Source organism: Rhineura floridana, chromosome 7 (assembly GCF_030035675.1).
Source record: "Rhineura floridana isolate rRhiFlo1 chromosome 7, rRhiFlo1.hap2, whole genome shotgun sequence".
Taxonomy (NCBI): Eukaryota; Metazoa; Chordata; class Lepidosauria; order Squamata; family Rhineuridae; genus Rhineura; species Rhineura floridana.
In genome coordinates, this window is record NC_084486.1 from 88,098,407 (window position 1) to 88,170,062 (window position 71,656).

General features: G+C 45.8%; 1 protein-coding gene across 3 annotated transcripts; it reads left to right on the plus strand.

The window, feature by feature from the left end:
- The first annotated feature begins 12,024 nt into the window (after window positions 1-12,024).
- Window positions 12,025-59,838, plus strand: R3HCC1L (R3H domain and coiled-coil containing 1 like). 3 transcript variants are annotated; one of them, XM_061636306.1, is made up of 8 exons: window positions 12,025-12,051; window positions 12,356-12,458; window positions 38,595-40,417; window positions 49,458-49,633; window positions 50,074-50,144; window positions 50,322-50,417; window positions 55,192-55,332; window positions 59,229-59,838. In XM_061636306.1, exons 1-8 carry the CDS (start codon window positions 12,040-12,042, stop codon window positions 59,282-59,284), a joined length of 2,478 nt encoding a protein of 825 aa, XP_061492290.1. In that variant the 5' UTR covers window positions 12,025-12,039; the 3' UTR covers window positions 59,285-59,838. The 3 variants fall into 3 exon arrangements, with proteins under 3 accessions (XP_061492290.1, XP_061492292.1, XP_061492291.1); XM_061636308.1 differs by lacking the exon at window positions 50,322-50,417; XM_061636307.1 differs by lacking the exons at window positions 12,025-12,051; window positions 12,356-12,458 and adding an exon at window positions 12,490-12,717.
- Window positions 59,839-71,656: the final 11,818 nt, after the last annotated feature.

The following is a 71,656-nucleotide window of genomic DNA, read 5'->3' on the forward strand; positions in this document are numbered from 1 at the left end:
GGAAAAAAGGAAGGGAAAAAAGAATAGAAAACAAGACAGCATAGAACCCATTGCATGCTTCAAGGCATCTGAGTTAAGGTCCCTTATGAAGGAAGAATCATGTGAAAAATACACTGCAGACTGCATATCCTATTGATCTTATTATAATGTATGCAAGTGTACTTAAAGGACTGCAGCCATGGACAGTTGCCTCATTGACTACTCCTTTCTTTTTTACACAGTTTCCTCATTTGCAGTGCAGCATTCAACTGTGGCACGTTCTACAGGCAATTGTGCAATAGCTGCTAACGCCTCTTGATCAGTTTTAAAACCTTCTTAGGAGAGAGCAAATAACCTCACCTTTTTCATGATCCTACAGTGTTCTCAATCTGCCTTATAAGCTTTAGCACTACAATAGCCACACATCCCAAGTTCTGGGTGAGTTCTGCCATTCATTCTGGTGGACAGGGAGAAGAAGGGTTAATGTCACTTTGGGAATGTATCTATGGAATCTTCTTGAGGACATGGCTACTTAGAGAAGGTCTGGAGCTCAGTAATAGGTCATCTGCTTTGCATGCAGAAGATCCCAGCATCAGTCCCTGGCATCTCCAGGTCGTACTGGGAATGTCTCTTGCCTGAAATCCTGAAGAGCTGCTGCCAGTCAGTGTAGGCAATACTGAGCTAGGTGGATCAATGGTAAGGCAGCTTCCTAATGTTCCTATGGTGACTGCATTTCAAAATTTACCACTACACCACTGTTAGGATTTTTTCCAGTTATGAGTGTTTTTTTTAAAATTAGAGAGACAGAGAAGTGGTTACAGGAGAAGTGGTCAACACCTCCCACTCATTTTGGGATAATGATGGGGGGGGGAATTCAGCAGCAGCCACTCTCCCATCTTGTTTGCTTTGGCCCTAAGGTTCAGCCTATTTGCCCGACCACTGGAGTCTTTATGCCTGAGAGCACTGCCTGCCTTGCATGGATTCTGTAATAATTGCCTAGCAGGCACTCCAGTTCACTAGGTGTTCCTCCAGCCCCAGTGTCCACCCCCCCTTCCCCACAGCACCCTTGCCTACACACACTGCCCTAGAAAGTCGCAGCAATGCCAGTTCAGCCCTGCCGGAAGCTAATAAAGCAGAGGAGTAACGGAGTGAATCCATATGGCTTTAATATGCAACATTAAAAGGTAATGGGGCAATCAATCCCAGCAGCAGCAGGGTTCCCTCCACAGCAAGTGCAACAAAGGCACCAACCGTATTTGTTTGGCACTGCCAAGGGAGCTGGAGGTGTCAGGTGCTGCACGCCTCATGCTGTGCCAGGATTTCATCTGTTATGACAAGTAGCTGGATATTCATTTGGCAGCGGCTCCTGTTTTAAATGTTGAATAATTGAAGCACCGTACAAAGAGAATAAAGATCTAGAGGTTTATCATTCTTCTCGACACAGCTGTTTTTGTATGTAGCATCACCTGTTGTTAACTCCCACTATTTGCACGGTGCTATCCTAAACAATGTTCAGGAATGTGTGTGCCTGGTGGGTGTTTTGGATGCAAAATGTCCCTAAGCCCCAATAGCAGGAAGCTCGGGACTCTGTACTGCTGGGTACTGCCAAAGCTAGGAACCTGGTCTCTCCAAACCCAGCCTGACAATTATCTTATATAAACCCATCACAGTTACAGAGCACAAGGGACTCATGACTGCTGCTGCTCTCTGGAACCTGGAGTTAGGCATGCCTGCAGCTAACAAGGGGATTGTGTGGGATCCATTAGCTCTGTGTCAGCTTCATCCCAGGTTAAGAATATAAGGAGAACCCTGCTGGATCAGGCCAAAGGCCTATCAAATTCAGCATTCTGTCCTCACAGCGGTCAACTAGATGTCAATGAGAAGTCCACAAGCAGGACATGTGCACAACAGCACTTGGGAAACCAGTTTACCGCCTCTGTTGAATGTTCTGTGTCTGAATCCAGATATCATTCTGCTTATGCCCAGCTAACATGGGGTAATGTGGTGTGGGGTAGGGATAAAGACATTTGTACCCATGAGACTGAGGAACATATTCTAAGGAGTGTCTAAAGGAACTGGTGCTGAGAGCACCAGCCCAAAATAATGCAACATTTCTTTGATCAGAAATGATAGTAACCAAGAACAGGACTGAATATAGTGCTGGAATTTGAAACTAGTGTGTGTGGTTGAAAGTCGCATATGTGTTTGTGTATATGCATGTATGTCTGTGCCCTGACGTACATGAGCAAAATGCAAGGTTGAATTATTAACAGCCAAAGAAGCATTCATATCCCAGGAGTGAAGGGCAGGAATTATCGCTGTTATTACATCCTCTCTGTGCTAGAGAAATGAATGCTTATCTCATCCATCAGTAAAACTTCCCTGCTTAGTAAATTAAACACAGCACAGCACACAGACCAATATCACCTATGCTAGCTCCTGCCAGGATGCAAGACAGGGCACCTGGTGCCTACTGCTGAGCGCCTGGCTACAGCATTCCCCCCCTCCCCCAGTATGAGTTCTGTATATTCTCTAATGATGCCAGGTTGGCAACTGAAAGGAGCCTCTGAATGTATCATAATGAAACTGCCTGTGTTCTGTTGCCTAATAATTTGCTCCAGAGCATCCTGTCCTTCCCAGAGTGAATTAATTCTGCTGGCTTGGAAGCACCCACCCTCACAACTTGACCCCCACTGCCAAGTGTACTTTTATGACACACACAACATGGCATCTCCAACGAAGGGATTTTGCTCAGAAGCAATACCTCTGCTTGCGCCTTACCTCAGATCTAGGGGTAAATCATTTGGTAAGAGTCCTGGGGGGTGAGGTGAGGTGAAGAGACAAGGTGTGGCTGCAGGAAAGTGTTGAGCAGCAGTGGATACTGTGTGCTCAAGGCTGAGATAACTGCTCTTTCATTACCTGAGAGACAGATTAATCAAAGAATAATTAACTTTACTGCCTGCAGGGGGAAAAAAATCTAATACACAAACATCTCCCTAGACTTAAGCAATCCAGTACAGGACGGAATCCTGGATATTGGGCCGCTCTGCTGCATTTTTCCTCCGGTCCCTTCGGTCCCTTCAGTTATGGGCATAGCAGGGTCCCCAAGGAACACAACAGCTGGCACCGCTGCCGTAATGAGTACTGCTACCTTTCACAGAGGAAAAAAGTCATTGTTCAACTGTATATTTTAATTTACTTAAACATATGCACATTTTTTAAAAAAGCCCCAGGCATATTGATAAGGTTGAATAAAGGCAAAAACGGTTCCCCAGCCCCACCCCACTCCAGAACTGGCCAGTTAAAATCCAGCAAGGTGACAAACCTAGCTTTATTTTGCTCTGATACATCCAGGCCTCCCTTACTGATGTATTTTTGTTCTGTAGGTGGGGAGCAATGGGTGTGGCAGTGTGCTCCTTGATCACAGAGGGAGATGTTTTAGCTGCTGCTGCTGCTTTCAGGCATGTATAACTATGTGCATGTCTTTTCACAAATTACAATGCACATCATTTGTATGACCATATGGAAAAATGTCAGGTGTGAAATATACATTGAAGAAATGTCACCACAGTTCCTTCCTACAGTGCCTGTTTTGGGGGGATGGTTGTTTTTAAAAGCAACACAAGAATCTTGGTGCCCCCACCCCCAGCCAGCAGATGTGGAGCTTGTTTATGCTAGCTTCAAGGACATCATCATGCAGCAGCGGGCATATGTTTTTGCTCTCAACAATCACAATATCTCCTCTTTCTCTCATTCACCCCCATCTTGCTAGCTCTGATCTGGTCTTGTCAACACCTTCCTATTAAGGCTGAATATTGAGGAGGTCTAAACCAGTGGTGTACTCTGGGCCAGGGAGGACTTTGGGGCAGAAGGCTAGGTCCCCACTCACCAGAATGAGCAGAAGCATCCCCCAAATACAGCAGGGTTGGCTTAGTACATTGTGAAGGAAGTGAAACAATGCATATTCTCATCTAAACAAGCCCCTCCCTGTAAGGCCATTAAATCCAGTCTAAAATTACCTAACTACACTTCTAGACCAAACAGACAAACTATGCTGAAGACAAGTACACAATGAACCTTGTAGTCCTGTGAATGTTGTAGGGATTTCCTAAAAATAAAATAAAATAAAAACCAAACTTTTTCAATAAACCTATAAGGTGTAAGCTCAAACAGCAGAAGTAGTTTACAAATGGGGTTTCAATTTTGGTTTCTCATTTTTACAACCTTAAGTTCAGTTTGCCCATTTTTCTACATCAGTTTGTGGATTTTTCGTTTTAAAAAATCTTTAAAAGATTTTTCTCTAAAAGATCCTCTTCCTCCTCATCATCCCTGTCTGCGTCTGTACTGGAACTATAGAGGAATATATTCCCTGGGGAAAGGCTGTAGCTCAGTGGCAGAGCATCTGTCGTGCATGCAGAAGGTCCTAGGTTTAGTCCCTGGCATCTCCAGGTAGGGCTGGGAGAGACTCCTGCCTGAAACCCTGGACATCTGCTGAAAGTCAGTGTAGACAGTACTGAGCTAGATGGACCAACGGTCTGATTCAGTATTAGGCAACCTCCAACGTGCCTATTTTTAACTGTTTTTATAAATGGAATTGGTTTTAAATATTTGTATTATTTTTATATAGGAAATTATTTTAAATTGTTTTATATATGGAACTGTTTTTAATTGCTTTTACGTTTTTCTTGCTTTATGGTTGTAACTGTTTTATTGTTTTATAATTGTATATTTTATTGTTGTAACCTGTGAGGCGTCCTTCCCTGGCTCTCCCTGTCAGGTTCCTACCTGCGCGTGGCTACTGCCTGTCACTAGGCACCACCAGGGACTCCACCAGTCCGGACCGCTCTCTCTTATGGTTTCTCTCCCCGCTCTAGCACAGATCTCAACAGATCCCCCTGCTAGGCAACCACCAGTAACGTCCCAATACTAGTATTCCCAGAGACTCTGAATACTGGTATTGTTATTCTCTTCACCGCTGCCACCATTTGTTACAGTTCCCCTTCAGCCTTGGTCATTACCTTACCCTGCCTTCTGGTCTATGAAACCCCAGCCAAGGATCAGGCCTTTGGTAAACCAAATTAAGTATTTATTACAGATAACAAAGCTAACAAGATTAACAAGATTTCTTCTTAAGGCACATAAGCATATGGTTTTACTCAATACTAATCCGAACTCCACCTCCCTCCTGGCAAACAACTCTCTAAACCCCACCAAGCAACCCACTCAGTTCTCTTCTCCCCCCCAGATTCCACTCTCACTCTTCCTTTTATACGTTCAGCCATTTTAAACACTCAGCCAATCATCTCGCATTCTACTGCCCATTCACTCCCCCTTTCACTCCATTTACCATGTATCTTCTAAACAACAACACTTACCATATATACATTAATATAGGAACATCACATAACCCACCCAGGGACCTTATGGTAAAGGGCAGATAAGAAATCTAATAAATAAATAAAATGTGCACAAAAGTCCCCATGCATTTTTGTGTGGATTCCTCCTAATATATGCATTTTTGCATGCAATTTGGCCTAATATGCATTTTGGCAAGCAATTTTGTATAGTATTTAGTTTGTATATGTAGTTGTATATGTAGTTTTGTACATTATTTTCACTAATATGTGCATTTTTGTGCACATTTTTAGTTAGAGACCTGCATCACAAAATTTGGGAAAGGATAGCTGTGTTTTGGTTCCCTTATTGCAGGAGTGGAGAATTTTTGGCTTTGTTGCTTGAGTGATGACTCCCATCAGTCCCAGCAAGTATGGCCAATGGCCAGGAATGATGGTAGTTGTAGTTCAGCAACATCTGGAGGGCTAAAGTCTCCCTACACTTGGCTTATTGGTTCAGTAAGTGCAAATTAAGTAGATTTGCCTGGAAATATGAATGAATTACTCCTCAATCTTTATTTAAAAATGATTTACGTTTGTGGTGTGGATGTGCCCTGAACTGGATCTACATTGACTTTCTTTGAACCTTCTGGGCATAAGAAGAACAACATAGTTTAGGGACAGGATCAAAGTCAAGAACAGCCAGAAAGAAAAGAAACTGTTGGAGCAGGGGATTGCTTCATCGTATTTTATGCACCTTAACCTTTTCTCTTTCATATCAGTCCCTGCCGTTCTCCAACGTTGACTCAACTCTCCATTCATCTCTGGCTCTAGCCAATCTGAGCTGCAAGCTGTCTCCAAAGAGACAAAACCCTCCCAAGTTGATTATTTAAAATCTATATCCCATTCCTAAATCATACCACACTTGTGTCCAATTATGGTAAATTAACATTTGTGTATTGATGAAAGAGGAGATAATTGGATAGGATAAGAGAGAAACAAGATTAAGTTGCGCTGCAAAATGAAATAAAAATTCAGCCCTTGCCTAGCATACAAATGCAGGAGTTCTCTTCTGGCATGCCAGCTATGTGAATGGCGGGTGCTGGGATTTCTCATGATGTATATGCCTGCCTTGAATCTGTTCCATCAGTGAGAACACCAAGCTACTCTCTAGACTTTTATGTCCTCCTTGGATTTGCATCTATGACCCTAATCACACAGGGTTGTATCCTTTCTCTCCTCCCCCCCCCCGTTTACCAACCTCTGCCTGGCAATTTCTCCCTGGGGAGCAGCAGTGATGCTATCCCAAACCCAGAATGCTTCAAGGGGCATGATGCGAATGAGGCTACAAACATCAGTTCTCTAAAGATCTGACCAGCACATCTCTCCTCACTACTATGCAACACATCAAGTCCCACATACAGATAACTGGAATAGTGGTTTACTGAGGAAGGGGCAAGATGATATAGGTTAAGGGGAAAAGGAACAAATATACATTGCAAAAGAAATTAAAAGATTTCTAGGTTCCTGCTAGACTAGAGGTGCAATATTATATCTCATAGCGTACAAACTTCTGGCAAGCTGGAATCTCTCTTTCTTCCTGCCTCCGCCTATACACTGTGTTGTTCTGTGATGACAGTCGTCCACAAACCTTTAGTTTTGTTTACTTGTTATTGTATTTATATCCAACCTTTCCTCCAAGGAGCTCGAGGTGGCATATGTGGTTCTCCTCCTCTCCACATTATCTTCACAACAACCCTATGAGGTAGGTTAGGTTGAGAGTTGGTGACCCAACCAGCATCATGGCTGAGTTGGGATTTGCTTTAACAGCTGTGTGGCAGGCAGAAACTCAATAGATTAAGTCTTTTCTAGTATGCTGATATAATTATGGGAAAAGTTCACCTGTTCACATTCTGTCAAACATTTTATTACATGTATGACTACTGATTCATTTTTGGGCCCTCCACCTGCAAAAGAAGACACAAATTTGACTATGGAAGAAAGACAAAGCACATGCAAGTTTTATGCAGATCTGTATCCTCTTTCACAAGTGGTCCAAAGGGCCCAATCCACATACAGTGCAGTGTGCCGAGAAAATCCTTTTGGCACCCCTGCCTCTGGGTGAGAACATGCCCCATCATGGTAGGCCTTGGCCTGTAGCTGAGGCAAAATCCCTCAGAGCCAGGCCATAGCATGCCAGGAAGTGGGAGTTAATGAATCATGATTTAATGACACTTCCATAGCCTCCTCCTTGTGATATATCTGATGAAGATGTCTGACAGTCAGTCTCCTTTCCTGAAAAGAAAAGAAAAAAACACTGCCTGACAGAGATTCAGCCATAGGGATGTAGGCCAGGGCTGGCCCTTGACAACAGGGTAGACATCCAGAGGTGACAATACAAGACCTTATTAGGATGCCATTAGATCAATGGTCCATCCAAACCAGTCCTGCTCATACTGACCTACACAGTTCACCAGACAGGGTCTCAGGCAGAGATACTTTATGCAGCCTCTTCTGTCTGACAGTCTTTAAGTGGAGACATGACAGTGACACATGGAACCTGGGATCTTATATATATAAACAATTTACAGTAGGGCTTCGCTTTACAGCGATTCGCTAATTTGACGGTCTCAATTAGACACAATTAGACTAAAGCCCCTCTCATACCGTGGTTGTTTCGCTTTTACGGTGGTTTTTGGGCGTCGTTCACCATTCTATTCAATGAGTTCCACTTTACGGCAGTTTTCACTTTTCGGTGGGGGTCTGGAACATAACCCGCCATATGAGTGGGGCCCTACTGTACTCTACAACAGAGTTAGAGGTTATTGCAGCATCAGAACCAGAAACCCGGGAAGTCTGCATGACAAAGAAAGTGCATGGCTGTAGGAACTGCAGTGGAGCAGAAGCAACATCAACTCTTTGTTCACTGGCTTGAGGTATCACTTGATTGGTTGCTCTAGGTCTAGGACATAAAAAGCTGCAGTCTGCATTTCATCATGTGTGTACAATTAACTGGTACTTCCCTGGCTTTGTTAAACCTTGGGAGTCAGGATAAAGATGAGGTTCAAGACAAGGAATGGAAAAAGCAAAATTCCTGCCCAAAATGGGGGAGGGAGGTCTAACACTGACACACTAGTCACCAGATCAAAGTGTTTCCTGGAGGGGGAATGGGTTGACCTGCCAATCGGTTGTGAAATCTCTTTGAAGCTGAATTTAAAAACAAACACTCAAGCTGCTTCAACCAGGTTTTACAGTAAAAGAGGGTGGGGTTTGACTAGCATCGTGTGTCCCGATTTTCAGAAGAGAGAGGTGGAGAGGCACTGGAACCGGCAGAATACTGAGCGTGTTTCTACCCTGAGATTCTAGAAGAGATCAGGGTTTGAGAAGGGAAAATATATGAATGAGGTACTGTGTAGCACATCGCTTGTCCAGAGATAGATTTGCATGGCGACAGCGACATCACAAATGAGGTCAGAAAAAATAATGCAACAAAAAGGCGGAAAGTGCAGGAACAAAACAGTTGGCTTGTGTTGTGAGGATTCAGAGTGGGCAGGATATTAGGGGAAAAGCCTAGCGTAGCATGTCCCAAGATCTCCAGGAAACACAGTAGCTTACTCCTGAGAATTCCAAAGACTCTAGGAACAAAATAAATAAATAAAATAATACAATTTAGATCCAAGAGCATGTCAACTGGCAGATGTCAGCATGCTTCTACCGAGGCCCAGAGCAGCCAATCCTATCACTGGTGAGCCAATATGGTTTTGGCAACCTTAGCAGGGTAATTAGTGTAAATCCCAGAGTTTTTGAGCTAATTTGGTAAGGTCCTGGGAAGTTAAAGGCATAGCTCTTCTACACTGAGTCTTAAACAGAGCTAACTCCTGACAATCCCATAAATCTTGGCTGAGGGTACCTTCCAGCTGCTCCCCCTGTTGGTTCCAGTTTTGCTCAGAACCTGTGCATTTTCAGTGTCGTCAGAGCCTTGTTATCAGCATCAGCCTTCCAGCTTTGGCAGTCCTCAAGAGATCCTGCTGGCTGGTGCAATGTGGCATTGCCATTCTTCAGTTACACATGAACACTGTCACCAGAATCAGATAAATAGCATCAAACAGAAGCACTCAGACAGAAAAGAAGTTCAGGATAGAAAGGTAGAATCCTTTTAGCTCGAATACCTGGGGACTTAGCAACCCACATGGGTCAGTCTTTTATACCCTAGGTCTCTATCACATCATAAGACATTAGAAAGCTATGTATTCCTAGCTCCCACAGAAGACAGGACCACCAGTCTTTGGCAAATCAAAATGTTGTACAAGCCAGCAGAGGATGCACCACAGAAAGGTGCTTACAAGACTAATAACTCAAGAGGACTCAAACAAATGAGCCAGGCCCAGCCAGCCAGCAGAGGAAAGCGTATCCAAGATCATTGGGGGGAAATTACTTCCAGACTCATGTACCATAAACAGTTAGACCCCAAATAATACAAATACAGTAAACTCTGTTGCACAGAACTGGAATCCAGCCTAGACCTAATAATGTCTGATCTGGGGAAGAACCAGGTGCCAAGAACACAGACTCCAGAGGATTCCTACCAGATTTCTCTCATTCCCATTCCACTATTTTAGCCTTTCTGGTTATTGATTGCAGTAATGCATGAATCTTGGGGGGTGGGGGGAGGCAAGATGTGCCTTACAAACTGACCAAGCTTTGTTTGATTTCAATCGGATTTACTTCCAATTAAGCACATCACCTTATCGTGATGGCCCCAGGCCCATAGGTGTGATAGAAACCCAGACAAAACTGGGTCATTTAAATGATCTTCAATATTAATTGCTGACATAAAGACCAGGAGATCTTCTGTTTTGTGACAATATTGGGGGACAGTGACATGTCTAGACACACCTTCTTGGCACAGTCAAAACATGCCCATTGTTTATGGTTTTCATTAAGGCTTTGTACCCAGGGCCAGCCCTACCATGAGGCAGAGTGAGGCACCTGCCTCAGGCAGCAAATTCTGATGTAGGGAGCAGGGAGAACTATGTGTGCTATGTGGCCTGCCCTACACCGCCATCCCCTGCAAGGTAGCCCACTGCCCTCCAGTGCAGCAGAGGATGGTGTCCTGTTGCCAATGTCAAATAAAGATTTAACTGCCAGTCTAATTGGCTTTGACAGCCAGTGTGGTGTAGTGGTTAAGGTGTTGGACTATGACCTGGGAGACCAGGGTTCGAATCCCCACACAGCCATGAAGCTCACTGGGTGACCTTGGGCCAGTTACTGCCTCTCAGCCTCAGAGGGAGGCAATGGTAAACCCCCTTGAATACTGCTTACCATGAAAACCCTATTCATAGGGCCTTAAGTTGGAACTGACTTGCAGTCCATTTCCATTTTCTAGTTGGCTTTTGCACATGGAAGGGGTGCCATCTTTTGCTTTGATTCAAGCAGCACCTCTTGGTCAGCTCTGTTTGTACACATTTACTTTACTTACATTTACTTGGCAGAGGCATAAAATGTTAAGGGGTGAAAAAACTGAGTTGTCAATCTAAATTAGTCTTGTACCTTGAACCTTGGTTGGATGAAAATGTACGTAATTGGAGACATGGCTTTTTAGTACTTAACTCTGGAACATGAAATGCTAGTACTACAGCTGCATTTGCCCTCCTCACAGATCTGTGAAGTAGCCAGGGCTGTTGTCCTTATCCAGCACCACTTGCCAATGGGGGTGGGTGGGCATATAGTGGAGACACCATTGAAAAATATTAGGAAGGCATAGGAGGCTCGAAGTTCATTTCAAGTTTTTTTTGTTCCACATCTTATATTTCTGAAAGGCAAACCACAGTATATTTCACAATAATACTAGGTGGAAGCTGGTGGGTCTGATGTCAGTGGGGCAGTGAATCCGCTCTGGGTTTTAATCTGAGCTTTCAGCACCTTGGACAGCTCCTTGACACTTCAGATTAAAACCTGGAGCGGATTCACTGTCCCACTGACATTGGAGCCACCAGCCTCCACTGATAATGCTCCCATCCTCCATACATGTTTTCTGAAGTTAAGTCCTATTGATTTTGATGGAGTTGAAAGTTCTCTTCCCTCACTCCAGTATTGTCACCAGCAATAGATGAAAGTGAGCCCATGGGAAACTACTCTTTATATGTATTGAAACAACAAACAGTCTTGTAGCACATTAAAGACTAACACATTCTGAGAGCTTTCTGCTATAGGGCGGTCTAGAAATGTAATTAAATAAATAAAAATAAATAAATAAACATTCATTGTATGTCATAATAAAAATGTTAGTTTTTAATGTACCACAAGACTGTAGTTTATGCTGCAATAATTACCTCTCTTTGTAATTTATATACATTGATTTATGATGACTCTGAGCATATGCAAAATGCCTTTCTTTCATGTACTCACACACGTTCCACAACTGGAGGGGGGGCTTTCCCTCTCGCCTATCTTCTGGCATTGCCTATGTGGGACCGTTCCCGAGATCAAAAGATCTTGGCTGTCCACAAGTGCTGAGGACACAGCAGTTTACTTCTAATTTATATCTGGATCAGCACGTTCCACTTCTTCGGGGACTACAGTACATGTGAGCATATGCAGAATGCCTTTCCTTCGCCGCTGACGGAAACACGCTTGAGATTCACAGGAAGAAAAAATGATTTATAGACTCCGGGCAGTCACAAGGCGCGTCGTGCCAGCAGTGCCAGCAGCGTTACATCCTAGCACCATGTTCATTGAGGTACACACGGAGGAAACTGGGTGAATGCCAATGAACCGTTGCGCAGGCGGTATGAAAATTATCCGTCATAAAAAAAAGGAAGGACATGAGGGAACGCGGCACGGTTTAAGGACTGTCAGTGATTACACATTTTAGCATGTGTTTTATACTGTTTAAATTTTTAAATTGTGTTTTAAATTGTTTTTATAAGATATGTTTTAAATTGTATTTGTTTTAATGTTTTTAGTTACTGTAAACCGCCCAGAGAGCTTCGGTTATGGGGCGGTATACAAGTATAATAAAATAAATAAATAAATATGTCCAGACTACATTTCCCAGAATCCCTCGCCGTGAAGGGGCGTGGCCAGGCGGGGCGGAAGCGGCAAAGGCGGAAGAAGCTGAGGCAGCACGACTCTTCGCTGCTCCCGGTAACTGGCTTTCCCCCCTCCCCGCTTTTCTATATCGGGTCTTTAAAACAGCTTTGTAAAAGTTCTTATTTTTCCCCCTTCTACCTTTCCCCCCATTTTAGGTCTGGATATTCTTAATGCCCTTTATTGACACTTCTTGGTCTCTCCCCCCCCCGCCCCCCGCTTTTAGATGTTCCTCTATCTTGTAGTGTGATGATGGTTATGATAGCTTCCTTTCCACCAGCTCGGCTACCTCTCGGGCTGATGCTTCGAGCAACAGGTGGGAAGTGATTGATGTCTGCGAAGAAAGCTGCTGAGGCTTAAATGTCATACAGTAGATATAATTCGACTCTGTATTTTAATATATAACATAACTTTTATATAAAACAATAGGATAAACGTAATATATATATAAAACCCTGCCCTGTAATTCAGATTGGAGCAGGATAGTGCTATAGTTGCCGCTGAAGGAAATTCAGTGTTGCATTAGGACTTTTCCAGACGAGTGTCATATTTGTACAGTAAATGTGAAGTTGTTAAAAGGAACCCTGGCCTCTTCCTTCAAGATAACATTGTGGGGTTATTGCATTTTCCTATCACTCATGCCACAATATTTTGTGGGTAAATCTCTCTCCCCTTTGCACTTTCTCCAAAAGATTGTTAGACCTGTGTGAAATACAGGTTTGCAAGTATGATGAGCTTCGGTTGGATAATACCTGTGACATCACTGGCACTGAGGAGCACAACTCTTCTGGCTTACCCTAATGCTTGTGCCATTTTAGAGAAGTCTTTTAAAAGTTGTTTTCTCCTTTCATGTTTTTTATTACAAAGATGGCAGGCTTCCAGAGGCTTGTATAGTTTTCAGAAATACCTACTTAAATGCTGAGTGCTTCCCCTCTTTGGTGCTGGAGTGCACCAATGAGGTTTATGTTGTTTTGGTGCCCCCCTCCCAAATAATCAGCAGGTTATTTCCCCTCCCTGTAAGGAGGCTAAGACTGAAGTCCTCTATGTACTTATCTGGGAATAAGTTTTATTCAATTCATGGGGAATTCTAGCCTGATCCCTATGTATGTTTCTTGAGGGATAAGTCTCCATTTCATGAGGGCTGCCTAGAGTGATGCTTCATGCTTGTAAGCCTACATATAGCATGAAAGAAAAACAGGGGTGATGACATCAGCATAGGCCCTTGAGGTGTGCCCTTTTATTTGTACTACATAACCCTAGGATGAGTCCTGCAGAACTGATTTCAGGACTAAATTCTGGCTCAAATGCTATCAGTATGTGATCTTGCTGAATGTGTGCTATTTAGTGTTAGGTGTAGTTTATATGAGATAACTCTCTGGGCAGTTTTCATTGTGTGTATGCATAATGCTCTACAGTACGTTATGAGTCCTTTTAGTTGTAGAGAGAACCTTGTATAATATTGCATCTAGAGAGAATCTGGATCACCTTTTCCATAGTCTGAAGATGGGGCTTTTATTTATATTTATCTGATTTGTTAGCCTCCTCCACTCTGAATGTTTGTGTCAGGTGCCATTGTATAGGTGCACAGTGCTCAAATAAAACTTAACTGAAAGATCATTGATATAACCACAATGTCTTGTCTAACTTGTGCCCCCAAAGCCAAGTGTTGTAAAGGATGCTGAAATCCTAGGCAAGTCTTCAGGTAATAATGTTTGGAGACATAACATATATTCTCTTTATTGTTTAAAGTCAAGAAGCCATAACAAAATGGAATATTAAAATGTTCAGTATATTATTGATATTAAAATATACACTTAAAATGAATGCTTCAATAGTGACAATACATTCTGAGTTAAGAATGGATGAGGTGATATTTCTCACACTCAGCCTCAACAATCTACTAGTGGGCTCCAATAATATCATGTCTTAAGAGAAAAGACATTTCATAGCTATGGTGAATGATCAGAGGTGCTTCTACATACCTTTACTGTCCGTTTTAGTGAACAAATAGTAACTGTTTACTATGGTTTTTGTCTCCCTGAGGAAGTACGCCTGGCGCCGACTCTGCTTTCCTTCCGGCGCCAGGTCAAAACCTTCCTATTCTCTGAAGCATTTTAAGTTACATTGATCTAATTTTAAAAATGTTTATTGTATTGTTGATTGTATTTTAATATTATTTTGTTATTCATTGTATTTTTATACTATTTTATGTTCACCGCCCAGAGAGCTATCGCTAGTCGGGCGGTATATAAATTTAATAAATAAATAAATAATAATAATAATTTTGCAACAAGGCATAAAAGAGGTAGGTCCTTAGGTACATTGGCTCAATTTCTTAAAGGCTTTGTAGGTCACAACTAGCCTAGTGCTTGCCTGGAAGATAATATGAAACTAGTGCAAATATATGCATCTGGGTAAATTTACTTTATGCAAGAGTGATAAAATAATTTTGGTCATATTTTGATATTTACTTGACTCTGTCTGTAGTTACTAATGCACTTTTGTGTGGGATACACCTTTTGTGAAGGTGTATCCATGGCTGCCCGTGCAACGTATTAGATTAGTGTAATGCAATAGTGGGGAACCTGTGGCCCTCAAGATGTTGTTAGGCTGCAGCTCCCATTTTTCCTAACCAATGCCCATTCTGTGTATGATTGATGGGAGCTGAAGTCCAACAGTATCTGGAGGGCCACAGGTTTCCCATCCCTGGTATAATGGGATGGCTTTGAAACTCCTTGTGCTATGGTATACAGATTTCTCCCCACCACACATTCAGACTCCCTTTTTTTAAAATGGGGGGAGTTGAGACAACTTGCATATATATGCATAATAGCGGTATTTTGAACATCTTCGTTCCTTTCTTCTGACTTCCTTTTAAAATGCAAGTGATAGTCACAGGCCTAAGCGTGGAAGAGGGAGCAGGTATCCCTTCAGTTGATATTGGTTGGAATACTTTTTCTCAATGTATAACAAGGCATCCCCATCTGGCTGTTAGAGGAAACAAGTGTAACATGCTTGGAATAACATTCCAAACTTTTATTAGGGATTCGGTGATCCTGCATTCCTGTTTGTTAATTTCTGTCCAAGGTCCAAGGAACTGCTTTCCCTGGGGCAGCTTCAGGCTGTTTCTGTCCCTTACCTGGTTCTCTTGCTCTGAGTTTCAGCAGTGCTTTGTATTCTCATTGTCTGGTACCTGATGCTATATTTCGGGGAAGGTCATCATTGCCCCTTATCCTCTAGGTGAGCCCTTTTCCTGTGCATATCGGGCAGGAAAAATATATGTGAGCAGTAGCTATAGTCCTTTGGGTACGATGGATGAACCATGGTAAGTGCTGGGACGTTACTGAATTGCAAAGAGATTCTGTTTGTCAGAGCCCCTGCTGGAGGGAAGTTATATAGTGTCCCTCAGCAGAGCTGCACTGTACCTCCCTCCGCTCTTAGTGCACTTGTAGTCCCAGGTGCTTGATGCCTCATAAAACATCTATCCTTTCGCTCCCAGCTGCCAGGCTGTGTTTTTCACTGTCTCCTACGAGTGCACACCATAAGTGCCATTCTTCATCATGGTGTTTTCAGCTCCCTTGCCTTGTTCACATGTGGCTGATGGTGACCAGCTGCATGATGGGCCATTTTCTGGCAAGAACACTGTTTGTACTGCGATGTGAGGGTGAGAAGCACTTAGGGGGCATAAAAATGGTTTTGCTGGCAACACCTTTTCTTGGTGTATGTTTGTGTGACCAGACTTTTTAACTTCATAGAATTCTTCCTTAGGGAGCACCAGTAGCAACTACTGAGACTGAGCAGTGTATAAACTGCATTATTTAGGGAGGATACCAGTAATCTGGCTGCATGCTACTGTTTTAAGATTTAGATCTTCTTGTAGTCCCAGGCTATAATAAAAACAACAGTGTACTCCAAAAAGCTAGGAATCTGTCATTGAGCACCATATTGGGAATCTATCTTTTTGTACACTACTTAATTCCCAATGTGGCATCCATGGGCACCACAGTGCCATTGGACTATCATTGCTGGCAACTGCCAAGGTGCCTTGTCCATCCCAATTTCTTTCTTCTTTTTTAATTGAGGTGCGGTTTTTTTTGCTATTTGAGGGGGTCTCTGTTTTTTCTCTGTATTTTCTTTTGGGGTGTTTGTAGGTGTTTTGCTTGTTTTAGGGAGAGGGTTCTGAGTATCACTAGTTTTTCTTTTATGAAATGGGCATGTTGTGGTGCCCACTAAAGTTTCTTAGATGTCCTTGGGCCTCAAAAGTTTTGACAGGCCTGGTTGAATCCATTCTCTGAATAGCATTTAACGTATTTTGTGACCTTTTGGCCCAGCAGCTTCCTTCTTCTTTCTGAAACCATTGGCTATGTACACCCTGTTTCTTTTACGTGTCTCAGATTGAATCAGTGGTGTTCCTTCACTCCTGTTAAAATGCACAGTCCCTACTTGCGGAAGGGGCGGGGACTTCACACAATTAGAGAGCGAGATGAAAGTAGAGAGGTTCTGGGGAGCACAAAGTGACTGAAGGGAACCCACAAAGAGAGCAGCAAGTTAGAAGACTATCTCCCTCACAAGTTTTCAAGGTTTTCTCTGCAACTTCGGAGACTCAACAGAGACTTTGCAAAAATAGAATTCTGTGATTTCCAACTTCTGACCAGAGAACTTGGTTTCTGATGAGTAAAACTGTTGAAGCTACAGCCCACGGTTGGGGAATGACTGCTGTGTGGATTTCAAGTGAATGGGTTTGGGAAGGGCCAAATGAGGATCTTTTGGCTTAGTGCGCATGAATTATTCTCAGAAGAGTGAGTGGTAGGGAGGGGTCAAGAAGGGAGGGCAGTACAGCCAACCTCTCATTGTGCAGCTTTTTGGCTGTCTTGCAAATGCTGCCATGTGAAGTTGTTTGCCCTGCTTGATGCCCATTATCATCGTTTTTAGGCTTATAGTCTTGGCAACTATATACGGACTGTCCCCAACAGAGGGGCTTCTTCCTGTTGCAGAGGGGCATAATGATTGTTGAATGTGCTTCCTGAGAACTGGACTGAAGGAAAGGAGGAGAGAGGAGCATGCCTAAGTGATTCACTGAGGGGCAACTGTGCATGGGAGATCAGAGGCCTACCCTCCACAGAGAATGTCACTTCCTTTGGCCTCTACCTATTTTAATCCTCCAGGTGTACCCACCAATTCCATCCAGTTTGCCAGGTTGCTCTGGGCAAAGCTGATCTTCTTGATTATGGGTGCGTCCAGTCCGTCATCCCCCCATCCTCTGGGGTGTGATGTCTCTGCAGCCTGAAATAGCAGCAGCTCTTTCATCATTGTCAGCTCATCTCCAGTTTGCTCTCACCCTGTGTTTCTTTCCAGGTTTCTGTCCCTGCTCAGTGTCTGCATTTCCTGTCTCTGCAAGCTGCACCTTGCCCAACTGAATCGTGTTTTATTTCTAGCCTCGCTCCCTTCCTTTGAATTATTTCCTTGTTCTCTCTCAGCTCTTTGCTGCAAATTCCCCCTTTGTGTCATCTGCAAATGTAATTGTCAGGCGGTTGGGAAATAAAATTTGAGGAATTTTATGAAGTTCAGTTGCATTGAATCTTAATGCTGTTTCTCCACCTGGTATCTTTTGATGGCAATTCTGATAGAGTCAGTCTTGTGCTCTTTTAATCCCGGTTGCCCTGATCACCCATGATCCCACCACTGTCACTCTTTCTTGGTCTGGCCCTTTTCTTATATCTTGTATTGATGCTAGGCTCAGCAGCAGACATTTTAGAAACTGCATGTCTCTTTCCTGCTAGAAATCCAACCACGCTTAGGGAGAAGGAGGGCAAAAAAAGGGAAGGAGGAGCAAGAGCCAGCTATGCAAACTATGTCTTGGTTAGACCCCCTTGACAGAATTCCATCCTTTAACATTAGCTTAACAGGATTTAGTTGGCTAATTTGCTAAACCTGATCTGGCCTGGAATGTATGCCATCATGAGGTGCTAGTTTCAGATGGATGGATGTAGCAGATTTTTTTCACAAGGTCATTCTTATTGTGTGTGTTCAAGACAGATTTAAATAATCTTATTCCCTGTTGGACTCCTTATTAATTTCATCTCTCTCCCTCTTTTTTAATTGATGTGCTCTCTGGCTGGGCCTGTGCCCTTGATATATCTGTGCAATCCTGCCTAATTCCCTTAATGTCTGACCAAAATAATTAATTCACCTTTCTCCTTTGTTGCACTGCCTTTTTCCATGAAATTTAAAGGAGTGCCATTCACTCCAGACCCCATTCTTGTGTCGAACTGGTGATAGCGCTTAATTCAGAAGACATGCAACAGGAAGAAAAATTAACTGCTTGATCTGCTGTGTCTTACTATTTCTAAATATATTTGTCTTTGCATGTTTGGAATTGCCTTGTGAAGTGCAGTTTATTCCCTGTTCTTTTTATTCCACTGGGGAATCGAGTATGGAGGGCAACAGATTTGTTAAAAAGAAAAGGACGTAGAATTATATAGATGGGAAATTGTATAACTCTAAAAGGTGATGGAGAATCTGGGCAAGGGTGGGATATGGATCTCCTGCCATCCAGCTGGCTGGAGTCAAAGCTACTTACTGGCTTTATGACAAGTGTTGCAAGTGTTCCTCAAGTGCAAGGGAGCATGACTCAGCCCTGAGGCAATGTTTTTCTTCTTCTGGTTTGCAGGCTGCTTTCTGATGGGAGTCAGTTCAGTCTTTTGCTGCTGAATGAGGAGCTTTACACTCTCTAGCACCAACAGCAAGCATAAATGATAAGATATTTTTAGGCTTTCCTTGGACCACTATATGAGGGATCCTGCAAGCATTGTAGCCCTCTCCACCAGAGGTGAGATTGAGCCTATGCCATTTGACTCTCCAAGAAAGACTGGGGAGGGGGCAGTCATGGTTTGGCTATAATGGTTTGAGTGGTGCAGGAGAGGTTTGTCTTGCAATGATTTCAAAGCAGAAGTTTCTGAGCTGCCTGTAAGGAATTATAGGCTGTGTATATGCTATACATTTAAAGCACATGACTTCCCCCAAAGAATCCTGGAAATTGTCATTTGTTAAGGATGCTGGGAATTATAGCTCTGAGTGGTAAACTACAGTTCCCATGATTCTTTGGGGGAAGCAACGTGCTTTAAATGTGCAGTGTGTACATAGCCGTAAAAGCCCCTGAAGAAGTTTTGGCTGAAACACATTGGACATTGATAGAAAGTGCAGTACTCTCCAGCATCTTGAGATTGGTTCTCTGCTTTTGTCTTTTTCATTGCATGCCTCCCTTTTTTCTTTTTGATGCCATTAGCTGTTTCCAGGCTGGCTGCTGAGTTTTGCATGTGGCTTTTACTGTTTTATTACTGTTGGATGCTGGTTGCAAGCAAATTTTGGGGTAGGGACTTTCATACCTATTCAGAACTAAAATTCCCTTTTTCCCTGTACAGCAATCTGAGTGCTGACAGAGTTGTGCTAATGTATCTATTGTCTCAGCTGCTAGAGCTTAGTTAGCTGTTCCTGGGAGTTCCCCTGGCCTGCAAGAGATGAAGAGCTTTGCTTGGGATGGGGGGGTGGGGGTTGACAGGAGTCTGATATTGGGGGTTGGCCCACTATTACTGTATTTACTGGAGAAAACGATGCTGTGAGGCCTCGTCCTTCCTTTGTCAAGGTGCTCCCGCTGACACATTGTGGAGAGGAGGCGGCACTTTTGCCATGTGCTTGGAGACTAAATGAGTGTAACAGTCCAAATGGCTTTCTAATTTGGGCTGTTTGGAGTCTCCTTGCACTTCACTCTTTTTTATTAGCATTATTATTTTGTAAGAAGTGCCTGCTCTGCGGCGGGCCATAAAGAGTGACATAGTGTAAGTGTGAGCGCTGAGTGACACCTGGTGCTGTCCCTCAAGAGCACTTTGCTGTTCCCCAAGCACCAATCAAGACTTGCTCCCACTTCGCAAAAGAGTTAGGGGTGGGGCACCAGATTTGAGTTCTGGTCACTGCTGAGCCTGAGGAGGCCGGCAGTTAAATCCCTAGGGCCAAAAATGGAGCTGGCGTAAGCTCTGTTTCCTCAGTGCTCTGGGGCAAAGGATAGTAGTGCTGCCTTCCCTTCGCTGCCCAGTCCAAGGAGTTGCCATTTCTCTCCTGTGATCAAGGCTCTAAGGCTAAATATTCTGTTGATGGAATTATGGATTGAGCGGAATCGGAAACCTCAAAGGCTAAAAATACAGTTTGCTGCCAGGAAGCAATATAGGCTGCTGGGAGATCATGGGGTGCCACTTCAGCTTTTGCTACTGGCAGCTCTGCCGGGGCAGGTCTAGTGGAGGGCTTTGTGCTGTAGGGGTATCCTAATGTCTCAGTTGGCTTCCCTCACTTTCCTATCAAGGGATGAGCTCTCTGCTCCAAATAGCAGCACCTGCTGGTCCTAATTGCTCACCTTGGTGGGATATATTTTACAGGATCCTACTTGCTTTTGCCAAGACTGGAACTCCAATGGGATTATATATTCCAAGGGTGGGTTGTAAGCAGAGCCCAGCTGCTACTGTAGAGAAACGTGGGATCTGTGTGCATTTTGATGCGCTACGTCTGCTTAGGTTTTGTCATACTTCGGTGATTTCATTTATTTATTTATTTTGCTAGCATGTACGATGTTTTAATGTTCTTCTGTATGTTTTGATTTTATGACCTATGGTTACAACCTTACATTTACTTACCTAATACTTGAAGGTTGATTGTAATCTCCTTGGAGGCTATTTGTGACCTTCTGGGAGGATTCCTAATGCCCTTTAGTGGTCCTTTCCACTTCTTTATGGGAGATTCTATGACCCACCAAAGCCCATGAAAAGGAGAGATTACAGCATCCCTGTGTCTGCATACATGACTTCTCCTCTCTTCATGTGTTCAGAGGCACATGAAGGAGTTGGCACCGGCTTTTCCAGACAGCTACCCGTGTCAAAAGGCCTACCAGAATGTGTCTCTTGCTGAGAGAGTGAAAGCCCTGCTTGCTTGCCTATTAATTAATTACATTTATATACCGCCCCATAGCCGAAGCTCTCTGGGCGGTTTACAGCAATTAAAAACAATAAAAACAAATATACAAATTTTAAAACACAAAAAACAATTTAAAAACACAATAAAAAACAATTTAAAAACACATGCTAAAATGCCTGGGAGAAGAGGAAAGTCTTGACCTGGCGCCAAAAAGATAACAGTGTTGGCGCCAGGCGCACCTCGTCACACAAATCATTCCATAATTTGGGGGCCACCACTGAGAAGGCCCTCTTCCTTGTTACCATCCTCCAAGCTTCCCTCGGAGTAGGCACCTGGAGGAGGGCCTTTGATGTTGAGTGTTGTGTACTGGTGGGTTCATCTCAGGAGAGGCGTTCCATCAGGTATTGTGGCCCCAAGCCATGTAAGGCTTTATAGGGTAAAACCAGCACCTTGAATCGAGCAGGGAAACATACAGGTAGCCAATGAAAGCGGGCCAGAATCGGTTTTATATGTTCGAACCATCTGGTCCCTGTTACCAGTCTGGCTGCTGCATTTTGCACAAGCTGCAGCTTCTGAACCATCTTCAAAGGTAGCACCACGTAGAGCACATTGCAGTAATCTAGTGACAGAGATGGTTCTAGGAGAACCCCCAAGCTACGAACCTGCTCCTTCACGGGGAGTGCAACCCCATCCAGGACAGGTTGGACAGCCACCATTCTGTCAGAAGAACCACCCACTAACAGCATCTCAGTCTTGTCTGGATTGAGCCTCAGCTTATTAGCCCTCATCCAGTCCATCGTTGCGGCCAGGCACTGGTTCAGCACATTGACAGCCTCACCTGATGAAGATGAAAAGGAGAAATAGAGCTGCGTGTCATTAGCATATTGATGGCAATGCACTCCAAAGCTCTGGATGACCACACCCAACGGTTTCATGTAGATGCTGAACAGCATGGGGGACAGAACTGACTCCTGTGGAACCCCATACTGGAGAGTCCAGGGTGCCGAGCAATGTTCCCCAAGCACCACCTTCTGGAGCTGACCTGCCAAGTAGGAGCGGAACCACCGCCATGCAGTCCCTCCCACTCCCAACTCAGCCAGTCGTCCCAGAAGGATACCATGGTCGATGGTATCGAAAGCCGCTGAGAGATCAAGGAGAATCAACAGAGTCACACTCCCCCTGTCTTTCTCCCGACAGAGGTCATCATACAGGGCAACCAAGGTTGTTTCTGTGCCAGAACCAGGCCTGAAACCAGACTGAAATGGATCCAGATAATCAGTCTCATCCAAGAGTGTCTGGAGCTGGCTTGCCACCACTCATTCAAGGACCCTGCCCAGGAATGGAACATTTGCTACCGGCCTATAGTTATTAAGATTTTCTGGGTCCAGGGAGGGTCTCTTCAGGAGTGGTCTGACTACTGCCTCTTTCAGGCAGCCACGGACCACCCCCTCTCGCAGAGAGGCATTAATCACTTCCCTGGCCCAGCCACCTGTTCCATCTCTGCTAGCTTTTATTAGTCAAGAAGGGCAAGGATCCAGCACAGAAGTGGTTGCACAAACCTGTCCAGCACCTTGTCAACGTCCTTAAGCTGTACCAACTGAAACTCATCCAAGAAATCAGGACAAGGCTGTGCTCTGGATACCCCACTTGATTCACCTGCTATAACAGTGGAGTCTAAGTCCTGGCGGATGCTAAAGATTTTATCCTGGAAGTGCCTAGCAAATTCATTACAGCGGGCCTCAGATGGTTCTACCATGTCCTTGAGGCCAGAGTGTAATAGCCCCCAGACAATTCTGAAGAGCTCTGCTGGGCGGCAGATTGATGATTTGATAGTGGCAGCAAAATATTGTTTTTTTGCTGCCCTCACTGCCCCTAAATACAGCTTACCATAGGCACTTACCAGTGTATAATTGCATCCACCAGGAGTTCATCTCCATCTGCACTCAAGCCGCCTCCTATATTGTTTCATCACTCTCAGCTCGGGGGTATATCATGGAGCTGTACAAGCTCTACACAGGGGAGGGCGCTCAGTAGCAATCATGTCAACTGCCCGGGTCATTTCTGTATTCCACAGTTCAACCAGGGTTTCGACAGGAGCGCCAGCCCTTTCAGCCAGAAAATTCCCCAGAGTCCTTTGGAAACCATCTGGATCCATTAGTCTCTGGGGGCGGACCAGCTTAATAGGTCCCCCACCCTTGCAGAGGGGAAAAGCCGCTGTAAGTCTAAACTTCAGCAAGCAGTGATCTGTCCATGACAGAGGGACTGATGTAAGGCCTCCCACATTCAGATAACCATCTCCATGTCCAGTTGCAAAAACCAAGTCTAGAGTATGTCCTGCTACCTGTGTTGGGCCAATGGCATGTTGGGACAGTCCCATGGTTGTCATGGAAACCATGAAATCCTGAGCCGCCCCAGATAAGGTGGCCTCGGCATGGATGTTGACATCCCCCAGAACCAACAGTCTGGGGGATCTCAACAGTACACCCGAGACCACCTCCGTCAGCTCAGCTAGGGAGTCTGTTGGGCATCGGGGTGGGTGGTACACCAACAGAATCTTCAGTCTGTTCCGCTTACCCAACACAAGGTTCAAGCACTCCAGACCAGTAGTCACATGGACAGGGTGCTTGCAGAGGGAGATGGTGCTCCTATAGACCACAGCAACCCCCCCGACCCTCAGGTCTACCCTGATGCTGAACCAGGTACCCTGGCAGACATAGCTTGGAGAGACTGACTCCTCCCTGCTCACCCACCCAGGTCTCGGTTATACATGCCAGATTGGCTGCCTCATCCACAATTAAATCATGAATGAGGGAGATCTTATTATGTACCAATCTGGCTCTGCTTCTGCTGAGTCCCTGCAAGGAAATTAGACATAATAGAGGAATAGAGGCAAAGAGAGGCAATAAAGGAAGAAAAGGGATGGCTGGGAAGTGGCCACACTGAACGACTTGTGGGGCTAAGAAAGAGGAAATAAAGGGGTAGCGAATCGAGGGTAGAGAAAAATCATAGAAAAGTAGAGTTGGATGGGGCCTATAAGGCCATGGAGTCCAGCTCCCTGTAGAAGAGAAGGGTGCTGATAACTGTGCATAGGGGAAAAGAACATGGGAGAAAAGAGATGAGCGCACTGTGAAACTTGAAGCGATGCAGATAATGAAGACACAAGTTTGAGGTACAGAGAGAAAAAGGGGGGTAAGGATGATGGGGGCTGCAGGAAGACCTGTGGGTGGAGAAACAGAAAAAGGCAGTAATCAAGAGAGAGAGAGAAGAGAATTTTGAAAGAGAAAAAAGGAGGGGAGGGTTAAAATAATGGTTTTGAGAGAGATGTAATGGTATAGAGCAAGGAGAGCACTTGCTATGGGATGCAAAGAGAAGAAAGCTAATAAAGAATGGTTTAAAATAATACACAGTTGAAGGAAAACACTTCAGTATAGTGCTACAGCCCTGTTGAATCAGTAAACGTGGCCTTCAAAAGTTACTTGAGGTGTGCACCCCTGCCCTGGAGGCTGTCTGCCCGAGAATCAACATCAGGCTTTTGCTTTTGGAACAATAGCATACCAGGTTTGGGAGCTACCTTGTTGCTTCTGTGGTTCTTCAGCTGCTGTCATGCCCTGCATTGTGGACTAAGGGTTTTAGCACAGAACTTAGTGCAGCAAGTTGGAAGTTACGTTGTTTGGTGTAGTGTGAAAAGGAGACACGCCAAGGGACACTGATTCAACCCTCTTGAGCATGAAATGGGTTGGTGCCGAAGCGTGGCGGGGTGGGGGGGCGTCTGATGAAGTGTGTAATAGACTGCGGATGCAAGGGAGATACAGGATCCTAAGGAATGAAATTTGTGGGCTGCTGTTTCTCTCCCTGCCCTTAAAAAAAACAAAAAACAAATCTCTGCAGAGGCTGATACGGTAGCCACGGCTTAGTTAGGCTTAAGGCATTGCAGGGGTAGGTTCATGAGATAGAAGAGCACCGCTGGATGAGATCAAGCATTCATGGAGTCCAGCCTACTATTTCTATGTATGGCCAGCCAGATTTTTCTGGGACATCCACAAGCTAGCGTCAAGGCCACAGCTTTTCCCTACTGTTCACCCCCAAGCAGCTGGTACTCAGTGACATGTTGACTCTGAACCTGTAAATTCTGTTTAGTTATTCTGGCAGATAGCTGCTAACTGACTTCCTCCTCCTCTTCCTCTGTGAGATTTGTCTGATCTCTTTTTGAAGCCCTCTAAGCCAGTGGTCATCACCACCGGCTTGTGGCAGTGAATTCAGTGTTAATTACGCATAGTGTGTGTAAGAACTTCTTTTTATGTGTCCTGAATCTACTGCTAATTAGTTTTAATTATGTGCCCTGAGTTCTAATACTATTAGAGGGAGAAAAAAATCTACCTATCCACTTTCTCTGTACTGTTTGCAATTTCCCCCCCTTTTATTGTGTCTCCACTTACAGAGGAATCCAAATGATGGGGAACCAGCCAGAGGGGGGGGAGCAGCGGCGGAAAGCTCTGCGGCATCCACTCCCAATTTGGAAGCCTCTGCCCAGCTGAGCATCAGCTCCGTCGGGAGCAGTAGTGTAGTGGCAAATCCAGAAGTGCAGGGTCCCTTCATGATAGTCAAGCCATGCCCCCTCCCAGCCACGCCCCCTCCCTCGCTTGCTTGCTCTCTGTCGTCATCTCCACACTCCTCAGTCCTTCCCCTGTGTCCTTCTTCCACAACAACAGACGTCCCTAGGAGTCAATCAGCATGACAGAGGAGTGTGTTAGAGTGTGTTAGCTACTGAGAAGAGTCTTCACAGTGGCTCACTCACCTCCTTTCAGTCTGATTGGCTCCAATAAGCAAGAAAGGACAAGGAAGCATGTTAGAAGGTTCTTCTCAGTAGCTAACACACTCCTCTTTCATGCTGTTTGACTAATAGGACGCTGGAGACATAGGGACTGTGCTGGGACCCTGCTCCCAAAAAAGTAAGGGGTCTAAGACCCTCCAAGACCCTGGATAACTACACTTCTGAGCGGGAGCTGTGCACAGGAGCCGGTAGGGAAGAGCCAGCTCCCACAAACAGGTCTGTCAGGGAGTAAGTGGTCCTGTAGACCGCCATGGGAGTATTTTTAGTGTGCCTGCCTATTAGCTGGAGGAATTCTCGTGGGGATTGAGACCCGTAGGAGTACTCTGAGGGGGACTTGGATGTTGCATAAGTCCCTCCCGTGGCTCCTCCCCTGGAACGCCCTGTTTTTGGGGCTACCACTGACTTCTGCCAGCACTCCATCTGCTGTGCTGGCCATCCTTAGTGGACCACCAGTGGTACCGTAGCTCAGCTGGGATGGAGGGCTTCTGCTGGCAGAGGCCAGCGGCACCGGGAGCCTGTCAGCTCAGCCAAGGGTCTGCCACCTCCACCTCTCCCCAACCTGGCACAAATAGGACTTGGATTGCACCCTTAGTCATCTTTAAAAAAACACCCTCAAATGTTTTAGCCCAACCTTCCCCAACTTGGTGCCCTCCAGATGTTTTGGATTACTGCCATCAGGCCCAGTCAACATGACCGTACTGATTGGACATAATGGGAGTTGTAGCCTAAAATATCTGGGGGTCACCAGGTTAGGGAATGCTGTTTTTGCCTTTTCTCAAATGGAGACTGCTGCAACTCCTTGATCATTTTGGTTGTCCTTCTCTGTCGCTTTTCAGCTGTACAGTATCATTTTTAGAGATGAGATAAACTGGGCTGTACAGGTCTTGCCAGGCTATGAGCTGGATTCCATTTGATCCTTTGGATAAAGGCTGCTTCACACTTACGCAACAACTGCAACTGTATATATATAAAAATGTCCTTTAAATAAATAAACTGCTTTAACGGTTGACACAACAAACACAACTGCTGTCTGTACGCTGATGTTACACTAGTCTTTCCATGTAAGATATGAATATTGTATACTATCTGGATGTGTCTGGGAACCTTGATGGGGCCAGGGGCTCCCAAATGTGTGTCCACAGATGTGAGATGTCCACACTTCACATGTGGAAACATCAGTATAAACAGAACAGTTGTATTTGCCACATAAACTGTAGACCTTCCCTAAGAGGGTACAACAAGGAGAGCCAGAGGTTGTTGAAAAGGCTGCAAATCCTGACATCAATAGGGTTTTAATAGGAAGCATGGCTGGCTGTGGCTCTTCAGACCATGGCATGGTGCAGGTTGTGCTGCTTCAAGATGAGAGACGCTGGCAGAGTTGTCTCAGCATAAATGACAGATGGCTCTCCAGCCCAATGAGCAGTGGTGGGGTGGGAGGAAGTGGACTGATAAGCCATTTTCAGGAAGGCTTACAATTTGCAGGCCAAGTTTGGACTAAAAGTGTCAGCGTGGCACAAGACTTGTTGCGTTGGGGGAGTGTAGGTCGAGGAGAGCTGGAACAACCTGACCTCATGCTGGGTCAGATTCTGTAATTAAGTTGGTATCCACTAATGGAAAGGGCTTCACAGATGTGGATCACATGCAATCAGATGATGCAAGATGGAGAAGGGGGACTGATCCTTTCAAGTGGCAGGTTGGCAGTGAAACACACTTGTAAATTCGTTGCTTCTTTTTCCTTATGGTTAAAACCGTGCAGGTTTTTTTAAACAATACAATTAAAATTTGGTAGAGCTACCTTGAACCTAATAAGTTCTTTTGAGAACCATATCCAAGCTGCCAGTTAGCTATTCCTGTCTATTCCTGGTCTAGGTGATGAGAGGGTCACCAACAGTTATGTTTTAAAAGTCTTACTTGGTTCAAGAGTGCCCCCTTCCCCAGGCTCTTTAAAATACGTATTGCATTCATTGGGGGTTATGTTTCCAGACTTCCTGGTACTGAGCCTTGAGCTCTCAGATGTATTGCAGTCACATCTTTTCTTTATCTCTATGTTCATCAGGGCTAAAAAGCATTGAACAGAACCTGAGACCCCCTTTGTTTCAGCAGCTGTGACTGTGAGAAAGCACTGAAATCAGCAAATGTCAGCAGTCCTAAGATAATAAATGCCCCCAAATTCACTTTGTTGCCATCATGCTGTTGGACTGCGGCTGGCCTGAGAGCACGCCCAGTAGACTTTCAATCCTAAAAGCCACCATCATATTTTTAGAGGGAAACTCTGCCTTTTTCCTTTCCAGCCCTCCCACTCATGGCCCCGTTGTCTCTCTCTTTGGGCCCGTGTGGCCTCTTATGCTGACAAGGCTACATCCACCCTGGGTGGTGTCCACTTCTGTCTTTGCCACCCAAATGTCTTCTGAATGTGACTGTGAGCACTACTCTTACGTGCCATTGCCCCTACAGAGCTGTAGCAGAGTTTGCTGCCGTGAGGGATCCCTAGAACACTCAGTTAGCTGAACACAATCCCTCGTTCACAGTGGGTGTGGCTGTTTGGAAAGAAATGGATTATATTTTGTGCTGAAAAATGACTCCTCTCGGCTGAAGCTGTCTTGATGATATGTTTTCTTCTCACCAAGTCAATAAAGATGAAGGGGACTATTCTGCTGGTGAAATTAGCTTATTGGAGAATGGAAAAGATCCAGCAGCTCTGCCCGCTTCCTGGTTAAGAAATGGATTGGACTGTTTTCTGGACTCCTTACACTCTCTGTAAAAAGTTTGCCTCACACTCCAAGAGATACTATCTTAACACCTTAACTATCTGTATCAGCACTACCTTGTGCTGGACAAAAAGCATTTTACTATGTCCAGGGAATCTTCCTTGACTGTCTGTTTTTCTCAAGGTTGGCTAGACTCCAGATCAGGGATGAGGAACCTGTGACCATCCAGATGCTGTTGGACTACTCCATCAGCCCCAGATAGCAATCAGGGATGATTGGAGCTGTAGTCCAACAGCATCTGGAGGGACCCTTCCCTGCTTTCCAGAGAAGGTCCTATGCAGCTCAGGAGTCTGTGGAAATTGATGGCGTCTGCCATCTTTGTCCCTGTGGCCAACAGTTTCATTTGGCACTTCTCCAATGGGAGATTGGACACAAAAGTTGCCTTCAGGTGTAGAACAGGCACCCTACGCTGTAAACGTCATGTTGGTTCCCACCTAGTGCTAAGACTACATACAGCAAAGAGGACTGTGGGCCAGGTGATGTAAAGAGTCTCAGGTTTCCCTGGGGCTGAGTACTGGATGGAAGAGGTTGCTCCAATCCAGGGCACTTTCTAACTATCAGCCGGGACAAAATCTTATCAGAGTGGAGAGTGAGGTTTGGGAATGGTTCTGATTACCAGCACGGTCCAGGGAATATGTGATGTGAGGCTACTTCTTTTTAATCCCTCAGATGTGTGTGTTTGTGATGGAAGGAAGTGGATTGAACTGAAGACTAAATATGCAGCTAGTCGCCGTGTCTGGTTTCATTTGGGGACATTTGCTTACATTGCACTGTCTGTGAGGCTTCTGTGTGGTTCCTTTGCGGCATACCTGTCCTCCCGACTCTATGCTATGCATACAATCTGCTTAGCGGGGGAGGGATCTTTTTTCAGTTCAAATCAGAGGAGGGGAAAAGAAGGGAGGGAGAAGCAGAGCGGGGAAGGTGAGCAGAGCCTAATGCACCGGAGGTGCCTCGGAAATGAGAACCTTGGATGAATTCCTGGCCCTATTGATTGGTATACAGTTTATGCATCCTGACATTCATAATCTTGGTCTGCTGCTGATGGTCCAGATTAATGGGCCCAGGGGCTGTCCATCCGTCACTTCCCATTAATTACTAGAGAGGTGTTTTTCCAGTGATTTACCTGACAGTGGGCCATGATGAATACCCTTAAACAGAGTGGGCAGTGATTAATCATGTGGCCACACCCTTCCCTAACTCTTCCTTCCCCCGCCAACCACAGGACAGACCCCTGAACCATCTATCTCCATAAATGTGGCCTGATGCATATTTATAGGGACCTGGGGCCTGGCAGATAGCAGCATTGCTGTTTGTGCCAAAGCTTTTGACAAAATAAATCTCTCTGGTGAGAGTGGGGGCTGCAAGTACATGGGGCCTCAGGGTGGTGGTTAGGGTTGAAAGCTGTGTGATCTGGGGTTTGAGGAAAGGGATCTAGAGGTCTTCAACAAGAGGAAGAGAATGTGGCCAAATGGCCATTAAGAGGACTGAGAGCCAGGAATCCTGGACTGTGTTCCTGCCATTGAGAAAGGAGTGGGCACTGCTGGATGCAGGATTCTTTGGGGTCTCTTGGAGGCAGTGTGGCCTAGTGCGCTTGTTGGAGGGAGACTTTGTGGCTTGCACTTGTTCCTGATCCTGGATCAGCGAAAATGGAAGAGCTAGGAGCCAGGATTTCCCAGTTCATTTCACAGCCCTGCTCCTAATTTGCTGCATGTGTAAGCTTGGCTGTTCTTGCGTAGTTCTTTCCCCATCTGTAGAATGCATGTGAGTGAAATCCTTTACTGAAGTGCCTGTTTCAAAGTGCATTCTGCAATCTGGGTGCATAGGAGCTGTGTCGTGCTCCCCAAAGAACAAGATGTTCTGGTAGGAAGAAAGCCAGTGCCTTTGGGTTTTGCCATCCGTTATAGTTCTGAGACACTGGGCATGGGAGGTGCAGGTTTGTGTTTGATAAAGGCAGAGGTCCTGGGGATTCTGCCTCCATCTCAGATTGCCCAATCCTCACTCGCTCATGCTTTTGATCCTGTGTTAGTAACCCCAACACAGCCTTTTAACCAGCTTTGGCTGGTAAGATAGTGGCATACGTTTCTGGACCGACATAGCCTGACTGCTGTCATCACTGCACTGGTAACCTCCAGGCTGAATTACTGCAGTATGCTCTATGTGGGGCTGTCCTTAAGGTTGGTCCAAAAGTTGCAGCTTGTGCAAAATGAGGTGGCGAGACTGCTCACTGGGGCAGGATATCACCTACATATCACACTGCTGCTGAAAAAAATTGCACTTGCCTGCCAGTTCATTACTGGGCTACATTCAGGGTGTGTGCTGGTTTTGGTGTATACAGCCCTGTACAACTTGGGACCAGGATACCTGAAAGATTGTCTCACCTCCTATATATCCCAGTTGGTCACTGGGCTCTGTAGGTGAAGGCCTCCTGCAGATACCACCTCATCAGGAGGCATGTTCTGCACAATATAGGATTTGGGCCTTTAGTGATGTGGCCCCTACTATTTGGAACGCCCTCCCCTTAAATATTGGTCAGGCACCATCTTTGTTGGCTTTTCGGCCTACTGAAGACTTTCCTTGACAAGTTCAATGTCCTCATTGTCAACTGTAAAGTTACATAAATCTTCTGTTGTCATTACTTTAGTCTTTTTGACGTTCAGCTGTAGTCCTGCTTCTGTGCTTTCCTCTTTATCTTTCATCAGCATTCGTTTCAAATCATTACTGGTTTCTGCTAGTAGTATGGTATCGTCTTTATATCTGAAATTATTGATATTTCTCCCTCCAATTTTCATACCTCCATCTTGGTCCAATCCTGCTTTCCGTATTATATGTTCTGCGTATAGATTAAATAAATAGGGTGATAAAATACACCCATCTCACACCCTTTCCAATGGGGAACCAATCGGTTTCTCCATATTCTGTCCTTACAGTAGCCTCTTGTGCAGAGTATAGGTTGCACATCAGGACAATCAGATGATGTGGCACCCCCATTTCTTTTAAAGCACTCCATAGTTTTTCATGATCTACACAATCAAAGGCTTTGCTGTAATCTATAAAGCACAGGGTGATTTTCTTCTGAAATTCCTTGGTCCGTTCCATTATCCAACGTATGTTTGCGATATGACCTCTGGTGCCTCTTCCCTTTCTAAATCCAGCTTGAATGTCTGGCATTTCTTGCTCCATATATGATAAGAGCCTTTGTTGAATCTTGAGCATTACTTTACTTGCATGGGATATTAAGGCAATAGTTCGATAATTACTGCATTCCCTGGAATCCCCTTCTTTGGAATTGGGATGTATATGGAACGCTATCAGTCTGTGGGCCATTGTTCAGTTTTCCATATTTTTGGACAGATTTCTGTCAAAATTTGGACAGATTCAGTCTCAGTAGCTTGTAGCAACTCTATTGGTATATCATCTATTCCTGGTGATTTGTTTCTTCCAAGTATCTTAAGAGCAGCTTTCACCTCACATTCTAACATTTCTGGTTCTTCATCATACGGTTCCTCTGTGAATGAATCTGTCATCCTGGCATCTCTTTTATAGAGTTCTTCAGTGTATTGCTTCCATCTTCCTTTTATTTCATCTCGGTCAGTCAGTGTGTTCCCCAGTTGATTATTCAACATCCCTACTCATGGTTTAAATTTTGCTTTCGTTTCTCTAATCTTTTGTAACAGGGCTCTTGGTCTACCCTTTTTGTTGTCCTCTTCTGTTTCTATACAGTAACTATTGTAATAGTTCTCTTTGTCCCCTAGTAGCTTAACTAATCTATTCCGTTCTCACTGTCATTAGATTCCTTGTGTACATGTGACATGAATTTGGCTTGGTTGCAGATTCTCTGTGGCAGCAGATCCAATATAACTAGCACCAGTCATACCATTGTGTACATTGTGATGCTGATCCTCTAACAGTTTGCATGTTAACAAACTGGGAGCTGAACATCCCACTTGTGTTCAATTGGCTGGGCTTTGTGTTATTGCCTATGTCTTCCCATAAGTATCATGCTGTCTGCTGGGCCTCTCTTATTTGCAGTAAGAGAGGGGGCAAGACATGAATCTCTAGTTCTGGGTCTGTGTGTGTATATGTGGTGGGGGTGTCACTGTACATTAAACAAGCAGGTTTAGCATTTAGGCTTCACGATAGGATGAGTGGAGGTGACAATCAGACTAGATGGTTTCAGTAGGAAGGCACTGGGGATGATAGCACAAAGTTGAGCTTATTGCAGGCATGTGGTATGTTCCTTGCAGCATCTTCTGCTCCTGGTAAATTAATGTGTGAACCTGAATTTAATGCAATGTGTGGTATATATTTTCAAAAGTTTAGCTAACGGGAGATACCGCGTGTTTAGCATATTCTGTAGATCTCTGGTTTAGAGAGGCTTAAATCTGTCTCTTAGGTACTTGTCATTTTAGGATTTATATACTGCACTTATTGCATATCCATGGGAATGCAGTCGCGAAGAGGAGATGGCATGGCACAGCCTCTCCCCATGCTTATAGGGGAAGGGGAAGAGTGTACAAAGCAACACTCTGGCCCTCTCATCTAAGCTTTGTAGACTTTAATGAGTGTCGGGATTATTTCTGTCTGGAGGCAGCAAAATTAAGGCTTATTGGGGTTTGGTGCTGTTTTGTGTTAGGAAGCAGAATGGGTGGCTTCTTGGACCAACGGAAAGCCTGGACCTCAGTTCCCCTCCAGAGGGATACAAGCAAATGGGTCACATAAAAAGGCTCCTTATTTAGCTCGTCCCATACTCTTCACATTTCACCCAGATCTCTGTGTTCACTTGAGAAAAGCTTGCTGGATCAGGCCAGTGGCCCATCTAGTCCAGCAACCTGTTTCCAAAATGGCCAAGCAGATGCCTATGGAAAACCCACACGCAGGGCCTAAGCACAAGAGCCCTCTCCCATCCTTCCATTTCCATCAACAGGTATTCAGAAGCATACTGCCTCTGACCATCGAGTACGCAAAGTATGCACGCTGCCTCAGTGGATTGAACTCCCCATGTGGTTCCTTCTTTTCCCCAAACAGTTCTGGATCCAGAATTTGGGGGACCTGTGGGAGAGGCATCCTCAGTTCTCAATTGCAAAGGGGAGGGGGGAGAATTAGGAACGGCCTTATACCTGGCCCGACTATTTGTCCACCTGGCCCAGTATCATCTGCACTGAGTGGCAGCAGCTCTCCAGGGTCTCAGGCAGAGGTCTTTCACACCACTTGCTGCCTCATCCCCCCCCTTTTTAGTAGAAATGTCAGGGACTGCACTTAGGACCTTCAGCATGCAACTCAGCATGCAATTCATGTGCTCTGCCACTGAGCATTGGTGCCTCCCCAAAGGTACTGCTAGCCTATCCTCCCAGGCAGGGCTTCTCCAGGAATTAACCCAGGACCTCTTGCATCCTAAGCAAGAATCCCCTTAGATCAGGGGTAGCCAACATGGTGCCCTCCAGATGTTGTTGGACGACAACTCCCACCAGCTTCAGCCAGCATAGTCAATGGACAAGGATGATGGGAACTATAATCCAAAAACATCTGGAGGGCATCACGTTGGCTTCCCGTGCTAGATTCGGGCAATGGGCCCTTCACAGTTCTTGAGATTCTAGCAAAAGCTTCGCCTTTTCACCCTCTGGAGCTGCTCCTGCTTCCAAACATTAATTGCTCAGAAATTCACCCTGTCTTACTAACTAGATAAAATAGTTTTTTCTCTCTGTGTTTTAATTCACTCTGCTAACTAATACCCAGCCTGTTAAAAGTGAAATAAAATTCACTAATAGGCAAAAAACTTTGTGCTTTAAGAATGTACCTATAGCCCACAGGTATTTCTATCAAACTTTAAAAAGCAGGGAAATTGGGCAGCTATAGTGAATGCACCAAGTGAGCAGGAGACCTGACCTCCTCTCTGAGATATTGTGCTGCCCTACAAATTTGTCAAAATGCAAACACAATTTGGGTTGGAATATACTTCACCTCCCACTGTTTTATCTTGTGCAAACTGAGACACTCCTGGTGTCCACTGGAGACTATTCTGCAGAATAGTCAGTGCCATTATTCCACAATTATTTTTGGAGTTTTTTTAGTGCATATTTTGCAAAGTGTTGCTGTACTTCACATATTCACAGAAATAGCAACAAAAGAAAATGATTTCCTATAGGAAATGTCATTAAAATGCAAAGTAAATCAAACATATTTAAAGTGACTATCTGAACTATATCAACTGTCTTAATAATGTTGCTTCCTTCCTGCTAAATCAAGATCAGCACAGCACGTCTTGTTTCTATTATTTGATCGAATACCTATGGGCTATAGGTACATTCTTAAACCACAAGGTTTTTTGCCTATTAGTGAATTTCTCTGCTTTTTAATCCAGGAGGTAAAAAAATGGGATCCTGTGCAAGCTTGCTGAGAATGGATTGATCATTTGCATGCTTATTGAGTTCAGTGGGATTTACTCCCCTGCAATCATGCTTAGGATAGGTGAAGCTGACCACAGGGGATGGGGAGGGGAGGAAGAGGAGGGAGGGGAGGAAGGGCAGAGGGGAGGAGGGAATGGGAGCAGGCAGGAGGGGGAGGGGAGGAGGACAGGTTTGATCATTTTCATGTTTATTGAGTTCAGTGGGATTTACTCCCGTGCAATCATGCTTATGATAGGTAAAACTAACGGGGGGAGGGAGGAAGGGGAAAGGCAGGTCTGATCATTTGCATGCTTATTGAGTTCAATGGGATTTACTGCTATGCAATCATAGTTAGGATAGGTAAAACTGACCATGGGGGAAGAGGAGTGGGAGGGGGAAGGAGGGGATTGGAGGGGGGTAAAGGAAGGGGGAGGGGAGCACAGGTTTGATCATTTACATGCTTATAGAGTTCAATGGTATTTAGGTAAAACTGACCATGGGGAGGAGGAAGGGGAGGGGGAAGAGAAAGGGGAAGGAGGTGATTGGAAGGGGATGGGGAGGGGGAGGGGGCAAAGGAAGGGGGAGTGAACGGATAGGAGGGAGGAGAAGGGAGGGAGGGTTTGATCATTTGCATACTTTTTAGTTCAATGTGATTTATTTCTGAGCAATCATGTTTACTATGGAAATGGACTGCCTTCAAGTCGATCCCGACTTATGGCGACCTTATGAATAGGGTTTTCATGGTAAGCAGTATTCAGAGGTGGCTTACCATTGCCTTCCTCTGAGGCTGAGAGGCAGAGACTGGCCCAATATCACCCGGTGAGCTTCATGGCTGTGTGGGGATTTGAACCCTGGTCTCCCAGGTCATAGTCCAACACTGACCTGGGGGAGGGGCACGGAGGGGAGGAGGAGGGGAGGGGAGGAGATTGGGTGGGTGGGCACTGGACAGAGGGGAAGCCCTTTCCTTTCCAAAAGGAAAACATTGTGAACATTATCATTGCTTTTCAGCGTTTCCCCCACCTTTTTATTCTACAGCAGGCACATGTAGCCTCCCACCCAAATTTAAACCAAAGCTGTCCCTGGCCACATCCACACCAGGCCTTTATTTCACTTTAGACAGTCATGGGTTCTCTCAAAGAATCCTGGGAATTGTAGTTAGTAAAGGGTGCTGAGAGTTGCTAGGAGATGCCCTGTTCCCCTCACAGACCTTCAATCAGAGTGGCTGACTGCTAAGCCCCTCTGGCCACTGGAGCTCTCTCAGGGGAATAGGAGTCTCCTCTTAGCACCCTTCACAAACTACACTTCCCAGGATTCTTTGGGGGAAGCCATGACTGGTCTCAAGTGAAATAAAGGTCTGGTGTGGGTGTGGCCTCCTGATTAGCCAAGCCCAACAGCTGTGAGTCTGGCTTTTAGAACACTGCCAGTTGGTTCTTACTGAGCATGCTTGATGTTATCATTGAGTTCAATGCAAAATTTCTTAAATTAATTAAAATCAGCCAGGCATTTTTTTTTAACTTTTAAACTGCAGAAGATGAAAGTCAGAGTGTGGGGCAAGGTCAGTAATAGGATTACAGGTACTCTGTGAACATGGCTGATTTTTAATGAATTTCAACAGATTATCTGAAGTCTGACAGAAAAAAGTCCAAAAAGGGTCTGGGCTTTTAAAATCTTTTTTTAGACTTTGAACTCTCGATTCTCTCTGACTGTTTTGTGTATTGCCATGAAAATTGAGAGGGTTGTTAAGCAAGCGTTTCTGAGTTCAGGAGTGTAAGTTTGGTAAGGTTTTATTTTGAAATGAGCTTATGGGAAGCATCAGAATGGCATGGGGGTATTTTCAATTTAACATTGCGGAATGTGAAAAATCCATCCTGGCTATAGTATACAGCTACTCTCGTGGCTGTAGAATCAGTCAAACCAAGTCATCTCTTCCGTATACCTCTCCTCAAATTATTAACAAGCGAAATCCTCAACTAGATCTCTGACAAAGCGAAGCCTAGATAATGACTTTGACAGTGGAGACCCCACCCCCCAAAAGATACATTAACCCATTGCCAATTCTGTGGGGCATGGATTAAGAGGTCTAAGTATAAAATACAAGTCTAGAAAGGTTTTTCCCCCACCCCACACTTGGGCTGGGGCAGTGGACAACCTGGTTATAGTTTGAAGCAGCTGGGGTCAGGATGCTGTTGTGCAGGATAGAGCAAGTGGGAACTTGCTTGTACCAGCTTTTAGAAATATCAAAGCAACCTTGGATCTGGCGCATGGAAATGGCATGTAATATTAACTCTGTTCTGCATCCAGTGCACAATTCCTGTGGCTTTTTTAGACGTGGCTGTCCTGCTTTCTGGGGAGCTGTTTCTGAAAGTGTTTGGAGTAGAGGGGAAACTACAAAGAGGGCTGGGTGGCATCAAAACCTGATGCCAGGCCCATAAGAGATGCACGGGTAGTTTATTGCTCCAAAAGAATAATCGAAATGACAAGGAGTTTGGCTGTAGAGCTTTCTTTGGAAGATTATTCGATTCCAGGTGTAGCTCAGTGTAAAGAAAGAACAAATAGGTAGAGGTGCCTCAGGTTTTGAAGTTCCATACTGTTGTGAAATCTGGTATAGAATTATGTGCATATGAAATATGTTTCTGGCTCTCATGGTTGCAAAGAGAAGTTTGGAAGCTCACTGGCAGAACTGTGTGCTTGGGCGTGGTGGGTGGGAGAAGAGGCTGCTGCACAAGGTTCTCAAAAGCCAGTGGATGGTATTTCAGTAACCCCTTCCTGCTCTATAACTGTCTATATCCTAGTTCCTAACTCTCTTGGGTATTTAGCTCCTGTCTTCATGTCCTTCCCCCCACTCCTCCACTTTAGTCCACTACTGTACCATTTTTTTTCATTAATAAAAAAATCTGGTACAGTCACTGAGCATTTAAATCCTGGAAGCAAAATAAACCCAGGCAAAACAACTGTGCCCTGGATTTAGAAGGCAGCCATGGTTTTGATGTTGTTGTAACCGCCCATAACGACATGCACCCATCTCTCGCCCAGAGGAAATTGGTTGCTCAGCTAATTCTGTCTTCCCCCGGCTTCAAAACACTTCTAGTTTGTAAAAAGCAGCAGCTGGGCCCTGCACTGCTCCAAGCTAGACTAGCTCCACGCAGCTTGGGCTGCTTTTTCCAGGTCTCCTCCCTTCCCCTCTACCCCAAACACACACATGAACCCACATTGCATTGCTGCTCACTGGGCTGATTGCTTTCCTCTCTTACAGGTCTTGGCAGCACTATGCAGCCAGATACAGAGAGGACCCGGATGCGGCCCAAGAAACCAGACATGGCCCTGTATGTCCCCAGAGCACGACGTGAGATGGCGATTTCAAAAGCTAGCACCTCAGTGGCCACCAGGTGTGGGAGGGAGGAGAGCCATTGCACCACTGGGAAAGTGATCACTCAAGGATGTGAGGGAAAGCAGGATCCCAGAGCTGGGGCAGGCTTGTTTCATGACGACCAGGGAGGAGTTGGCTTTCCCAGGGAACAAAGAGGAATCTCATCCCGAGACTGGAGTGGGAGCGATGCATTCCACCCAAGGCCAAAGGCGCAGACAGAGAAGTGGCCACAATCCCAGCAGAAGCCTGAGTCTCATAGACTGCTCCATTTCTCCAGCTTCCTAGGCATGATACCCTCTCCGCTGCCCAACAGTGCAGCAGAGGCCCCTCTGAAGTCCTGCACTGCACTCTCTGCAAATTCACTGGAGAGGATGGCAGAACTCCACCTTCAGCCAGGGCTTAGCGATGTAGACTGCGCTTGGGAGCGAGAACACAGGTTTCTGTCAGCAGAGCAGGACACTTTCTATTGGCAAAGGACTTGGCGCACTGGCACGAGCAAAGAGTCAAAAGCACTCCTCACAAACCAGGTAGGGCTGAGCGAAAGGAGTGGGCAGAAGTGTAGCAGTGAGAGGCTCTTGGATCAGAGAGGGCTGGGTGAAGATGGCACATTGGCTAGCGCGGAAAGCATAATGAAGCCTGTGAGCCAAGGGTCCTCAGAACCAGCTGGAATAAGTGAGGGTGACATGTCTGCAAATACAGATGAGAGGGTTCCAGGTGGCCCAGAGACACAAGAGGGCAGCTCATCCGTGTGTGCAGGTCAGGGGGTGTTTGATCAAACACATGCAGGCAACAGTAGCATGCTGGTTCCCACTGAGGTGGCTGAGCCTGATAGATGTAAATGCACAGATAAGAGCAACTCCAATCAGACAGAGATGAGTGACAGTAGCATGTTGGAATATGCTGATAGGAGAGTTCCAGATCAGACAGAACCAAAGGAAGACAGTGACATCAAAGATGCAAATGAAATCATTCCTGCTCAGGCAGAAGCAAATGCACATAGCACAGTAGAGCATGGAGAGGAGAATGAGAGTAGTGGGTCCAGTCATGCAGTTGAACACATGTCTGATCGGATTGGAGTGAGCTTTGGTAATGTGTCTGAGAGCCCTTTAATTCAGGCAGATGGTTCAGGGGTGGCTGCAGGCTATAACTGTATAGATAGTGCCTATGGGATATTGGATTGTCTGCCCAATTGCCTCTTGGAGGATGAAATGTGGAAAGTGTGTGGCAAGGGACATGAGAAGGGAGGCAGTTTCTGCCATCACACCTGTCAGTACAGTGTGGCTGTCTCTCAGTCTGAGGCTGCATTGGCAATAGGAGAAACCATGTTGGGCTTGGGAGGTCAGAGTGAGGGTGGAGGCAGTGCTGAAGGAAAGGCTTTCTCCAAGGAGGCTCCTAGCCAGTTACTGAACTGCGCCTCCAAGAAGATGGCATGTTGCCCAGAGAGCATTCTGGAGGGAGCAGGAGCACTCCTAGGTGACACCTTAGTGGAAAAACCAACCCATTGGGATGTGGTCATGAGGCTGTTGCATCCATTCGAAGCCAAGGGAGGCAAAGAAGCTGGACAGAGTGTGCCATGCAGTTGGGAGGAGCCCACTAGACCCAGCGTTGGTCCTGCAACCCACAGTGAGGATGACAACCTGGCAGATGAGAGCTGGGATGCTCTATTTAATGATGATGGTGACTGCCTGGATCCGCGCTTGCTGGCGGGGGTGAGTACTCTCTGTGGACCTTTTCCAGAGCTTGGTGCCATGAGATATGGTGGTAGGAGCTATCTGCATGTTGGGGGAGCATGGGACACAGCCAGTTTACAGCTAATGCACTCTTACCTTTTGAAGTCCTGGGCGGCTGGTTCAGTCTATGTCTCTGTGATGGAAATGGACTGCCTTCAAGTCAATCCCAACTTATGACGACCCTATGAATAGGGATTTCATGCTAAGTGGTATTCAGAGGGGGTTTACCATTGCCTCCCTCTGAGGCTAGTCCTCCCCAGCTGGCTAGGGCCTGCTCAGCTTGCCACAGCTGCACAAGCCAGCCCCTTCCTTGTCCGCAGCTGCCAGATGGGGGGCAACTGGGCTCCTTGGGACTATGCAGCTTGCCCACGGCTGCACAGGTGGCAGGGCACGTAACCCCTGAGCCACTCACTGTGGAGGTGATCTTTAGCTGACCCTTGACACCCAGGAGACACGAGTGGGGATTTGAACTCACAGACTCTGGCCTCCCAGCCAGGCTCTCCTCCCCACTGTGCTATACCAGCTGTTGTCTCTGTGATACCTATATTCTGTGAGTGCACGTGCTTCCTGTCCCTCTGTCCCCTTCCTCCCCAACAACCTTTCTCCTGGGAGATCATACTATAAGCAATGGATTTAGAATTTTCTATTGTAAAATCCAAACTTCTTTTTTCAGAGTAAATCTTAAAAATATATTCAAAATGCATAGGTTTCATTTGTTTGTTTGTTCTGATTATAGCTTTCAGATTCCATTTTATTTGATTGCAGTGTTTTCATTTTTTGGAGGTGGAGGAGGGAGAGGCCATACTGAGCCTGTGTTTGTACAGACAGGGAACTGGTGACGGGAAGACAAGGGAAGCAAAAAGGAAACAAAAGGCCAGAGAAAACCCTCCTACCATGTGCTTCACCAGTGGAAATCTTGCCCAAGGTCTGCTGTAGTTTTTGAGCATTTAGTGCAGATCTCCTGCACACTTTGAAGCTTTTCTCCAGAGGCATGAGGGCTACTAACTTGCTTCTTTTTAAAGTTACGATGAGAGTCTGGAGATTTGGAAAAATGCCTTTACAGGGTTATGCACTATGACAGCACATTCTAGGCTGTGCAGATTTCTGTTCCCTTTGATAATTGTTGGGAGAGAATCACATGTATTCTGTAATGAGATTAGAGGAAAACTCAGAAGAAACACCCTATATGGCTAGTAGGCTGTGGAAGTCTCCAGCAGTAGTGATGGGTGAGAAATCGTTGAACAAGCACAGCGATTGGCTCATGATCTCCGACACCTAAACTCCATAATGCTCGCTAAACTCACTTGGCTGACGGTAAATAAAGTGCATATAATAAAGCAGGCAGAAGTGCTACGCACGTTGACTGTGTTGCTGTAGAGCAGAGCCTTCATGATGACCATCAGGCGTGGAGAGACATACCATGAAGCTTCATGGAAATGGCAGGTTTTTAATTGGTTCTGGCTTGTTAGCATATTGCCCTGCAAGAGTAGCGCTTGAATGTACTGCGATGAAAAGCTCAGCACAGCACAGCGAATGTACAGTCTTGCCTTCAGTTTACAAGGAAAGCTCTGTTTCGGCTGGACGGCTAAGAGCCCCTTATTAAAGCTTAAATCAATACCATAAACCCTGTACTTTTGTAGTGACACAAGGTACCTAAAGTAACAAAGTGTCGTAATATTGCTGTGAAGTGCATCCAGGCCTGCTTAGGAGTCGGAGTTGATCTGAATGGATTCAGCTTGCTAATAGCTCCTGCGAACCATTGAAATTAACTAAGCAGGCTTATTACCAAGGGTTAGCTCATAAACTATCCTAAACTCCTGGTAATGGACGCTGTTAAAATTCCATGGGGGCAGCTTTTACAGGAAGTAGCTTTGGGATCACTACTGCTTATTCCAGGCAGTTGGGGCACATAAATTAAATCTCCCTTTCTAGACAGGTGACCTACCAATTGAAAGTGAGGCCACATCATGCACTTGGCACATACAGTATGTTGTTCCTGTGCCTTCAGCAGAAGTGCTAACACATCAAGTGGAACTTGTCTTCATAAGTGTCAAAGGGACAGCAGGAATGGAATTGCCTCCAAATAGAGAGCTTTGTGCATATGTTTTGCTACATATGTGTGACTCATGCCACCTGTCTTGCCTATCAAGTGCAAAACATCCTCCACCAATTCCCAGGAACATATAAACTAATCCCTCTGCAAAGGAAAATTTGTGGAGACTACTGGATGTTTCATACATTTCTGCAGCTATGATGGCTAAGATACCACTTGGGCTGAGAAGAGAAGAGGGGAAATGTTTGTATCCTGGAAGCCACAAGGAAGAGAGGGGAGAATTTAGATTATCTAGCTCAGGTTTGTGTCCTTATGGGTCGTCTTCTGTAACGCTTCCTGCACAGGTATTGCCACGGGGAGAGCAATAGTGCAACAGCATGGCTAGGCTTGCAAAGAAATGGTGTGGCAAGCATGGAATGGTCCCGTGTCAGTGGAGCTTCTTGGTACTCTCATCTCCGATCCCAAATGCCTGACAGCATGGATTTGTGCTAGTTGTGGATGTGACCTCTTTGTAGTATCGTAAATTCTACATTATAAAATAATTTTTGTTCGTTTAATCAAACTCTGTGCCTGTTTTTATAAGAGAGCTGATATCAATAAACTTCCTGCATTAAAAAGCACTAATTTTAGAAAAGTCAGGGAGGATTTCCTTTCACAAATAACCACTTGGAGGAAGGTGTAAACTGCACAGCTAAGAGAGTGAAGGTGAAGTGTCAGGAGTCAATAATCTGAGAAAAGCTGGATAAAGGCTGCAAGCTTACATTGAGGCAAGCTAAGGTGAAACTCAGATGGCTTTGGCTCTTAAGGGGGGGACACATCTTATGGCGGTTTACAGGTTTCTTCAACAGGTCCTTGCCCCTGTATCTTTTGCAACACTGTCGCACTCAGAGAAGACTTCAGAAATGCTGCTTGCCACATGAGGAATGAATTCAAGCAAGTGACTTTTAGCCATTTCTGAATAATAATAATAATAATAATAATAATAATAAATTTAATTTCTGTGTCGCCTATCTGGCCAATGGCCACTCTAGGCGACGTACAAAATTGTTAAAACACAATATGATAAAATACAGTAATACAATATAAAACAGTAAAAAAGCAATACAGCTGGAACAACAATATTAAAACAGGGCAGGAGGCATTTCAATCATAGCAATTAACCCTCCCCGGAGACATGGTCTTTTTTAAGCTTGCTGACAAGAAAAAAATGAAGGTGGTGTGGTGATTCAGAATATCATGTAACAGAGGACTCTGTGAAGGTACTGATTTAGGCAAGCTTTCCTCAGCCTGGTGCTCCAGATGTTTTGGATTACAACTCCCATCAGCTCCAGCCAGCATGGCCTTACTGAATGGGACTGATGGGAATTGTAGTCGAAAACATCCGGAGGGCACCAGGTTGGGGAAGATTGATTAAGGCCCTGTCATACTGCATTAGCATTCTCTTTTCACTGCTCTGGAAGAAACTTTTGACTTTCTCTCTCCCCCCCCCCCCAAATTTGTATGTGCCTGCTGGTAGCAGGACAGGTATATGTATCTTCCTTCTGGAATTGTAGTTTGGGCTTCTCATATTTTCCTGAATGAACACTGAACTATGTGTGATTGCACAAATATACCTGCGCATACTTTCCCCTATCCATTCATCAGTTTTGATTCCTTCCAGTCCTAAAAAGCGTGAGGACCTTGTGAAGTAGTTGGGCTCTAAAACCACAAAGAAGCAAGGTTTACTGTCTGCTAAGAGAAATGAGCAGATGTAGTTCAAGAATGCCCTGGCAAGTGGGCAACACTGCTGGTAATTCACCTTAAAGAAGAAACAGGTTTTGATAATGAAAGAGGGAAGGTGGGACAATAGCCGGGAAGAGGGACAGTGCAAGACTTTTGTCTAGCCCAATTACACAAAAGCTTGTATCTCTTTAATGAGGTACAAGATTTTATGTGGATAAAACAGGACTTGAGTTGCATACAGTGACAGATTCTGGGATGTGGTGTAAGCTATACTCCTCCTTGTGTGAAAATCAGCACCCGGAACGTGAGGGGCTATACTAGGCAATATCTCTAACAGAGGGTCCATTCGCATTAGCAATTACTCCTGAATGTGCCGCAATGTTCGCTGTGGGACAGGCCCCTACTCTGGATCAATTTGAACATGTTCTGCTGTAAATTATTCACTGGAGTGTTTTTAAAATACTGTGTGAAGATTCTGCCCTTGCTTAAAATGCTGCTCCTTTAAACTGTGAATGTACCCAGAGTTTGGGTATCGGAGGATCTCTGGGTGTTGGAGAAATGTGATAGTGAAAATTCACAGGCAAGATTCCTGCGAAGTCCAGCATCTGGCTATCCTGCTGCAGCTCTAGCCCAGAGACTGTGTTAATGCAGATATGAACGTATCCATATCTTCCTGCTTGTGTTTTTGAAAAAGAAGAATAAGGTGAGATAAAAATGGTGGAGGGGAGAGAGAGAGCAGCAACCCTGAGAAAACAATTCATGACTAAATAAATCTGTTATAAATCTATTACTCGCCCCAGTGAAAAGCATACTTTAGTTCCTTACACCAAGGTCAGTGTAACTCATTTTGTTGTGTAGGAGCTGTGCACTGAGATTGGGGTGTTTTGCAAGTGGGATTTAGGAGGAGAGCAAATGGATGCTGGCATACACCAAGGGGGCGGAGGCGCTTTGCATGGGGCTATGTTAGGGTTGTGTGTCAGTGCTGTGATTGCAGATGTGTTTACACGAGAGGGAGACGGGAGCAGTATTGCTTAATCCTCTGTAGGTGAGGTGGGGGCAGAAAGTGAACACATTTGTGCAGCCTTGCTTGGGCAATAGGAAAATGTTTGTGCACCGTGTATGTTTGGGGCAGATGTACAGGCACTGTGCAGATGTTTGACGGTTGCCTTATTTTAGCACAGTGCTGCAGCATCTCCTTGCTACCTGGAAAGCACTGCTGCTGTTTGGGGATCTGCCCTTTTGGGAAGAGCAACAGGGAGTTGTTCCCTTAATATAGCCTTTGAGTAACACCTGTTTTCAGTAGGGACGTGCTAGAATTCTGCCCAATTCAGATTTGGTACTGAATTTTCCATTAATTTGCTTATTCTCAGTCACTGAGGATTGGATTGTAATGTAGCGAGTTTCTGTAGCTATTTTTGAAAATGGACTTCATTTTTTTTTAAAAAAAAATCCACCTCTAAAGCATTTTGTAAAAATGATAATTTATCAATATTTCCTTTTAAATATCGATATTTTTTCGGAGCAGAAAAAACACACAGATCGGTAAAAGCAGCGGCTAATAGATATAGAACGAACTCAAATCGATACCATCCTGTTAGGTCAGTGGAATGCTTTCAAACTGGCACCAACCAACAGATTCCATCCCTGGTTTTGCTCTAGAATCAGATGCTTCGATCCTCGTGCTGCTGAAGTCTTGGATGGATTTTCTTGTTTGCATTTTACGAAGTCAAAGTTGGATCATCAAAAGGCCATCCAATCTAATGCTGTTTCTTTTGGCCCAGTCAAACCCGGGTTATCCTTCCCAAGCCCTTCCCAATTATCCTTCCCAAGTCAGAACAAAAACTTTAATCTGCAAAATGTGAAAATCATCAACAAAACTCTCTCATGGTTTTGAAAACAATCACTTTTTTAGTTAGGATACCCTGCACTGACAAGCAACACAGGTGTCCTTGCAGGCTGCACATCCAATTGGGCAATGTATGCCGTGCCATGCATTCCTTTAATCACCCATGGAAAATATGCAATCATTGAAATACAGTGTGTCTGTGGAGGATTATTTTTGGCAAAATCTGCCATTTCTGTTGGAGAGATTGTAGCTAGCTAGGCCTGTGTGCATATGAGCTGGGGGGTGGATAGTGCGCTAGCACAGGGTGTCAAGGGTGCACATTTCTGCCTCTTGCTGAGATGCTTTTATCTCTGCATGGGAATAAGGTTTCTCCAGTACCTGCCCCTGTGCTTCCACACACTCCCCCCTCTTGTTGACTGTCTTCTGTCTCAAAAGCTGAGCAAGCAAGCAAGAGTCAGTGTACTGTCCTGCTTGCTTGGAATGCACACCAGCATGGATAAATCTTTGGAGAGCGTTGAGCCATGGCAGTCTTCATTTTCTGTGTCCTCTTGCTCCTTACTGCCTGTGCATCTGCCGACATAACCTTTTCCAGCACAGGACAGCATTTGAGCGTTAGCAATCTCTGGGAAGGAGGCTGTGAACAGGAGGGTGGGTTTGTGTGAATGCGGCACAAGGGTGCACAGTTCCTGTAAGCAACCCAAGACAGGAAACTCTGGCATTAATGGGCTCACAATCTCTGAATGTGAACCATTGCAAACCTATTTGTAATAATGCAGCGCCATGTCCCCACTGCATTGCCTGAAAATGCATGCGGTAAATAGCTGCAGAGCAGGCTTGCATCGTTCAAGACTAAAGTTGTGCACAGAGACAAGTGCTGCATGCCAAGCTTTAAGAAGCCCTTCCTCTCCCTGCCAGCAGGCTTTGTAGATAAATTCATTTATGTTATGAACTGCTGTGCATGTACTGTCACCCTCCTTGCAAGGCAGGCAGCCCCTGGCCATTGGCGTTCCTTCTGCTACACCCAGTGGTTTGTGAAGGTCAGGAGTGCTCATGCAGTATGTGCTCTGTGGTCGCTGATAATCTGCCATGCCACTTTGGTATTATGAGCATGCTGCTCCTTTGACCATTTCCTAGGCCTGATCCTGCTGGTATCAAGTGTGTTTCACTTAGGCTCATAGTGATCAGATTCACAGCTTGGGTCCTGTTAAACCCACCAAAGCACATATGTCTTGATGTCTCTCTTGTTGCAAGTCCATCTCTTCCTCTCTGATTTGCCAGCTTATTCTTACATGCTCCACCCACCCACAAATTCACTTTCCCGGCAAAATTATCTGAATTGCTGTCTTTTATTGACCGAAGTGGCTGGAATTTATAGACATTCCCTGACAGCTGTGGCTTCTGTTGCTCCAGGTACTTGGGGAAACAGTCAGGAGTCTGGCTGAATTATGGACTTCCTTGCCACATGTGTGCTGAGCTGCGCTGCTTAAGGACCCAGTGCAAGTGTTTCACAAGCAAATCGACAGCAACTGGGCCCTGCATCCAGCTGTCAATCTCCCAGCAGCCTTGGGTGATTTCGTGCCCTTTGGGGGTGAAGTTTTGCCAAGCCAAGTGCATGGAGGAAAACTGAGTGGTCAGGCTACGCAATTCAGTGAAGGCATTGTTGCTCATTAGATCCTGATGGTGCAGACATGGGAACAATAGCAAAGGTTTCCTGACATTAAATCTGCCAGCATTTTGTGGTGTTTCCAAGGGCTTGAATCTCTATCCCTGCTCCCAACACTTTGCAAGGGGAAGAGTCCTGTTTGCATGTTGCCTTTTGGCCATAACGAAGGCCTCCACGTTGGTTTAGAACAATTAAAAATCTCACTGCAGTTAAAACTGGCGAGTTTTTAAAAGGTCAGGGGAAAAACCGATCCCAAACAGGCAAGATTAATATACACTGAAATCCTGGCAGAATAAAAACTTCTTCACTACCCAGCTAAAAGGCAACAGAGTAGGAGCCAGTCTAATCCTCATTGGGAGGGAATTCCAAAGTTGGGGTGCTACCACTGCATAGGGGTTATTCACATCCCCTGCCATTGAAACAACTTGTAAACTAAGAACCTGAACCTGAGTTTCCATATTTCCTCCTCACTCCCTATCCATTTTCCTTTTGTGTTTTCCCTGAATAGATTGTACTGCTGAAGAACAGGATAAAAATAAAATATCTAAATGAATGAATGAATGAATGAATGAATGAATGAATGCACATCTCTTGGTGGTAAAATACAGAGCAAGGCCTCCAAAGATGACCATAGCTGATGGGCAGGTTCATGTGAGAGGAGATGCTCCTTCATGTATTCTGGGTTGAAGCCATTTAGGGCTTTATAAGCAATAACCAGCACCTTGAATTGGACCTAGAAATGAATCAAAAACCAGTGCAATTTAAACAAGACCAGTGTAATATAGTCAGAAAAGCAGATGATCAGATAGTATTCTGGCTTCAGCATTTTGTACCAGCTGTGATTTCTGAAAAGTTTTCAAAGGCAACCTCACAAAATGCATTATAGTACTCAGAGTAATTTGTTTCCCTTAGGAGCAGTCTGAGTGATCAGCCTGCTTCATGCTCCCACTCTTTCCTCCCATTCATGGTACAGATATTCACACCATCACAGGAGTTAGGACCCACTACACCTTTTCCTCCCTGATCACCTGCTGAGCCTGACTTGAAAAAAAATCTGTCTACTCTCAGACTGTTCTGCATTGTTATACTCTCTCTGGCTCAGCGTCTGCTGGGACAGTAGCTACATCAAGTAATACATGGGTCCTGGTCTTCTTCCACAGGCTACCGCTTGTGTCCAAATCCTCTCTCTTTCCTTCTTTTTACCTCCCACCCTCCTCCTAGCCTTACCCACTTAACCAGGGGGCTGCCACACCTGCTGTGCAAGCTGAGTTTGGGGCATCAATTTGGGTGCCGCTAACGCCATTCTGTGGCGTTTTGAACAGGCAGGCTGGAAGCAAGGACCCACTCTGGTGAAAGAATGAGGGAGCCTCCTTCCTCCACCTGGTGAAATAGTTAATGGGGAAAGTATGCAAGCAGCAGGAGGCACCTGATCAATAATTCCCAATCTCCCGTGAGCTATCAATCCTTCTCTACAGCACGAGCCCACGGCTTCATCAATCAGCCAGTGCACCCGCTCCCAGGCTGCCAAAAGACCCAGGGGCTGGGATGTGCCAAGGTACTGGGCAGTCTGAGGCTGTGCGGGGCTGTTGCGTCAGGGATGGGGGAGATCAGGTTAAGGCTCAGCTCCCTAAAATGACACACGAGAAGGGAAGAGACAAGGGGAGGGCCTTGTGATGATGTAGCTTGAGCATCTGGGCCTCAGGCGTTCACTGTTTTGCTCTCTCCTCCCCTTCAGCTCTCTGCTCAGGGCCCATCCCCTGCAGGGCTTCAGGAGCCACGCTTTGACTACGACAACTACTCTCCAGCTGATCTGGACTTGAGTGACTCAGAGCTGCCGCATGTCATTGAGATCTACGACTTCCCCCCAGAATTTCGCACCGAGGATCTGCTGCGTGTCTTCTGCAGTTACCAGTGAGCAGTTTGTCCCATTTCCCACATGGTGCCTTCTCCTTTGGGCTGAATCTGGGAGCAGGCAAGGCTGGAGAGGAAGTACACCATGATGATTCTCTTCCCCTGGGGCTTTCTCTTCCACGGCCTCCTTTCTTACATGAGCTCTTTGGGTGATTTCCTTTGCTCCAGTCTCACAGATCATCACCATCCAGATGTGCTCCCTGGCTCAAAACCACTAGCGCCAGACTCGTTCCAAACATCCCGGGGTATTTGCACTGGCATAGCTGCCCTTCGAGGGGGTACTGCATGAACAGGACCACACATCCTCCCCGCCCTCCAGGGAGAATCCAGAAAGTCTCCATGGTCCTGCACCCCCTTTGGAACTCCCCTCACGGCTACACACAATTGCTTCCCCCCACAAGTACCCTGACATTCCCAACTTTCTTTTTCTCCCTTCCCAGGAAGAAAGGCTTTGACATTAAGTGGGTGGATGACACACACGCTCTGGGTATCTTCTCCAGCCCCATCACAGGTAAGATTTGCTTTTGAGTATGACATGGCTGAGCAACAAGTCATATCTGATGAGCAGCAAGGGCTGAGTTGATACCTGGCAGGGATTGCCTGCTGAGAGCATTCATTGGACAGGGAGTCCTAGGGTCCCGCCTACCTCGTCCCATTCCCTGTATAATACCTGCTTCTCTTCTCGCAGCCCGAGATGCTCTCAGCACCAAGCACCTGATGGTGAAAACCCGTCCGTTGTCGCAGGCCACACGAGCTGCAAAGACCAAGGCCCAAGCTTATTCTGGTGAGGCCAGGAGAGAAAGATAAATAATCTGCTTGAACTCCTACTGTGCAGAACATCTCCCAGCCATTAACTCGTAGTTGCACTGTGTGGGTTGCATTCAGCATAGTGCTAAAGCCAATGTTCCATCAGTGCAAGGATTTTTCCTTGCTCAAAGGAATGTTCTCCCCTTTTCCTCCATCCATGCGCCCCCAAATCTGTTTCCCCAAGCTTCCCGAGCAGATTTGGGGACAGCATAGGGTGCACACAGGGGAAGGAGGAGGAGAAATCCCCTTGTGCTAGTTGAAGTTGTTCCGCTGGCATAAGGATTCAGTTTATTTTTTAATAAATTTATATCCTACCCTTCCTCCTAGAAGGATAATACTGCCCTGTGTTATCTTCTACAGATATTTTTCACTAATAGGCAAAAAATCTTGCGGTTTAAGAACATACCAATAGCCCACAGATATTTCTATCAAACTTTTAAAAGTAGGCAGCTATAGTGAATGCACCAGGGGAGCAGGAGACCTGACCTTCCTCTCTGAGATACTGTGCTGCCCTACAAATTTGTCAAAATGCAAACACAATTTGGGTTGGTCTTTCACAGTCCAATCCACTTGCTGTGTAGCTTGGAAGAATTTGGTAACATGTGCTTCTGAGCATATGGTGAGTGGTGGCAACACAGCTATCTCCAAAGATGGAGAATTACATTTTTGTATGTTGGTGTTCTTCTTCTTTGCTTCTTTCGTGTGTTACTATTGTTTCTACAGAGAATCTAATCTAGAAAAAATTATTTCCCTCATTATTCATCCTAGAAACCTGTATCAAATTTATTTTTATTAATCTCAAAGCCTTTTTATTGGTCAATGTCATATGTTGGTGAAGACAGCCTTTTGTGTTTCAAATTGGACGTTATGTTCTATTTCTATTTTGGGTGCATTAACAGTTAAATCTGAAACTGCAGTTTGATGTAAAATTAGACTGTATTACAATATGTTGCTGCTCAAGCAATGTCTCTAGCTGTTGGAAAAAACAAACTTGGCCTACCCAAGATGGATGTTTTCAGCCTTCTATGTTTAAACCACTTCATTTAAGGAAAGGTGGGCATGGTTAATTAAAAACATAGAGCACACATAGAAATTCGCTAGAATATATTTCACCTCTCACTGTTTTATCTTGTGCAAACTGCAACACTCCTGATGTCCACTGGAGACTATTCTGCAGAATAGTCAGTGCTATTATTCCACAGTTGTTTTTGGAGATTTTTAGTGTATATTTTGCAAAGCTCTGCTGTACTTCACATATTCACAGAAACAGAAGCAAAAGAAAATGATTTCCTATAGGAAACGTCACTAAAATTGCAAAGTAAATCAAACATATTTAAAGTGGCTATCTGAACTATATATCAACTGTATCTTAATATTGTTGCTTCCTTCCTGCTAAAACAAGATCAGCACAGCACATGTCTTCTTTCTATTATTTGGGCTGAGTGCACGTGTTGCTACCACTCACCATATGCTCAGAGGCACATGTTACCAAATTCTTCCAAGCTCCACAGGAAGTGGATTGGACTGTGAAAGACCAACCCAAATTGTGTTGCATTTTGACAAATCTGTAGGGCAACACAATATCTCAAAGAGGAGGACAGGTCTCCTGCTCCCCTGGTGCATTCACTATAGTGGCCCAATTTCCCTGCTTTTTAAAGTTTGCTAGAAATATCTGTGGGCTATAGGTACATTCTTAAACCACAATGTTTTTTGCCTATTAGTGAATTTCTCTGCTTTTTAATCCGGGAGGTAAGAAATGGGATCTTGTGCAAGTTTGCTGAGAATGGATTGATTATTTGCATGCTTACGGAGTTCAATGGGATTTACTCCCCTGCAATCATGCTTAGGATAGGTGAAACTGACCACAGGGGATGGGGAGGGGAGGACGAGGGAGGGGAGCAGGCAGGAGGGGAAGGGGAGGAGAAGGACAGGTTTGATCATTTGCATGTTTATTGAGTTCAGTGGGATTTGCTCCTGTGCAATCATGCTTAGGATAGGTAAAACTGACCAGGGGGGAGGGAGGGAGGGCTGGAGTGGGCAGGGGAGGAGGAAGAAGGAAGAGGGGAGGAGAGGAAAAAGGGAGAGGAGAGGGGAAGGAGGGGAAAGGCAGCTCTGATCATTTGCATGCTTACTGAATTCAGTGGGATTTGCTCCCATGCAGTCATGGTTAGGATCAGGGCCAGCCCCAGGCGGGCCCGGGACCCTTGGGCACCAGCTTGCCCCAGGCCCTGGCATGTGCACATGTGCGCATGCACACACACTCACATATGCATGCACAGCCACGCGTGTGCCCCACCTACCTGTCTCCTGTCTTTTGAGGCTATGTGGGCTGTGTGTGCAGCACTACCATTAACCAAGATGGCAGCCAAGGTTTCCCTAAGGGTCTGAAGCCTCCACCACCATCTTTGTTGGGCAAAAGGGGGGTGATGTGAGGTAGGAGGAGGGAACAGCAGGTTTGATCATTTGTATGCTTATTGAGTTCAATGAGATTTACTCCCATGCAATCATGCTTAAGATAGGTAAAACTGACCATGGGGAGGGGGAAGGAGGGGATTGAAAGGGGAGGGGGAGGGAGCAGCAAAGAAAGGGTCAAGAGGGAGGGGATAGGAGGAAGGAGAAGGGAGGGTAGATTTGATCATTTGTATACTTTTTTGAGTTCAGTGGGATTTATTTCTGTGCAGTCATGTTTAGGATAGGTGAAACTGACCTGGGGGAGTGGCAGGGAGGCAAGGGGGAGGGGAGGAGATTGGGTGGGCGGGCACTGGGCAGAGGGGAGGCCCCTTTCCTTTCCAAAAGGAAAAAATTGTGAACAGTATCTTTGCTTTTCTGCGTTTCCCCTGCCTTTTTATTCCATAGCAGACACATTTAGCCTCCCACCCAAATTTAAACCAAAGCTGTCCCTGGCCACATCCATACCAGACCTTTATTTCACTTTAGACAGTCATGGCTTCTCTTAGGGAATCCTGGGAATTGTAGTTAGTGAAAGGTGCTGAGAGTTGCTATGAGACCCCCTGTTCCTCTCACAGAGATTCAGTCAGAGCGGCTGAATGTTAAAACACTCTGGCCACTGGAGCTGTGTCAGTGGAATAGGAGTCTCCTCTCAGCATCCTTCACAAACTAGACTTCCCAGGATTCTTTGGGGGAAGCCTGACTGTCTCAGGTGAAATAAAGGTCTGGTGTGGGTGTGGCCCCCTGATTAGCCAAGCCCAGCAGCTGTGAGTCTGGCTTTTAGAACACACTGACAGTTGGTTCTTACTGAGCATGCCCAACATTATCATTGAGTTCAATGCTAAATTTCTTAAATTAATTAAAAATCAGCCAGGCATTTTTTAAACTTTTAAACTGCAGAAGATGAAGATCAGAGTATGGGGCAAGGTCAGTAATAGGATTACAGGTACTCTGTGAACGTGGCTGATTTTTAATTAATTTCAACAAATTAGGAGAATTCTGACAGAAAAAAGTCTCTGACTGTTTTGTGTATCGCCATGAAAATTTAGGGGGTTGTTAAGCAAGCGTTTCTGAGTTCAGGACTATAGGTTTTGTAAGGTTTTGTTTTGAAATGACCTGATCGGAAGCATCAGAATGGGATTTTCAATTTAACATTGTGAAATGCGAAAAATCCACGCTGGCTATAGTATACAGCCACTCTTGTGGCTGTATAATCTCAGATAATTGTAGGCAGTGATAGTCATGGAGCTTCAACAGCCCCTTCCATCTGGACCCTCTGTCTATGCACCTCTCATGTTGATTAGTGCTGGTTCATAGATATTGCTGGTAATAATTCCTCCAGTCATGAAATCTGATCTGCTGGAAGTCTCCTTCCCTCTTTCTTTGGGTTTTCCAATTCTTCTCGCTACTCTTCCAATGAAGCAGCTGCAGTTTACACCAGTCGAAGATGTCCTGCTAGCATTGAATAGTCCTTTTCCCAATGTTACACTTAATAAAGATCAATAAAATTGGGCCATCCCCTTTGGGTGACTGCCACCCACACTAGTCTCCCCTGAGCACCACTGCATCACATCAGTGCTGAGCACAGCAAAGAGTCTTGTTGGTTTCCTAGTCCTGTACCAGGCAACATCTGGGAGGCTGAAAGGTACATTTTTAATTTTATGTATTTAACAACATGTATGTACTGCTTGGAACCTCTACACAGTTTACAGAAAATAAAAGAAAACAAACATTAAAATTGTCAACAAAAGGCAATATTAAAAACAGGTATCTAAAAAAATTCAACATATTGTCAGCGTAACATGACCTGTTTGTAATGTAGCATTGTGGAGCTGTGAGCACAGGAGGGCAGAGTCAAGCAGGCAACAATGCTGGTTTCCATACCTGATCCAGCCAGTGGTTTTCTGCTATTGCTATTGCTTCATTATATGCTTTGCCCACTGTAATATTCCTTTGACAGCTGCTTCCACCCTAAACTTCATGGGGAATACCATTAGAAGTGCTCTCAGCCTTCTCTGCTATCCTGCCATGCGTGTGGTAAAGAGGCTGTGGCTGATGCTGTTCCCTTCCCTGTTTATTTATTTATTTATTTTATTATTTGGTTTATATCCCTCCCTTCCTCCCAGCAGGAGCCCAGGGCTTATCTTCCTTCCGGTTTTCTTTCATGCCATGCACACTTTTGGAAAAGGATTCATCTGCTGATTTAGTGCCTGAATACTCCCCATCTTCCCGCCCCAGTGTTGGGAATCGGCACGTGGTTCTGACTCTGAGCACTGTTGTTCTACCTTTGCCATTTCCTCTAGAATTCCTGCAGCCAGCCAAAGAACGGCCCGAGACTTCAGCAGCTCTGGCCAGGAGACTGGTGACAGGTGCCCTTGGTGTCCGGAGCACCCAAAGCAAGGCAGAACGTGAAGCTGAACGCAAGCAGTTACAAGCAGCCCGAGGTAAGCCAAAGGCTGTAGGAATGCTGCTGTGTTGGTTTTGGAGGAAGATGGGAGCCACTGTTGTTGCATTACAGAGGCAAGGAGTATGTTGCAATGGAGGTGATCCCGGCTGCAGTGTTGTAGAGTACAGGTGAGGGATGCTGAGGGATTTCTCAATGTTTCCACCTCAGGCTGCCCTGCTCTCATTCACTACCCACGTTCGGGGAGCCTCTGGGAGTCTGCACGGTCTGGCTCTCTGCTCCAGAGCAGGATGACCAGTGTGCTACAGCAGCCGTGTGCTGTCCTGGCTGTCCTGCAGCTGGCTCTGCCTGTCTGAGTACCCGAGGGAGTCTCCTGGGTGGCCAGTGGCCAGAGCAGCGAAGGCACTAAGTGTGGCCTGCTGATTCGTGCAGGGATGTAGAAGAGGGAATCCCCCTTGGTGCCAGGCTACATTCTGGGATGGGTTTCCTCATTGCACTCAGCCCTTCCGTCTCCTTCCACTTATTGCTGCTAAAGCAGAACAGCGTTGAGGAAACCATTCTGTGCCAGCGCACAGTAAAGGAGACAAGGTCGTCTTGCTGATGAAAGGGTGGTTTCCCCATCATCATCACCACCACCAGCATGCTCTGGGGTGCAGGAAGCCCATGGACAGATGGCCCTCCCCTGACCACACTCATATCCCTTGCTTGTTGTATCCATTAATGGCCCTGTCCCTTTCCAGTGTGATGGTAGCTAGCTCTGTGCCTGGCCTTCAACTGCATCAGCCAGATAACAGTGATGGAGCATGCTGGCCTGGCTGGGGAGTGTGCAGCTTTACCAAACTGGCTTGTAAACCATAATGAGATCAGTGAGGTCTTTACAGATTTCCAGCGTGTCTGTATCTTAGTTTCTATTAGGATTGGGAGTAGGGGAGGGCGGGCTCTACTGGGTAGATGAAGCTAGCCAACGTGGAGCAGCTTGTAGGAGCCTGGAAATATTCTCTGTCTCCCTTCTCCTCCCTCCCTCCTGCAGCTGAACCAGAGCTTCAGCAAACCCCTTGTTAAGAAGGGGCTTGTATCTCCAGGTACCAATTCCCAGTCTCTTAGTCCTGTGTGCTGGGATATTTTGACACCTTCAGTCTTCATAGGAATCCACAAAGCTCTCATCTCCTCACCCCAGTGGGTTGCCCAGAGCAAAATTCACACACCTGTGTACCTATGGAGTATGGCCCGTGCCCTTGATGGGTCAAGACTTTTGATCCAGCAGAGCTATTTGCCTCTAGGTGTAGCAGCAGGTGGAACCAGGGATCATAGACATGGCACAAAAGGAAGAAGTTCTAGGGAAGGAGCAACTGGATTGAATTGGTAGGGAAAAGGTACAAAAGGTTTATGTCACAGACAAACGTATTCCCTCAGATCAGTTTCCTTGGGCTGGGTTGATTCTGTTGCCCTGATATAGCCTCCAAAGCTATCTTATTGATATAGTAGGACATAGGTCTTATTGACACGGCAGCGCAGAAAGTATAGAGAATGTTCAGATCTGCCTTGTACTCTGGAACAGATTGGACAGGGGAGCAGTTCTGTAGTTGCCATATTTGTTTTCAGTTTACCCAGGGCCTCTCGAGTTTTTAGAGCAATTATGTCCTACAGGAGGGGTGGGAAACTTTTTTTTCCTGCTGAGAGCCACATTCCCTTGTGGGCAGTCTGTTGGGGGGCACATGCCAGTGGTGGGTGGGGCTGGAGCCAGAAGTGGGTGGCACCCCCTTTTCTCTTTCTCCTACCCACTTTTCTCTCTCTTTCTGCCACCTCCTTTCCCCCTGATTCCCCTGCCCACCTTGCCATCTGCTTGAAATTAGACTGGGACCCCCATGCATTGGTTGGGTGGCAGGTTGCTCACCCTTGTCCTACAGTTTGGAAGACAGAAGAGATTTAAGGGGAGTGGGGCAGAACAGGGCAATTAAAAATCCTTTCCTTTAAGCTAGAGGAGGATGGGGCAGAGCTGATGAAGCAGAACCTTTGGAAAGAATCAAAGATAAGGGTGAAGCAATGTAGAGACCGAAGCTGATTGACCTCCTATCTCAAAGGAGCATACCTTTCATCCTGGCTAGATGGGTTAAGTTATATTTGGGCTTTTATTGGTCCCACTGCTTTGTTGAAACAAAATGCAGTGCTTGAAGCTTGCAAAGACCCTTCAGGCAGCAGTGAAAATCAGGAGACAAGGTGCAGGTATTAACAATGCAAATATTTTAGTCATTGTAGGTATCTGTCTGTAACAAGCTTTTTGCACATTAAAAAAAAGTGTTGTTTGTCAATTCAGGTGACAAATTTCCATGTGATTTCCTGTTTCTGTTGGGTGTTAAAACAAATTAAACCAGAACTATCACTAGAAGCTAAAATGATGAAACTGAGGTTATCATACTTTGGACACATAATGAGAAGACATCCTTCACTACAAAAGACAATAATGGTGGGAAAAACAGAAGGGAGTAGAAAAAGAGGAAGGTCAAACAAGAGATGGATTGATTCCATAAAGGAAGCCACAGACCTGAACTTACAAGATCTGAACAGGTGGTTTATAATAGATGCTATTTGAGGTTGCTGATTCATAGGGTTGCCATAAGTCGTAATCGATTGAAGGCATACAACAACAAAAATACAGCCTCTTTTCCCTGATAATTCTGGTCAGTTCAAAACTCCTCTACTTGTCCCTCTTTGCTGCCGCCGCTGCCCCTTCCTTGGCCTGTTCCTATGGCGTGTTCTCAGGATGCTTCCCTCATAGAATGACTCTATTACCTATTGCCCAACTATTCTTTTTGAAACGGGAGTATGAGCATTGATTACTCTGGGTCTCTCTGACATTCCCGGCATAATCAGAAGTTGTTAACAATGGTTTTTCTCCATCACTTTCACTTTAGCATTTTGAATAGGATCTGAATCCAATAATCACTGTGGTGTTTCCAGTGCTATTACCACGGACAGAGATGGCATGTACCTATGAACACATCATTTCATAATAATTCCTGCAATAGATTTCACATTGTATACAACTGAAGTCCAGGTTACTGTAGCCTCATTCAGCTCATGCCTCCTCCTCTTCTTCTTTTTTCCTTTATACAGTTTTATTGTATTTAGGACCGTGTTCTTGCAGGTGTCCCTTCATGGTCACAAAGTGCGATTCTTACTCTCTTTTTCCATTTTTCTTCATGGTCCATGGAGGGAGCAAGCATGCCATTGGGGGATCAACTACCAGATACTTATGGAGTGGGGGGACCAAGGGGCAGGGGCTCCTATATGACTGACCCTGTTGCCCAGTTTCTCTCAGAAAAAGATTAGTGGAAAAGTTTGTTGTAACAGGTCTGTTATGTTCAGGTTTGGACATTAGGTGGTGCTCTAGTCCTGACTACTGCTCCAGGATACAGAACTGGGAGCCTGGCCCAGCTGCAGGAGGCAGTGTCAGTCATGCATAGGAATTGCTAATTTATTTTAATTGCAGCTGCCAACTCTGCAGTCTCCCTGTTCATCTCTGCTCACTAGCCTTTTCCCTGGGTCATCAAACAGGGTTTCTCATTCCAGCCCAGTGAGACACAGCCCATTGGAATGTTTCATGGGGCTGCAAGTAGAGGCAGGACGAGGGGCCGGCGCAGTGCACAGGGTGGGAGAGATGGGAGGAAGGACACAGCAATGTGAAGCAAGGCTTGCCCAAGGCGATACGGGTTCTGAGTGCCAGCAGGGCAGTCGACCACAGTTTGCTGAGGAAAGTGGTGTGGCTTGCCACAGAAACTGAGCCTAGTGTGCTGGGTGGGTGGGGGGGGAGAGGAGAGAGAGCACCACGCCTGTGCAGAATGTCCATGATCTCCTGCACTTCCTACATTTGGTACTTTCCTTCGCTGTCCAAACCCATCAGGGGGGCTGCGTCACCTGTCACTTTTCTCCTTGCAGAACGGAAGCGCCTGGAGGCTAAGCAGAGAGAAGATGCCTGGGAAGGCCGCGAGTGAGCCAACACGATTGCATAGCGAAACGGGAGAAATTACCTGCTTGAGACCTCACTGGAGCAGGATTGGGGCATGGACAGATGGGCAGGTTGCGTTTGCATTGGCCGGCATTAGGGAAGGTTCTGCCATTCCATTTGGGGTGAGCAGCAAGGTGTAGGCCCATTGTGGGCATTCTTGAGCAGCAAAAACACGCTCAGGTGGGATACGTGAGACCAAAGGAGCATCCCTCCTGGACGCCCCTGACACCCTGCGACAGCAGGGCTGGAGCTTGGCAGTGCCTCTGCAAGAGCTGCGCTCTGGGCATCGGGCCCAAAGGTTTGGGCCAGGCACTGTTCCCTGCAAGGTTGTTGTGCCATGGGATGTAACCCCCAATACCGAAATGTTGTTAGCATGACCCTTCTTGGATATGGTGCCTGCCTACACTGTGAGACAGCAGACAGACCTGAGCAGTGTTGTGCCCTGGGGCTCTGTGGGACTGGACTGAGCCGTGGCAGCTTTTTGAACATGCTAAGTGCCCGCTGTTGAGTTTGCTAATTAAAGTTTCTCTTTTTGTTTTACGTGGTGCAGTGTGTGGTTGCAGGGAGTCTTACTATTTGAAAGCTGCTCTTGGATTAATCTGCACCCTTGGTGCTGCAGATGAAGCCACAGGCAGTGATGGTAGTTGCTGAGTTGCCATCATTGTGGCTGGACTGGACATTCTCCAGGCTCCTCAGAGTGTCCGGATGCTGACCGGAAGTCAGCATGAGTTGCATAGAATACAATGACCATTGTTTGTGTGTTCGTCAGTAGAATCCTGATGCAGCTAAGTTCAGGTTAAGATGCTGCGATGCGTATGGGAGGCCTTTGCCATATAAACTGTATGCCAGATTACAGGCCCTACCCGGGTTGGTTCCTACCAGGTTACGCCTGCTGGTGGGATTCCCCTCCTCGTAGCAGGAATGTTTGGGCTGTGGCTCCTGCAGCATGTCATTCCCACCCTGTGAATAGCTGGCTCGTAACAGTCGGACACAGGGCACCACACAAACATGCTCGCTCTGGCCTCTGGGCAGCTTGCAGGAAAGGCTGGATTTCACTTTACGGGCACTGGCCCCTCAGGAATGCTCCCCCAAGAGGAGCAGACAAAGTCCTCTCTGTTCCAGGCAGCTTGATTACAGCCGCCTGAGTAGCAGGCGGATTAGCCACTTCCTTGCAAACCGACATCGGCAACACACCTCTGGCAGGCCCTGCCGGAGATTCCTGTGGTCAGACGCTCCCAGCTGTGTTTGGGGTCAACGCTTTGGGACCAGCTTGGGCCAGAAGTCTCTGACGGTCGCTGCCTGGTTGTCCCAGAGATTGAGGCCCAAGCACATCAGTGCAATGGGAGCAGGCACAGCTGCAGCCCAAATGCTGAAGCACCACAGAAACTTCCAGACCAGGCAGCGGGAGAGACGTGTGATTCCTGGGACGTAATGGAAGCGGGGCTGGGGAGGTCAGACAGAAGGCAGAGTCCTCTCAGCTGATCCTTCAAGGCAGGGATGGGGAACCCCAAGCTGGGGGTGGGGGAAGATGTGACCCTCCAGGCCTCTCTGCTGGGCCCTCAGAACTCTCTGGCCACATCCCTCATCCACAGGCCATACCCCTCACTAGCCCTGTGTTGCACCCTCCGTGAGTATTTTTGCCTCACTAAAATATGTCCTTGAACTCTGATCATGTTTCTTGCTTTCCTGGATGGTGAATAGACAAGGATGTGTGAGTAAATGAACATGTATCGCTCCACTCACTTTTGATTCTGGCCCCATCTTCCACTGACGTGTGGCCCCTGGAAGGTTGCTTGAAGGGAATGTGGCCCCCAGGTTGAAAAAGGTCCCCCTCTGTGCTTCAAGAGGCATCTCCAGTATTACATGGCCTGATCCTCTGGTCAGAGAGAGAAAAGGGAGTCTGGAGCCCTCTTTTCAGAGCCTGAGGAGAGGCTGCATGGGAAATATTGTCATAGAAGCATCAAGTCCTGTTTAGCCTTGCTTGGGGTCAGGTCAAGGTAGGCCAAGGCAACTCTCAAGGTTGGAATGTGCTGGCAGGCCATGTGTTTACTGGCCAGCCAAGCTTGCCGGCATCTCCCTGCCTGGAACAGCTCTCTCTTGTGTCCTCTTGGGCAGGGTGGAGTGCAAGCCTCTGATGTGGGCTGCATTCTGGAATGGGAGCGGATGGGTGCTCGCTGCTTTTCCTGGCAATTCCAGTAGTCTGTAACCCCCTGGTGAGGCCTGGCCTGCCAGCTGCTCCCTGAGAACAAGCCCTGTCTATTCTGGCCAGTTACATACTCTAAATCCTAATACAACGTAGCGGCTAAACTGTGTCCCACCCCTGTTTATAACATCTGGCAGCCTGCAGAAGCACCCAGCATGAAAGGCAGTAGCCATGGAGGTTAGAGTGAACGAGTCACCCGTGCCTTGTGAGCAGGTTTGGTAGGGGGTTTCCATCAGCACAAGGCATGGAAATGTCTCCGCTCTGGCTACTCTTCCTCTAATAAATGTTCATTTTGTTTTGGTAATTTCTGAATCAGGAGAGACTTCACAGGAGAACTGTGCAATCCTAGGCACATTTGCTCAGAAGTAAAAGTTTGGTGGGACTTCCTCTTTAATACATGTGACCTTTGGCTAAGTCCTGTGGTGAGCGGCTGTTCCTGCACCCCCTTCCCAATACTGATTTGGGTCTCTCCAGCCCATCATTGTGCTCTCCACTTTTTTCTGTCCATTCTCTTTCATTCCCTTTATGTTGGGTTCTTTTGATGCAAGAGAGATTCACAGAACTTGAGCCACATGTGCAGCTAGAATAAGATACAGGGACCACCTGCTCTTGGTGTTGCTGTAATGCATTTCCTAGCCTTCCTCAAAAGGCTAGAGCACTGTGGAATTCACTGTACCCTGCTATCCGTTGCTCCAGATGCTTAGTCCAGCCTCTGTGAAAAGCCTTATGTTAACCTTATTCCGCCTGAGGGCCACATTGAGGGTTGGCCATCCCTCGGAGGGCCACATGCCTGTTTTGAGGTGTGACACACATGCACATGCATGCACTAACCGCACGTGCAGTCAGGCAGATGGTGGCAGAGGAGAAGGTCAAATGTTTTTCCTTCCCATTACAGCGCTGGGCTGGAAGGCTCTCCTCCTACACCAGCGCTATGTTGTGGAGCAAAATTAGAGCATTTTTCCTCCCCGTGGCAGCGCTGGGGTAGGAGGCAGCAGCTTGTAGTGGGGAGGAAAACCAGATAGATCCACAAGCTGTCTTACCTTGCAAAGAGCACTCATCTCCCTCTGGTGCAATGTCATTGCAAGAAGGTCTTAGACCTCAGGAAGCAGCACTCCCTCGTGTTTCCTGAGCTCTAAGATCTTCCTGCAATTGTCCTGCACGAATGGGAGAAGAGTTGCCCTTTGCCAGGTAAATCGAGGTATAGACACCCAATGTTTGGAAGCAGGTGCCTCCTCTCCAACCTAATCTCCCCCGAGCTCTACAGTCGGAACATTTCAGACCAAAACACAGTTTGGCTCTGATTCTTGTGAACTGCTGGCTCCTCTTTGGGAATCTCAGAAGCACAGACCTACAGCTGTGGCCCCGGCTGCTATGTTTCTTAGCTGAGTTTTGATCCTCCCCCCCCCCCCGGTTGCTCCATCACAGTAGCACACCTCAGGGAGGGGGGCAGGAAGCATATTGGTACACAATCAACCATATCATGCAAAAGAGTAATGGTTTTTTTAAAACAACCACATTACTCGTGCAGAGGTGCAGGGTAGCATGGTGAGTTCCAGGCGAGCATTGGTAGCAGCTTACAGTTGTAGAATATGACTTTTTGGTAAAGACAGAAACTTGGGAAATTGTGATCAGACCATTGCTGATTACTGCAGTATTGCCAGCTTCCACAAAACAAAATCCTCCCTGTGCAGTGAGCCTGAAAATGTCAACAGATATTGTGGCATAGATGCCGGTCACTGGGAATTCAAGTTCATGCTAGGGACTGTCTTCTACAGCAAGGAATGTTTTGCCTCAACTCTGAACCCAAGCCAATTGGCGCTGAGACCAAGAATCTGAAGACCAATGTTAATACCTGGAGAAGCAGCCCCAGAAGTTAAAGACTGTCCCTAGATGTATCTATCTTCTAGCTTTCCAAAGCCAGAAATTGTGCAGTAATTCTGCACTGTTGTTTCAACTTGAAAGAGAATTTTAAGGGAACAGAAATGAATCATCAAGCTAGTTTGATGTTTACCTTCCAGTTGTCCTCTGCATTTGCTGCTTTTCACAGCCAAACGATATATGATGCCGGCAATCCATGATTAATTAGGGTTTAAAAAAATATTATTACTAATTAGCAACCCCATATGGTTACTTCAGAGGTGAGGAAAGTGGCACTCTGTGGGAGGGTGCTTAATGCTTTCTGCCCTTGCTCTTTCCCAACTAAATCCCACACCCTCCCGCACTTGCTATTATGTCTGCAGGCTTGAAAAAGGAAGGGGGGGAGAAGATGACAGGTGCAGCTCTTGTACCTGTCATTCCTCTTAACCCCCTGAGATTATAGTAGCTTCAGTATGCATTATTTGGATTGGGAAAAGGGTACAATACCCCTCTGCCAAAGCACAACTTTCCTGATCTTCAAAGTAGCTGTTTGGGGCTGCTAATTAGCATATAAGACAAAAATGTAGGAGAGCTTAACCTGTGTCACATTGAGTTGGGAAAGAGTTTGAATCTTTGCCAGCTATTAATGAATCACTATAATTTATTGCTGTAGAATGGCCCTAAGCAGTTTAATGTGCAATAAGGGTGCCTTTATGGTTTTGTGTGCCCACGATCCTCACGTCTTTTTTTCAAGCTTGTGCTTCTTTTGGCAGAGAAACTGGCCTTTCAAAGCGGTCAGATCATGATATTTTGTACCTGGGAAACTTGAAATACAAAACACACATGAATATATTGGTGGTGGTTGCAGTTGCTTTGTGACGTGATCGAATGAAAGCCGTCATAGGCAAATGTTGGAAGTTTTTGTGATGTTGTTTAAGATGAGCAACTTAGTTCCCCCTTTCCCATGCAGTTACTATTTTTGAACCTTCCTATCTTTAGATAAAGTGGGCTATAAATTGAAAGTTGTTTGCTGCCCCACTAGAAAATGCAGCACAATCCTTGCTCCCTTGCTGGCAATAATAGACGGAGTTCTAGACATATAGATGGGAGACACCATGAAGTTAAATGAAGGCGTACAAGTCACCAGGACCAGTTTGGATGACATAACGATGAAACCAAAAGCTCCAGGAAGGGATTTGTTTGTTTATGTAGTGCTATCAGAGTATACAGTGCTTTACATAGTACAAGTGGAGCTGTCTCTGCCCTCAGAAGCTTACAATCTAAAATTCAACACCAAAGAAGTAACAGAGGAAGGGGGAAGGAAGTGGGCGGTGGGTAAACATGGAAGCTATGTGGCAGTTTCAGCTGCATATGTTTGGTTGCAGGCTAAGTTACAGAAAGGCAGCCTTCCCCAATCCGGTTGCCTCCCATCATCCTTACCTTTGGCCATAGTGGCTGGGGCTGATGGGAACTGGACTCCAACCGTATCTTGGCGAGGGGCACTAGGTAGGAGGCTGCAATAGGGCATAGGAGCTAGAGGATTGTGCCAAAGCTTCAAATAAAAGGTGCATTTTAAAGATGGGATATGAAGGAAGTGAGAGACAGGCTACACAGGTGTTCTGGGAGGCAGTTCCAAGCATTTGGGGCAGGGTGGAGTCTTTTGAGGTGGGGAACTTTAGGCATGGGGGCCATTTGTGGCCCTCTAGGCTTCTCTGTCTGTCCCTTGGGGTTCTCCCCAGCCCACATCCACCACCAGCCCTTCTCTGCACCCTCTTTGAGTACATTTGCCTGGCTGGAACGTGTTGTTAAACTTTGGTACCTCTTTCTTGCTTGGTTGGATGATGAAGAGATGTATATGTATGTAGAATCTTCCTCTTTTTTGCATTACAGAGTTTTGTGTGTGGGTCCACCTACTTTTGCTTCTGGTCCTGCCCACCGTTGACATGTGTCCCCCCCCCGAAGGTTGTCCATAAGGGAATATGGCCCTTGGACTGATTCTCTTCCCCTGCTCCTGAGAGAACAGGAGACTAAGCTGGAGGAGCAAAAGTCACAGGCAGGATTGTATTGGAATAGAAGAACAGAGAAAACAGGTAGATGTAGCAGGAGGTGACAGCAGAAAGGGCAGAAGGGTGTCCAAGGAAAGAAGGCAGTAAAGCTTGTTTTGTACTGGATTCCAAAGGAAAGCCAAATGAATAAATATTTGACAGCAGCAATGCTCAGGACGGGATGAGAGACTATCCCACTTCTTTTTAGAAAGACATCAAAGTGTCCCACATCCTTTTTCTCCCACTTCCAGCACTGAAGTGAATGGACCACAAGCTAAATTGAGTCTGGCCTATTTGGAAATAAAATCATCCCACTTCCCTTTCCTTACCTCCTCTTCAAGTACAGTGTGGCAGGTGAGTTGGCTAATCTTAGTAGGGCTTAAAAGGTGGGTGAAATGGTAGAAATGTAATGCAAAGTTGGAAAGAAGGTTGGAGTCAAAACAAGAGCACAGACTATTAGCAACGGAGGAACCAGGCAGATCTAAGCAGTGTTGTGGCACTAAAAGCTACTGTAGTTCAGGAAGCAGCTAAAAAATGAGGAATCCCACACAAGAAAGGGGGGAATGGAGGAAGGGATGCCAGTGAATGTAGGATTCCAAAGAAAGTATAATTAATAAAAATGTGTCATCGTTGGAAGTGGAAGAAATGGATGAGAGGCGGATGGCCAGATGGGCAAATAAAGCAGAGAGGGTAAAAACAGTCTATTCACAAAAACACATTGGGAAGTGAAAATGACGATAAATCCCCCAAGAGGACTTGATGACATAATAAAGTGTTCCTATTTAGCATACCCCTTCTTGCTGTTTCTGCCCCACCCAAGCTCAAGTACTGATGGCCCTCTGCCTTTTCACCTTCCTATGGCTATGGATTAGACCAAGATGAAGGAGGTGTGAAAATTGGAGGGAGAAATATCAATCATTTAAGATAGACAGACGATACCATACTACTAGCAGAAACCAGTAATGATTTGAAACAAATGCTGATGAAAGATAAAGAGGAAAGCGCAAAAGCAGGACTACAGCTGAATGTCAAAAAAACTAAAGTAATAACAACAGAAGATTTATGTAACTGTAAAGTTGACAATGAGGATATTGAACTTGTCAAGGATTATCAATACCTTGGCACGGTCACTAACCAAAATGGAGACAACAGTCAAGAAATCAGAAGAAGGCTAGGTCTGGGGAGGGCAGCTATGAGAGAACTAGAAAAGGTTCTCAAATGCAAAGATGTACCACTGAACACTAAAGTCAGGATCATTCAGACCTTGGTATTCCCGATCTCTATGTATGGATGTGAAAGTTGGACAGCGAAAACAGCGGATAAGAGAAAAACCAACTCATTTGAAATGTGGTGTTGGAGGAGAGCTTTGTGCATACCATGGACTGCGAAAAAGACAAATAATTGGGTGTTAGAACAAATTAAACCAGAATTATCACTAGAAGCCAAATGATGAAACTGAGGTTATACTTTGTATACATAATGAGAAGACATGATTCACTAGAAAAGACAATCATGCTGGGGAAAACAGAAAGGAGTAGAAAAAGAGGAAGACGAAACGAGATGGATTGATTCCATACAGGAAGCCACAGACTTGAACTTACAAGATCTGAACAGGGTGGTTTATGACAGATGCTCTTGGAGGTCACTGATTCATAGGGTCGCCATACATCGTAATTGACTTGAAGGCATATAACAACAGCATTGCTTACAATGAACATACCATGAATAGGCTCTCTTCAAAACCCTCTTAGTACCATCTTACCTGTATCACCCTAGCTAAACCTGCATTTGGCCCCTTAAGACATCCTTGTTATGGTGCATTCATCGTGATTTGTACTTATGATGTTATTGGACGGTTACATGCGATCAAGCTTTCAATACCATTTTTGCCCCTGCAGAAGGTTTGGGGGGCCCTTTAGGATCCTCACCTTAATGTTGTGAGGGGGTTTGAGAGTGCTGAAGAAGCTGAGAGCAATGCTGTCAAGAGGCTAGTAGACCAAGAGGCTAGACTCCTAGCAGGGGCACCCAAGGCAGAATGGTCAAAGCTGAGACACCAGACTAAGATGCATCCAAACTCAGAGGAAGGCATTGGTAACCCACCTCTGAATACCTCTTACCATGAAAACCCTATGAACAGAGTATCCAAAATGCAACACAAGATAGTGCTGGAAGATGAGACCCCCAGGTCAGAAGGCACTCACCGAGCTACTGCGGAAGAACAAAGGACAAGTACAAGTAACGCTGTGACTAATGATGCAGCTGGGTCAAAGCCAAAAGGAAGCCCAGAGGCTGATGTGCACAGATGCAAAAGGAGAGTCTGGAGTTGTACGATGCACACAATAGGAACATGGGATCATACTTTGGACACATAATGAGAAGACAAGATTCACTAGAAAAGACAATAATGCTGGGAAAAACACAAGGAAGTAGAAAAAGAGAAAGGCTAAACAAGAGATGGATTGATTCCATGAAAGAAGCCACAGACCTGAACTTACAAGATCTGAACAGGGTGGTTCATGACAGATGCTCTTGGCGGTCGCTGATTCATAGGGTCGCCATAAGTCATAATTGACTTGAAGGCACGTAACAACAACAAAGGTTTGGGGCAGTCATACTGCTTTGTTTGTAATAGGTGCACGCCCCATAGTTTCCTGCTAAAATCCTGTAAATTCTCATACCACAAATGTTTCCAGGTTGTGTTTTTTGTCCTGCTTTTGTTACACTATAACTCAAGAGTGCCCTTCCAAATGGTAATAATGTAGTTATATTAGGGGAAAATTGCAGAATGACTAATAAAGCAGAATGATGTGTGAACAGTATAAATCTACTGCTAAAGCACTGTTGTTGTGTCGATTACATGTTGCAGAATGTGCCTGCCTAAACAAGAAACATTGGGGGGGGGAGATTGTCATCTGCCAGTATTTTACCTCCTTTCCCATTCCCCATGTTTTAGTCTGTTATACCTCCCTTGTGTCTGTCTTGTCCATCTATTGGAGATGTCTAGCCCTGTGAATAGAGACCATGTTGTTTCAGTTCTTGTACAAATGTTTAGTAGCTGGGAGGGCTCAACCGAGATGATATCCAATTGGATAGTATCATTTTGATATTTGAAAATGTTAGTTTGACATTGAGTAGGGAGATGGGGAGCTATGGTGTGTATATTTGAAATTTCCATGAAGATTCCTAATCCTGAGAAGATTCCTAGCCCTTATATCCCACCTCGATCACTTAGATCATTTGCAGGAGCACCTCTGGTCGTCCCCTAAGTTGGGGAGGCTCATTTAGCATCAACACAAAAGCGAGCCTTCAGTGTCATCAGCCCAGTTCTCTGGAATGCTCTGCCAACAGACATTCAGTAGGTGCCTTCGTTTTAACTTTTAAGCACTTGCTGAAAACCTTTCTATTCCACCAGGCTTATGCAGGCAACTAAGAAGATGCTCTCTCTTTTTTGCAACCATTGACGTTTGTTTTTATTATATTTCATGTTTTTAATCTACAGTTGTTTTTTAATGTGTTGCAAACACGTGTTGTACATGTTGTTGTACACATTGTACATGTTTTAACGTGTTGTCCACATCAATTTTTTAAATGAATAGCTGTATACAAGGATTTTTTTATAAATAAATAAATTGCTAGCCAATGAGATAATTTGCTGGAGGACTCTATCTAAGAATCCCACCCCAGTTGACCTCACAAATACATACTGTGGCAAGCTTTCTTGAAAGAGAGAGTGCCCACCACTGCACTACCAACCTTTCCCCTGCAGTTTGGAGTTGCAGGGGAGTGTGGGATGTGTTCTAGAGCACACATCTTAGGGAACCTAAGCTAGGAAACTGCCTTATACTGTGTCAGGCCATTAATCCATCCAGCTCAGTATTATCTACTATACTGATGTGCGCAGTTCTCCAGGGTTTCAAGCAGGGGACTCTCCTGGCTCTACGTAGAGATGTTGGGGATTGAGCTAGGGACCCTTGGCATGCAAAGCAGGTCCTCTGCCGCAGAGCTATGGCCCTTCTTTGTCTTGTGAATGCTGAGCAGTTGTGAGGCCCCACAGGAACAGTGTGTGGAGCAGACCATATCCCAGAACCCTTTGCAACACACAAGAGTTTCATGACAACTGCTCAGGGATTCCTCAGCAGATAGAAGGTAGAAAGTCAAAACAAATTTAACTAGAGAAAAGTGAAGTGTGTGTGTGTGTGTGTGTGTGTGTGTGTGTGTGTGTGTGCGCGCACACACACATCCATCTGATTTAAATGGTGCAGGAAGCTTTTGAAGAGTCTGAGAGGCCGTGAAGCTGGATGTTCATGTGAGGCCTCCCCTTCCCTTCTCAGAGTGTACTGCTTGTCAGAATTGAAAGGAAGGGCTGTAGCTCAGCCATGGTAGAGCACATGCTTTGCATTCAAAAGGTCCCAGGCTCAGTTCCTGGCATTTCTAAATATGGCTGTGAAATATGAGATCCTGGAGAGCCACTGACAGTCAGTGTAGAGAATACCGAGCTAGATGGACCAATGGTGTGCTTGGTGGAAGGTGCCCTCTTCTGTCGCTGGGACCTGGGCCGTTGTCTCCACTGCCCTTGCAAAGGGACCGCTAGATCCATTTCCTCACCAAATGGGCCAAAATCGCAAAGGCTTCAGGTGCTCTGCAGTGAAATATAACCAACAGCTTGCCATCCATCAGGCAGCATGTTGACTGGGAAGGGAGGTGAATACCAGGTTTGCCAGGTTGTAGCTGGTTCTTCTGATCATGGAATAATGGGAAAGTGGGGGGGCATCCAGATCTGTCCAAGCATGAATCCATTCAAAGTTATCCTGAGAACTGTTAGACAAATGGGTCAAGATGCTATTTAAACTCCTCTGGAGTTTTACCCCAAATGTCAATTCACCTTGCATTTTTAAGATGTTATCTGACAAAGTCACTAAACTTTGGATGATAGACAGAAAGGGCAGTGAGACATCCTCTGTACAGGAGAGATGCAACTTAATTTTGGGGATACATCTTTTTTCCTAAGGGCCTTTTTATGTTCTGCTATTTCTTCAGTTTCAAGTCTGTCTCTGGTGAAAGTTTAACCAAATGCCTCGGGTGAGGCTTGCCTTGATCAAGCTGATGTCTGGTCAGCTGTCCCTATCCGCTCCCTTCCACTTGCTTTGGACTAGGAACTGATGCATATGTTCATAGAGTGTTTCTGTGTCCCCTGTCCTCTTGCTTAGGTCAAGATTCCATCTGAAAACAGTGGGGCTGACTTGAGGCTGACTCCCTGAAAGGCTTTGGCACTTTAGCAGAGCTTTGGGTACCAATTGATCTGTTGTAGATCAGGATTAGAAATGGGGACAGGGACTCCTCCTTGAGTTCTTTTGCAAGGCAGGGGGGAGCTCTGGTTTTGGTATAGAGCTCTGCTGCGGTGCCAGGGATCGATAAGGTCGCAGGGTCTTGGCTTTGCTGCAGGCAGGCATAAATCACTCCCGCCCATTCCTCTTCGCACCTTGACACAGACCTGAGGGCTGCCCCTCCCTCCCCAGCCCACAGTGCCTGACGATTGCAAGCTGCTGCTGTCCGTCTGCCATTTATCCAGGCTTTGCTCGTTGCTTGGGGGAGCGCTGCAGTGGAGTGGGGGGCAGAGTCAACTTTGCTGTGACCTGTACTTTGAGCCTGACTTTTTTTTACATCATGTAAAGGTTCTGCCTGTGTCCACACATTTGGTAGCTATATTGTTGTTCTTCCTCATGTGACAGCAGCCACACTAATACTGCGAGGGGTGTGTTGGGAGGGGTGTGAGCTCCATCTGGCTCCCTGTTCTCTAGCCGTTCCCACCTCTCTGCTCCGCTCGGGGTCAGCTGTGCCGAGGAAGGAGGAGAGCCTTCTTGGGGATTGTCCGAGGTGTGCTGCTGCTGTTGTTGCAGGAGCGTCTCCCTATGCTTGCTCCAGGGGTGGGGAACCTGAAGCTTGGGGTCATGTGTGGCCTTCCAGGCCTCTCTCTCTAGCCCTTGGGACTCTTCCTCAGGGCGCACACCTCACCAGCCTGGCTTCACACCCTCCTGAAGTGTTTTTACCTGGTTGGAGCATGTCCTTGGACTCTGATAACACCTCTTGGTGGTCTGGATGGAGGTGCGTAAGTGTGTGTAGACACCACTCTTGTTCAAAGGTAAAATGTCCATTCATTGCTCTGCCCACTTTCGTCTGTGGCATGTGTCCCCCCCCGAAGATTGCCCAGAAGGGAATGTGGGCCTGGGGCTGAACAAGGTTCCCCACATCTTCT

Excerpts from the sequence above, each read along its gene's own strand:
- R3HCC1L (XM_061636306.1), top strand. Across the intron at positions 40,418-49,457 it reads ATCCGCGCTTGCTGGCGGGG|CTCTCTGCTCAGGGCCCATC; the intron begins GTGAGTACTCTC and ends CCTCCCCTTCAG. Across the intron at positions 50,145-50,321 it reads CTTCTCCAGCCCCATCACAG|CCCGAGATGCTCTCAGCACC; the intron begins GTAAGATTTGCT and ends CTCTTCTCGCAG.